This window comes from Pelecanus crispus, chromosome 1, assembly GCF_030463565.1.
Source record: "Pelecanus crispus isolate bPelCri1 chromosome 1, bPelCri1.pri, whole genome shotgun sequence".
In the NCBI taxonomy this organism is placed as follows: domain Eukaryota; kingdom Metazoa; phylum Chordata; class Aves; order Pelecaniformes; family Pelecanidae; genus Pelecanus; species Pelecanus crispus.
In genome coordinates this window covers 58828254-58891022 of record NC_134643.1, presented here as the reverse complement: position 1 = coordinate 58891022, position 62769 = coordinate 58828254, and the positions used below count along the sequence as shown (strand labels likewise).

The window sequence follows — 62769 nt, the reverse complement described above, 5'->3', positions numbered from 1 at the left end:
TATTCCTCTTACCAGCTGCGTAGCACCGTCTGGTTTTGAGATCAGCACCCACAGACCCATCCTGCCAGCTCAGGCATGGTGACAACACAGCAGACATCGTCTTGCCTCTTGGGGAGTCAGGGTGGAAACACCCGCAGCAGAGAGAGGACCCCTTTGGCTTTTTGCAGAGCCTCGCAGACCCACGGCATTCGGTTTGTCCTCTCCATCTTCTTTGTAACTCCATCTCTTCTCCTCACAAATATTCCCAGGGTTCGTGCTGGGGCTCGTAGGGCAGCTCGGTGCCATGGGGCTGTCTTGCCGCAAAAGGCAGCGGCTGAGCTCTCGCTCCTCCATGCTGGCAGGGCCGGGTGCTAGGTGCTGTACGAGCACACGCGAAGGCACAGTCACCGTGCGGGAGAGTTTTACCATATTAAAAAGGCAAGTGACATATGGAAGGTGAGGGGAGGAAGCTGTAATCAACTCTATACCATTTTTATATACACACTTCTGCCTTTTCGTTCAATAATTATAAATAGATCAAGTAAGTGCCAACAGTCCCCATCTGCCCCGCAAGGCATGATCCACTGACCAGCTTCTCTCTCCAAAAGAGGATTTTATTAATGTGCCTCTGCCTGGTTTATATTTTGGGGTGGAGTGAGAAGGGGGGATTTTTTTCCCCCCTGTGAAGCCCTGGAGCCTGGAGATGGGTAATATGAAAACAAAACAAAATGATTTGAAGTTAAACCATCTCAGTGTGTGACTCAGAGCTATTCATAGCTCCCTGAAGCCAGCTGCAGCAACGGAGCCAGAAGGATTCTGCCCGTATTATTATTCCAATTACCATCTGAATTAAAAGTTTGAGCAGTGATCAGCCCACATACTGACGGGAGGGGGAGAAAAGAAAGCAAGAGAGAAGGAGAGAAAGAGAGAGAGGGAGAAAACACAGATAAAAATGGGATCCACACAAAGGTCCCCGGGATGACAAAGTCGGGAAGAGGCACAGAAAGGTGACAGCATCACCTCCTGCCTGCTCCCACACCGCCCCGGCGATCCGTGCTCCGGCCGCACCGTTCGGGCAATGGCGCTGCAAGAGCGGCCGCCCGCTCCCCGGGATTCCCGGGATCAGGGGTACCCCACTGCGGGGTTGGTGGGAGTGGCACAGGAGCTCACCCGCTCTCCTCTGGCCAAAATGGGGCTGAAGGGGACAAAAGGCAGGGGCTGGGGGGCAGCTGAGCAGGAGCGCAAGGAGAGGATGCTGCTGGGGCAGCGGCTGGGGAGAAGTCCCTGCTTTTTCTTGTCAAGTGAGGTGTTATTCGTGGCTGGCATCACAGGGAAAATTAAATGCTCAGAAGGCCACTGGCTTTCCCTGGGTGGTGTTCCTCACCAAACAGGAGCTGGGCTTTGTGGTAGCCAGGGCACAGACCATGTCCCATCTGCTCCCGAGGAAGCACTGGGGCTGACGTCCGCCCTGGCAGCCGTCTTGCCAAAACCGTGGACTGGACCCCAAAGGGTTGGTGCAAAACCCGCAAGAGCTGAAAAAACAAAAGCGCTGGGGTGTTCCCCAGATCCCCACGTCCCCAGGTGGCTGCAATGTGTTCAGGTCGCCTCTTCCAGCTTCCCAGCACAACTGCACCAGCGAAAAGGGCCTCTCCCCTAACCCCCCCACCCCAGGAGCTCCCTCGGCTGAGCACCCTGCCCTGCGGGAGCCTTGCCGAAAGGCCGTACTCAGCAGTGTCCCTGCGCCTCAGCATCTCTCTAGCACAGAGCCCTTGGGCCCATGCCAGCCTGTCCAGGAGAGCTGCCCACGCACAGCCTCTCGATGGCTTTTGGCTAGTCGGGGACGAGGATCAATACCGGTGCGCAGGAAAAGGGGGGTAAGGGTGGCCAGCATCATCTGCCTGCCCACTGCGGCTGCACGCCTGACAGGGCAGGGACGGTCTGCCAGTGCCTCTGCAAAGCACCCAGGAAGACAGGCACCTGCAAATGGGTTACAAACGATGATAACAACAGCAAAGGGAGAGCAATAGCGAGGGCGAAGCCTGCTCTGCATGAAGCCCCCAGCTGAGAGAGGCTGCAGCCGCTGCTCTGCACCCGGCTGCTGTAGAAGGGCTGAGTTCCCAGCCTGGCCTGGCTGCTCAGTGCTGCAGCATCAGTGATAGGGGAAAAAAAAATATTTGTCCCCAAAACCCTTGTTGCTACTCTAAAAAGAAGCCCAGCCTCCTGAGGGGGTCCCAGCTTCTCCCCTTCCAGTCATGCCTGCTAGGCACCAGAAACAGAGCTGAGGGAGCATCCCAGGTAAGCTGCAAAACTGCACTCCCGCAGAGAGCGGATCGACTATTTCACTATAAGTCTGCTGACTTGTATTGCTGCAGCTTGCTCAGCCTGGTTAAACGAATGCACCTGAAAGATGTCAAGCCTAAGTGCTGCCCAACACCCGTGGTATGGAGGACCGTCCCCCTCTCCTTCCCCTGCCCCTGGCAGGGGTTGCCAGAGCAGACGGGCTCGGGCACAGGGGAAGAGTGGTAAAAAGCAGGACATGGCAGCCGCGTTTGCAGGCTGCTATGATATCTCCCCTGCCATCATTACAGGTTGCTGTCGTGCCCCTGCTCTTCTGGGCTGCGATGCTCGCTCCCGCTGGTGCCCTGCCTTCTCACCTGCCTCTTGCCCACTGGCACTTGATGCTGCCCGCAGCTTCTGCCTGGTTGCCTCCACCCAGACACGAGGCTCTTTCTTGGTGGTGGGAGCCATGGGGACAGCAAAGGAGAGGACTTCTGGGGCCACTGGGTCTAGTCCCATGGCAGGGACCGCCTCATTGTGTGCACCCTCAGTAAGCTTGCAGATGATGCTAAGCTGGGTGGCAGTGTCGATCTGCTTGAGGGTAGGATGGCCCTGCAGAGGGACCTGGACAGGCTGGATCGATGGGCCAAAGCCAACTGTATGAGGTTCAACAAGGCCAAGTGCTGGGTCCTGCACTTCGGTCACAACAACCCCATGCAACGCTACAGGCTTGGGGAAGAGTGGCTGGAAAGCTGCCTGGCTGAAAAGGACCTGGGGGTGCTGGTTGACAGCTGGCTGAACATGAGCCAGCAGTGTGCCCAGGTGGCCAAGAAGGCCAACAACATCCTGGCTTGTATCAGGAAGAGTGTGGCCAGCAGGAGCAGGGAGGTGATTGTCCCCCGTACTTGGCACTGGTGAGGCCACACCTGGAATACTGTGTCCAGTTTTGGGCCCCTCAGTACAAGAAGGACATTGAGGTGCTGGAGCGTGTCCAGAGAAGGGCAACAAGGCTGGTGAAGGGTCTGGAGCACAGGCCTTATGAGGAGCGGCTGAGGGAACTGGGGTTGTTTAGTCTGGAGAAGAGGAGGCTGAGGGGAGACCTTACTGCTCTCTACAACTACCTGAAAGGAGGTTGTTAGTGAGGTGGGTGTTGGTCTCTTCTCCCAAGTAACAAGGGATAGGACAAGAGGAAACAACGTCAAGTTGCATCAGGGGAGGTTTAGATTGGATACTGGGAAAAATTTCTTTACGGAAAGAGTGGTCAAGCATTGGACCAGGCTGCCCAGAGAGGTGGTGGAGTCACCATCCCTGGAGGTATTTAAAAGACATGTAGATGTGGTGCTCAGGGACATGGTTTAGTGGTGGACTTGGCAATGCTAGGTTAATGGTTGGACTTGATGATCTTAAAGGTCTTTTCCAACCTAAACAATTCTGTGATTCTTCGTAATGCCATCGAGCTTTTCGGAGGGATGAAGTGCCTGCCTGTCCAGCCTCTGAGATCCCTGGTGCCCTTCAGCCCCCATTGCTCACGGTGCTGGCTGGGCCAATCTATACAGCTCTCATGGGACTATAGGGCCACTTTACCCTCCTCTATAGCAGAGTCACTTCTGATGTCCTCTTTCTCTAAGTCTTTTTGGCTGGCCCCTCTGCACAGGTGCCTAAGCAGGCTGCCAGCAAATGGCGTGGCCCAGCGCAAAAGGGAGTGGGCGAGAGGAGAGGGGAGAGCAAAGATGAAGGCAGAGGAAGGGAGAACAGGCAGCGGAGAGGCAGACAGGACGAGGCCGGCAGCTCATTGCACCAGTGCTGGTGCTGCTCACCGGGGAGGGAGGGAGAGGAGGTGAGGAGGGAGGCAGAAGAGGTGTTGGGGTCTTTTCTCTGAGCCTTTCGCAGGGGACAGAGTGGGGGACGCTGCCTCCCTCATTTTCACACAGCACTAGGCTCCCTCTGAAGTGTTTCGGGAGAAATGTTGCCATAGAAATAAAACAGCCGTCCAGATTGCGAGGGGCAGGCCCGCCGCCATGGTGGCAGGGGCTGGCGCAGGCGCGGGCAGAGTGGTGGTAGGAGTCCTCGGCCGGTGGCCTGGGGCAGTGCCGGGCAGGAGGGTACCTTGTCCTACATCCTCCGCTCCCTCATCTCCAGTGAGAGCGGTGCTGCTGCTGCCATGCCAGCGTGGCTGGTGCCAGCCCCAGGTGGCATCTCCTCCCCAAATGCACCGGTGGGTGAATGCTGAAACCACCCCTGCAGGCAAACTGCCTGCCACCAAGGTCCCGAGAGGACAGGCATGGAGGTGCACAGGTCTCTGGGGCAGTTGGGATAGGGTTGCACTGCAGCCGGCTCCCATCCCTCATCTGCTGGGGCCATGGCACCACCTTCACTGCTGGAGAACAAGCCCGAGAGATCTGAGGGCGAGAACCATCTCACAGGCAGCCCCTGCCATCCCGAGCCCCCCTCTGCCAGAGGATCAGCATCTCTCCTGAGAAAGAGCTTCAGAACTGACCATCCCTGGTAATGCCACCTTGTTTGGGGAGGAAAACCAGTGCTGGTGCCTCCAGGGGCTCCACGTGAGGGGCACAGGAGCAGTGCCATCAAGGAACACGAATTTAGCCCGACGTGGTTTTGCAGCACTGTGAGGCAAGCGTAGACGGCTTCACTCGGTTCTTACCATTCACAGAAAAAGGAGCGCCAGCGGGAGGCTGGGGAGCTGTGCGCCTGTGAGTAGGATCGATCGCTAAGACACGAGCATCCATCTATTGATCCCTGGCCGTGCTGTCGGGTTAAGCCAACCAAGCACAATAACGAGACAGGACAGTGGGAACTTGCTGAGGGCAGATTGCCATTAACCGCTCTGCTCCGCGTCTGCACTGATGTCAGCGTGCGGTGGGCACAGGTATCCATCACCGTGTCCTCCTCCCCCTTGCTGGCAGCCTCCCGCCAGCGATACCACCACAGGAACACAGCTGCTCCCAGGGTGGTGGCCAGCAGCCGAGCTCAGGGTGGCCAAGCAGCCGGAGGGGCCAGCAGGGACCCATCCTGACAGCTAACGCCATCCTTCCCCAGCCACCTCCTCGCTTCCTGGCTTTCCTTGCAAACCATGGTGGGGGGCTGTGAGGGCCAAGTACCGCTGCCAGCCCCCTGCTAGCGTGGCACGTCGTGGTGCTCAGTCTTGGCACCTGAAGAGGGGGAGAGATGGAAGAGGAGAAAGGTGGAAGAGAGGGAGCCCCACTTCCCTCCGGATCAGCCCTCTCCAGCTCATCCTGTCTGTTGCTGTCCTCACCATCCTTCCTCTTCCTTGCCATCCCCTGTCCCCACCAGGCTCACATTTCCCTCCTAAGGCACATATTCCCCCTGTACTTATTATTATTGTCAGCAGCTACAAACAGGGGTGGCCATGTGCGGGGGCAACTCAGGCATCTACGGGTGCCATTTCCAATGGCGAATGGAGAGAGGGCACATCCCCACGTCTTTGGCACGACGTGCTCCCTGCACACACCCCCTGTCCCCTCCCAGGCTCCAGGTGACCCCAAGCCCTGGGTCCCTCTCCACACCTCCCACGGATGCCTCCTCCCAAGAAGCTGAGGAGGGCATGGAGCGGGTGTTGAGGGTAGTCTTGGAGCCATGTCACCTCTGCCACGCGTCCCCCACATGCGCTGTCACCGTCTGCCCTTCGCAGCGCACCCCCAGCGGGGGTGAAGGGAGGAAGGGGAGAAGAGAGAGGCCTTGGAGCTGCCATTTCCTTTGCCACGGATGGATCCGGGGCTGGGTGGTGGGGTGGGAGACTCCAGGCTCTTGGCAGAGGGATTGGGTTGTCTCCAGTCAATTTGCCCAGGAGGGAGGGCATCAGGGGCTGAAGGTGGCACCACGGATGTCAGATGTGACCTGTCCGCACCATGCAAACCTGCCTGCCAGCTCCCGCCCTGACAGGGACACTGGTCTTGCCAACGGGGAGCAAGGGCAGAGTCTGTCCTGAGCTCCTTCACCTAAACCCAGTATCCAGAAGACCCTTTGCACCCTGCCTATCTGGGCGATGTTGGCCCACCACCAGCAGGATCAGCCAAGCTGAGGCTAGACAAGCTTGAAGGCAAAGGAGAGGGGGGCAGGTCTGGAGCCCGAAAAGCTCCACGGGGAGCAGGAGAGCCAACGCGGCCACTATGGTCCTGGTTGCACCCGAGTGCTTGGACAACGGGTCTCCAGCTTCATTCCTCTCCAGGCTGCCCTTAGGGAACCAGCTGGGACCATTGCCTGCACAGAGCAGGAGAAACAAACAGCGAGCAAGACCCAGCTGCGGGCTAAGGAAACACGGGGAGCTGAAAAAATGAAGTTACCTGCAAAGCGACCGAAGTCAGGGCAGTGACGGGAGGGGAGGGAAGTTGGGGAGGTTTACAGGCAGGTACCCACCCCTGCCCCTCCGTCCGCGGCCGCCCCGGTGGCCATATGTGCATATGCCATGCACACAGGCAACTTTATTATTCACTGGCATGCTCACATGAAGCCACGCATCTCTCCCTAAGTTATATTTATAGCTGTTCCTCAGAGCGAGCACAGATGAAACAATACATTATTTTCCTAAGAAAAAAAAAAAAAAAAAACACCTTCCCGGTCTCATGCCGGTGAGGGGAGCAGCGCGCCCCGGCACCGCCTCTTACCCGGGTCCTGCCGAGGGCTGCCGCCTGCTCCAGCCGTGCCGAGCCAACATCAGAGGAAGGGGAAAGCGGCCGGTTTCTCCATCTCACCATGAAACGTCTCAGCCGGACGGGCGGAATCGGGGAGGTCTCTCTGCAGCCCTTGCTCTCCACTGGCTTGGGGGTTCCCCCCCAAGGAGCTACTTCGCCGCCACGACCTGCTCCTCTCCTAACTCTGCCCTGCCCACACCAGTGCTCTTCTCCTGCCTCTGCCTCTCCTCAGCATTTTTCGCTCCCGGGAGCGTCCATCCCACGGAGCGCTGATGTGCCTTCGCGGCTCGGCGACAGGTTCAGGTCTCCCCCTCCTGCCTGGCTCCCTCCTTCCCTGGTGTTATTTGCCCATGCCCCTTGCTGCCCCCCTGCTCTGGTCTCCAAATCCCCCAAATCCCTTCCACTCTTCCTCCCTTTGCGTTCAGCTCCCTTTCCCTGGCTGCCTCTCCCCCTCGCTGATTGCTATGCAGTCTGTAGCTGAGAAGTCAGTAACTCTGTGGTAGGATCCAACAGCTTTCCGCTACTTTAGCCCATCCTCGCGTGTGAGCTCAGAGCCGCGGAGGCACCGCTGCGGAGCCGCCATGGGGGAGACAAGAGCCCAACCATCGGCAGCAGGAAGGGGACGGTGGGGTCGCTGGATGCCCCCGGGGAGGCAAATCATCCCACCAGGCTGGCACAAGGGGCTGAAATATCCACTGTCGGGGCTTTTTTCCCACCTGGATTTGGGGTGCTGGGCTGACACCTCACCCTGAGGAAGGACCAGGGTCTCCCGGCTGATGCAGAGCGTTTGCCTCGGGCATCGCCTCCCTGCATCCACAGCCCAGCCTCACCCCCCCGCAGGGCTGGGGCCATCCTGCCAGGACGGGCGATGCCGGGGACGGGAGCACAGGCAAGGAGGGACCAGCCCTTGGGGCTCCAGGATGGTGCACGGCTGCCCCACCAGCAAACCCAACAGGGAAACCTCCTCCAGGTCTCCATGGCTGGCAGCATCTCAGGGGCTTTGAAGAGGTCACTTCTTGGTGGCAAGGTGAGGGGCCAGGGGACCCTGTGGCAGTGAGGCCGCCCCTGTTGTGCAGGAGGGAAGGCAGCTGCTGAAGAGATCCCTGACCCCACAGCAAGCAGCTGTAGGCACAGGCTCCCAGGGACAGTCCTGCACCAGGCCAGCAAGGTCCATGGGCACAGTTTCCATCTCAGTGTCTCATCTGCCATCTCCAACATTAACACCTCTGCTGGAAAGTCAAAAAAGATCAAAAAAACCACTTTTTTTGTGCCCTCTGGGTCCCAGTCCTGCAGCAATCATGACCCTCCCTCCCAAAATCATCCCTAGATCCCCTGGCACATGGATGCCCCCTCGCACAACACATTGCAGGGACTGCCGTACCCTGCTAGCATCAGTGAGCACCACCGCAGTGAGCACAGCCCGCTTTCACCCAGCAAACCACCCCGGGGGAGCAGAGGGTATTTTTAGCAGCTCTCCATGCAGATGAACAGCTACAAACAGGGAGCATGGCAGCCTCCTGCACCGGCCAGCTTGCTCCAGCCTGACCGCGGCTGCTCTCCGCTGCCCAAATTGGGAGTCCCGAGGAGCCACAGCTCCTGGATGGAGCGAGGCCAGCCTGCTCCCTCCATCCCCTCTGCAGCTGTCCCTACAGGGACCTGTTCAGGTTCAGGGGGGGACTTGCTTTCCCAAAAGACCCATCCCCAAGACCCATGGGGCTGCATCCCAAGAGCTACTGTCTGGGAGCTGCATGGGTGCCCCACCAGAAAGCGTACTGGTCCTCTGGGACCACAACAGGCCTTTCTCCTCTGTATAGTAAAGGGATGAAGATGCTGCTGAGATACCTTGCTCCTTCCCTGGGCAGTCAAAGACACCAGGCACCCGTGCACCCACCTCAGCTTCAGGTTGGGTTTCACTGTCTCTGCCTTTCATTCCTTATCGCTGGCTGCCCCCGACACCTGGCCGCATTTCCCTCCGCCTGGGCAGGAAGAGGATGAATAGCTGCACCTTGTGCACAGCACGGCATGCTGGCACGGCCAAGAGGCAGCCGGCACGGCTGGGTCCATCAGGAGGGACATGGGAATGTTGCATGGAAGATGCCACCAGCCCCTCGTTGTCCTTGTGCCCCTGGGGTGCCATGCCCTGGCCACCCCAGGCCCGCCGTCCCCAGCAGCGGGGTGGCTCACACTCGCCACCCCCGCCCGTCTCCATCGGCACCGTCTTTAATAAGAAGCGTGGAATATTTTAGCACCTATGGAAAAGCCACCATAGACGGTGGTGGCAGCCGTTGCCAGGGAGACGCTCCCAAAAATAGCCCCACTCCGCCAACCTTTCCCGATGCTGCTGTGGGGATGGGGGAGGCAGAGGGACGAAGGGATGGAAGGGTGGGGGTATGGATGGAGGGATGGAGGAAAGGAGGGAAAGAGGGAGGGAGGGACAGAAGGATGGATGGATGGATGGATGGATGGATGGATGGATGGATGAATGTTTGGAGGGATGGATGGAGGGAGGGATGGAGGGATGGAAGGGTGGATGGAGGGATGGATGGAGAGGGATGAAGAGGTGGATGGAGGGGAAAGCAGGAGCTCCTGGGAAGGTGAGCAAACGCTGCCTGACCCCTCTCCTGCCTGGGAATGAAGGCAAGCACAACCCCCATGCCAGCAGCCCCTGTTTGGGCACATATGGTCTCCCTTTCCTGCAACACCAGCTAAGCCAGCACAAGCCCTCAAGCCCTCTCTGCCCTGGGCAGGTCTGACTTTGAGTGTTTAAACCAGACAACACAGTTTTGGACTCCTTAGCACCTGCCAGGCTCCCTCTGCCACTCTCCTTCGACTGTCCCATCTCTGTCCCCAGTGCTCCAGGACTGCCCCAGCTGAGCTGCCCCAGTCACAGGGGAAGAGGTGGTGAGAGACGGAGGTGGCCCATGGTGCTCAACCCCACCATGTTCCCCAGCCCCTCTGGGAATGCTGAATCACTTCCCTCTCTGGGCCCGCTCTGGGATGAATCCTGGGGGCTGCCCGCCCTCCCGGGGGGCCTGGATGGAGCCTGAGCCACAACCTGCAGCAGAACTGGAGGGGGACTCCCAGGCAAGAACCTACGGGGGGAAAAGCACAGAAGCCTTCCTGGTGGCAGGAAACTAATGCTTTAGTGAGAAGGAAACCCCCTGCTCCCATCTTCTCACGCCATTGCCACTGCCTTGCAGGACAGGCAGAGGTGGGGAAGGGCCCTCGACGGAGCTGCTGTCGCCTGGCCCAAGGGCTCTGCAGGAGAAGGAGCCTCCCAAACTAGCAAAGGCAGAGAGGGAAACACAAAAATAGAACTAAAGAGAAAAAAAAAAAAAAAAAGAAACCAAACAACCCCAAATTCCCATTTTTAATGCCAAATCCCAGCTTGCTCGCCTCCCTGTCACCCTGGCGACATTCCTTGCAGTCGCCATGGAAACGGGAGGCATGGAGAGAGCATCACCGTGCGGGGTGGTGGCAGCACCCGGCATTATTTCGGGAGGCAGGGAGACACCCAGTGCAAGGTGCTTCGTGTTGTGGCAAGGAAGGAAGGTTTATTTTTACTTGCTCCCACTTTGTGTGCCAGTTTTAACTTCTTTAAGCGTCCGGGTGCCCCTCGCCCTCCCGGCAGCCTTCCCATGGCCCTCCTGCATGCCACACGGAGATGTCCCATGGGGAGGCCCCGGGCCCACCACTGTGTCCCACCTGGGTGAGCTCGGCTGGGCTGCTCCCATGAAATCCCTCTGACGGTCATCTCACATGGCGGTTCCTGGTGCCACAGCAGGAGATAAAGCTGTGGCTTGGGGCCAATCAGCTCTACTGATGAAGAGAATAAAGATGAAGAGAATAAACTTTTGCCACCCACAACAGTCTTACCCCTCCACAGGAGGCTTCATCCCTTGGGTGGGACAAGAAGCTGTGAAGAGGAGCAGAGGGACTGGAGGATGATGAGGGCTCTCAGACATTGAGCCCCAGAGGCTTGGAAGGAGATCTATCAGCACAGAGGACCCTAAATCTCTTCCCCCAAAACCTCCCATCCCTGCTCCATGGCTCAAGCCTCTCTCCACCCACCTGCGAAAGGACCTGGGATGCCAGGGACCTGCTGGGCCACCGGGGCTGGGGCTTGGCTTTCACCAGCACCTGCATGGCCTTGCAGAGCCCTGCTGAAACCTCAGGCAGCTCTGCTCCAATGGCTGGAAACCCAGTTTCAGCCAGTCCCTACCCCGTCACTCCTTTGCTGATGCTCTCCTTTGGTCTAACCTGCTCTTCTCCCACCGCACCGACCTCTGCCTCAATGCCCTGGCAGGAGCAGGCAGGGCCCTCCTCGGTTTCACGGGGCCGAGCGGGTGTTTTCCAGCCCAGCCTGGGAACGTGGCTGGAAAAGCCCGGTGCAGCAGGTGCTGGAGCAGCAGAAAGGGAAAACACGGCAGCCAGCCTAATGGGCAGAGAGGAAATGTATGCAAATGTATTCAGAAAGGAATCCGGTGATGCTAATAGACTTGTTAGTCCTCTCTGTAAGCACTGGGAATAATATTTTTATGCTTTAATCATTAAGGATTTTACTCCAAGCAAGCCCATAAGGATGTGCTGATGGAGGGAGATATGGAGGAGATGGCCACGGGCGACGGCTGGGGACAGGGAGGGCAGCAGCCAGAGCCAGCCCTAGGCCAAGAGCAGGCGGGGTCATGCAACCCTTGAGTAACCAAATTAGACCTGTGGCCAGATGCGATTTGCTTGGGGATGAGGTGACAAATTAAAACATCCATTTGGTTGCTTTAAAAGCATTAAAACAGCTTTGTACTTGTGATTAGATGATGAATATCTAATAGCCCTATCTAGATGCAGAGGTTACCTCGCGCTGCCATGAGACCTCCCTGTGTAACCACAGCTGCAAGGACGAGATTTATCCCAACCAGGCCGGTCACCCAGGGTTGTTTGTGAATATATTAAAACTTTATAACCACCACTACTAAGGTCATTCCTGTTAAATCTATAAAAATGGCAGTATCTATGTGCTTCTTTCACACAACACATGTATTATGTTTCTTGTAATCCATTTGCAGGAATCCAGGATTAGTATTTTCAGCAAAGTTTGTTTCAAACCAGCCCTTGGGAGGATCTTTTTTTTTCCCTCTGGGGCTGGACTCTGGGATCCACATCGCTCCAGACAGGATGCCCGAAGGTGGGGGCGGCTGGTGGGGGGGGCCACTGGGGAATGGCTGTGCATGACCTGCCACGGGAGGGAGGGGGTCCGGGTGGGACGTGACATGTAGCCGCAGCAGCCCAATAATCCAGATCTCTCTCCCGCTTCTTCATTTGCTCCAGGAGACAAGGTGGAGCACCAGGGAGAAGGTGCTGGAGGTGGGACAGGGCCAGGGAGGGCAGGAGGCTGCCAGATGGGAGCAGGGCAAAGGTTAATGCACCCATGGGGAATGTTGCTGGAAAGCCCAGCCCTCGCCGCCGGAGGGTGCGTCCCCAAGGCCAGAGGATGGGGATCCCTTTCCCTCTGCCTTTAACGACACTTCCGCGTGTAACTTGAGACAACTTCGGGAAGAAAAAAGAGGAAGGGAAAAAAAAGGGAAAAATAGCGCAGTTATTCTCGCCTCCGCCTCCTCCTCCCTCTCCTCCCCGGCCAGCCAGAAGCCACGTCACCGTCACCCAGCGCTGGTTTCGGGGCTGCTCAGAAGGCTCAGCCTGGGGCTCTCCAGGGGACAAACCCCAACTTTTGGCCTGGAGCAGGGAGAGGAAGGCCCTGAGGCAGGGAAGAGAGAAAATCCACCTTGGGGGAAAAGTAAGCAAGGGAGACGTGCAGCTTGAGCGCCTGGCAGGAGAAAGGCGCTTGCAACCAGGGGAGAGGGGAGCCTGAACTTTTCTCCACCAGAAGAGAGGGCTCCGTACTGGGGAAAAAAGGAAAGCTGAGCCGGAGGAGAGCGTTCACTCAGTTGAGGCTCGGGGGGGGAAAAACTCCCTCCCCTCAACCTCCCCACCCGCAGAAAGTGCTCCGCTCCCTTCACCCCAGAGGAGCCCCCCCGGCGCCATGAACGTCTTCCGCATCCTGGGGGACGTGTCCCACTTGCTGGCCATCATCATCCTCCTGCTGAAGATCCAGAAGTCCAAGTCCTGCGCCGGTGAGTGCTCCCGTGCCCTGGAGAATGAGGGGGGCCCTTCTCAGAGGGCAGCTCAGTGAAGGGTGTGAGCATAACTGGTGCCGAAAGGCTAGCAATAGCCCATGCAAGCTGGCAGCCCTCCCCAGTGGGCTCTTTGAGGGAAGTCATCCTCCTCCAGGAGGTCTCCCTGACAGGAGGAGAGGGCTGCGTTGGAAGGATGTGATGTGGCAAGGCGCACGGCCTCGGGCAGGTGTTGGTGTTGGGGTGGTGAAGCAAAGGGGAGGGCAGAAAGGCCGGAGGGAGGTGGAAAATGAATATGAAAAGTTGTGGCGGCACCAAAATCGACGACCTCGAGAGAAAGCTGCCTTAGGTTGGAGGTCCTGCCAGCAGGCGGGTAGGTGCCAGAGGCTGCCCCGTTCCTGGGCAGGAAAATCAGGGCAGCAACTTCCCACAGGAGGATTTTGCTCAGAGTTCATGGTTTGCTCCCCAAGAGACTTTGGGGGTGGTCTGCAGCACCATGGCCATTATCACAGGTGGAGAAAGGGGTGGAACTGTCTGCCTCTCCCTGCCAGCAGTGACTAAGATCCATCAGCATCCCTGGGCTGGTCCCTGATCCCATAGCTCTTCCCTGCTGCGGCAAATGTCACATCACAAAACCCCCTGGCGAGGTGGGCAGGCGAAGGGGGCGAGGGAGGGAAGAGAAAGGCATTTTGATGACAGCGAGGACTGAATTGACCAAAGCAGTGAGCGTGCCCACCGAGCACTGGTCCCTACAACCCGAGGCAGGGCTCAGGGGCGTCAGCAGGAGCCTGCCCTGTTACTTGGGAGACTCCGGCCAGTCCTTGCGTAGGCTTGGAGCTACCACAGCAGCTACATGCCAGACCAGGCTCACAAAGCAAAATGCGTATATACAACCACTTCCAAAGAAGGCATAAGGGGAAACCACCATCCTAATGGTCCTTCCTCTCATCTGCCTTACCTTCCTTTCTTCTCCCTGCCATGCAGGTATCTCTGGGAAAAGTCAGATTCTTTTTGCCCTCGTCTTCACAACCCGCTATCTGGACCTGTTCACCACCTTCATCTCTGTCTATAACACCGTGATGAAGGTAAGGAGAGGGCAGTGCAGAAGCAGAGGTTCCCCTCAGCTTGCTGTGGTTTCTCAGGGAGGCGAGGGTATGTGTTCGCTAAGTTTTTCAGCCAGAGGGAAGAAGGAGCAAATCCACCTTCTTCACTTGTCACCAACACTACAGGGGGGTATACATAGGAAGGGTGAAAAAAGATGCTTCATTTGGTGTCATTGGCCCTCCATTGACCAAAAAAACCCCTCACCAGTCAGTGAATGAGCTGAGCCCACCACATTTAGTACCACCAAAACCAAAACGAGACACCATGAATCAAGCCTGGGCATCCTTACGCAGCAGGAGCTTTAACAGAGAGCAGCCACCAAGCCAACCTCTTCACACAGAGCCCTAGAGGGCTCAAACAAGTGTGATCCTCATGGTGGGGCAATCTTTAGTTGAGCACTGGAGTATCTCCAGCAGAAGTCAATCCACAAGCCAGGGCAGAAAAAAGCATTTACCACTCTCTCACCCTGGCACAGCCCCACCAGAACTGGGTTAAAAGAACTTGACTTTGGCAAAGCCATCGTCTCTTCAAGCACAGAACGCGTAATTGCAGGTAAGGTCTTGCCGTCTCCCTTCCCTCCCCCAGGTCATTTTTTTGATATGTGCCTACATCACCGTGTACATGATCTACGTGAAATTCCGGAAAACGTTTGACAGCGAGAATGACTCTTTTCGCCTTGAGTTCCTGCTGGTCCCTGTCACAGGCCTATCGTTTCTGGAGAACCACAGCTTCACCCCCTTGGAGGTAAGGAAAACCTGAGGCAGGAAAGGGGAGGGGAAGCAGCAGCCTGGCACCGTGCAGCAGAGTGAGCAGCATGTTGAAAGCTGAGACTTTTAACAGCAAAAGCAGGCAGGAAAGGCAAGGTCGGGAGGCCTTGAAGACCATACCATCTATAGAGCAGCTCAGCGCTGTCTCCTCCCAGTCTTAGGACAGCAGGCTCGTTTTCTCCAACTCCAGCAGCACTACTCATCTCCTTCACATATCGATGCTCTGCCAAATTAAAGCTTTGGCTCTTAACGCATATTAATCGACACGAAGACTCTCCACTGTCTTCATTTTGCATCTCACAGATACTCTGGACCTTCTCCATCTACCTGGAGTCTGTGGCTATCCTTCCTCAGCTCTTCATGATCAGCAAGACGGGGGAAGCAGAGACCATCACGACACACTACCTTTTCTTCCTGGGCCTCTACCGCGCTCTCTACATTGCCAACTGGGTCTGGCGCTACTACACGGAGGATTTCTACGACCAGATCGCTGTAGTTTCGGGGGTGGTACAAACCATCTTCTACTGTGACTTCTTCTATCTCTATGTTACCAAAGGTAGGTAAAGGGTTGGTATAAATCCAAAACGTTCACTCAGCACTCTTGCAACGTACGGTGGAGCTGCAGCTTGCTGTGCGTTAATCCTTATGTGACTTTATTCTTTGCTGTATTTGTGACGCACATTGTCCACCTAAAATCCAGTTTAAAAAAAATGTACCTGTTGAATGCAAGTGGGCACCTCTGCTCACAAGGCTCTAGATGTGCATGTAAAACAAAGCAGAAGTTAAACCAGAGCTAAGCCTGGTTTAACCCCACCTTGGGAAGTTAGCAGTTGAGGTATATTCAATTCAACATACATTTTGAAAGACCATGAATCATGCAAAAAAACTTTGAGGGGGGAAAAAATAGCTGTAGGCAGACAATGTACCTGAGAAAGCAACTACAGACATATGGAGATATTATTAAGCCTACTTTTTCTTTTGATGGAAAAGATGTAACGTTCCCAAGAACTGATTCTGTAGGAAGATGGGCATCTGCATGGACAAGACACCCCTTTCTGTTTCTCAAAATCAGATGCCCCTTTCACTTCAGCGCCATGCTTTGGTAAACGGCTACATACCAGAGCTAACAAGTGCATCAAGGGCATAAAATTTGGTAGAACACGCTATGGTTTGCTGGAGCTGAAGTACGCTTTAAAACACTTTTCTGCTGAGGAGGATGGAATTTCATGAAATCTAGCTGAGCGAACAAATATTTTCCTCCTTCTTCACATTCCCGAACTAGTCTGCTGAAAGCAGTAGTGACGGCCTGCATCTGATGTTTCGAGGGATGGATCTTTGGTAGCTTCATGCAATATACCTGCTGATAGAGAGGTGACAGGAGCACTGAGCTGGTGGCTGGCCTTGGCAGATTAAGACTTCCTTCTGTCATTAAAACATTTTTGTAGCCAGAAAAGTACTTTGTAAAACTGCCATCAAGGTGCTTCACGTCAATTCCTTTTTTTTTTTTTTTTTAAACAGATTCCCATTTTAGCTTCACTCAATTCATGTGTCCCATGTCCTTCTGTATTTTGTGAGAAATCCATACCCTTTGTAGTTGCGGATGGTGGAACAAAAGGGGGAAAAAAACAACTGCTGGCTTTCAGTCTCACAGTGCTAGTGATAAAACTGCAAAATTTAGATGATACAGGAGGCAGAAGAAAAAAACATTTGTTCCTGGGATGTCACAGCAGGAAGAGAATTGCCTTTTTTTTTTTTTCTTTTACACAAATGTTCTGGATCATGGGAGAGAAAAGGTGACTGAAGATATGCAAATGTTTTGCAGTCATTTATGAAAACCATCAATATTATAGCAGGTTGCATCTCTCTTACACTCTTGCAAAAAAAGCCCATCTTTTCAAAACATTTCTAACACAGAAGAGCTCAGACAAAAGGGCAGCGATGCTGCAAAAAAAGCAAAGATGTGTTACATAAAGAAATGTATTTAATAAGACTTCAGAGCCTATACCAAAGCATTGTAAAGCGATTTTTATAGAACACAACTTCTCTTTATCTTGTTTTCAAAACTAGATGAGCTCCTTTCTGTTTAACACAAGGACCTGAAAGATGTTCTGAGGAAGCTTTCAGCTCCCAAAAGCTTGTATTTCACAGAACGGCTGTGGTTGGGAGCAACTCGGGGGATCAGCTAATCCACCCCCCTGCTCACAGCAGGGTCACCTAGAGCAGGTTGTTCAAGGTCCTGTCCAGTCAGGTTTTGAGTATCTCCAGGGTGGAGGCACCCCAGCCTCTCTGAGCAACCTGTGCCAGTGTCTGACCAGCCTCACTGTAAAAAAAATTTTTTTCTTATGTTTAGGTTGGAATATCCCATTGCCCCATGCCCCGTCACTGGGCACCACTGAGCAAGGTCTGGCTCGCTCTCCTACACTCCCCCCATCAGGCATTTCTGCACGTGAAGATCCCCCTCAGCCTTCTCCAGGCTGAGCAGTCTCAGCTCTCAGCCTGCGCTCATACATCAGGTGCCCCAGTGCCTTAACCATTCTCGTGGCCTTTCTGGACTTGCTCCAGTACGTCCCCATCTCTTATCATAGAATCACAGAATGCTTTGGGTTGGAAGGGACCTTTAGGGGTCATCCAGCCCAACCCCCCTGCAGTGAGCAGGGACAGCTTTAACCAGATCAGGTTGCTCAGAGCCCCGTCCAACCTGACCTTGAATGTTGCCAGGGTTGGGGCCTCCACCACCTCTCTGGGCAACCTGTGCCAGTGCTTCACCACCCTCATTGTAAAAAACTTCTTCCTTATATCCAGTCTAAATCTATCCTCCTTTAGTTTAAAACCATTACTCCTTGTCCTTTCACAACAGGCCTTGCTAAAAAGATTGTACCCATCTTTCCTATAGGCCCCCTTTGAGTACTGAAAGGCCACAATAAGGTGTCCTCTCAGCCTTCTCTTCTCCAGGCTGAAAAACGCCAGCTCCCTCAGCCTGGCCTCGTAGGAGAGGAGCTCCAGCCCTCGGATCATTTTTGTGGCCCTCCTCTGATCCCGCTCTGACAATTCCATGTCCTTCTTGTGCTGAGGGCTCCAGAGCTGGACCCATTGCTCCGGCTGTGGCCTCACCAGGGCTGAGCAGAGAGGAAGGACCACCTCCCTTGACCTGTCGGCCACGTAGCTCAGGAGGCTGTTCGCGTCCTTTGCCACGAGGGCACGTTGGTGGCTCGTGTTCAGCTTTGTACCCACCAGCACACCCAGGGCCTTTTCTGCCAAGCTGCTTTCCAGCTGGGCAGCCCCCAGCATATACTGGTGCGTGGGGTTGTTCCACCCCAGGGGCAGGATGTGGCATTTCCCTTTGCTGACCTTCATGAGGTCCCCGCCAGCCCATTTCTCCAGCCTGCTGTGGTCCCTCTGACCCCATCTGGTCTATCAGCCGCTCCCCTACCACTTTTGGAAGAAGGGGCAGGCAACTCAAGTACAGGGATCTCATTAGGTCATGCAGAGAGGGAGGAAATTAGAAAGGCAAAAGCGCAGCTAGAACTCAATCTGGCCACTGTTGTAAGAGATAATAAAAAATGTTTCTACAAATACATTAACAACAAAAAGAGAGCCAAGGAGAATCTCCATCCTTTATTGGATGCAGAGGGGAACATTGCCACCAAGGATGAGGAAAAGGCTGAGGTACTTACTGCCTTCTTTGCCTCAGTCTTTAATACTCAGACCAGTTATTCCCAGGGTATTCAGCCCCCTGAGCTGGAAGACAGGGACAGAGAGCAGAATGAAGCCCCCATAATTCAGGAGGAAGCAGTTAATGACCTGCTATGCCACCTGGACGCTCACAAGTCTATGGGGCCAGATGGGATCCACCCGAGAGTACTGAGGGAGCTGGCAGAGGAGCTTACCAAGCCACTCTCTATCATCTGTCAGCAGTCCTGGTTAACAGGGGAGGTCCCTGATGACTGGAGGCTTGCCAATGTGATGCCCATCTACAAGAAGGGCCAAAAGGAGGATCTGGGGAACTACAGGCCTGTCAGCCTGACCTCGGTATCAGGGAACATTATGGAGCAGTTCATCTTGAGTGTGCTCAACAGGCATGTGCAGGTCAACCAGGGGATCAGGCCCAGCCAGCATGGGTTCATGAAAGGCAGGTCCTGCTTGACCATCCTGATCTCCTTCTATGACCTGGTGACCCGCCTAGTGGATGAGGGAAAGGCTGTGGATGTCATCTACCCGGACTTTAGTAAAGCCTTTGACACCATCTCCCACAGCATTCTCCTAGGGAAGCTGGCAGCTCATGGCTTAGGAAGGTGTACTCTTCGCTGGGTAAAAAACTGGCTGGGTGGCCGAGCCCAGGGAGTTGTGGTGAATGGAGTTAAATCCAGTTGGCGACCGGTCACAAGCAGTGTTCCCCAGGGCTCAGTTTTAGGGCCAGTCTTGTTTAATATCTTTATCAATGATCTGGATGAGGGGATTGAGTGCACCCTCAGTAAGTTTGCAGATGACACCAAGCTGGGTGGGAGTGTCGATCTGCTCGAGGGTAGCATGGCCCTGCAGAGGGACCTGGACAGGCTGGATCGATGGGCCAAAGCCAACTGTATGAGGTTCAACAAGGCCAAGTGCTGGGTCCTGCCCTTCGGTCACAACAACCCCATGCAGCGCTACAGGCTTGGGGAAGAGTGGCTGGAAAGCTTCCCAGAGGAAAAGGACCTGGGGGTGCTAGTTGACAGCCACTGAACATGAGCCAGCAGTGTGCCCAGGTGGCCAAGAAGGCCAACAACATCCTGGCTTGTATCAGGAAGAGTGTGGCCAGCAGGAGCAGGGAGGTGATTGTCCCCCTGTACTTGGCACTGGTGAGGCCGCACCTGGAATACTGTGTCCAGTTTTGGGCCCCTCAATACAAGAAGGACATTGAGGTGCTGGAGCGTGTCCAGAGAAGGGCAATGAAGCTGGTGAAGGGTCTGGAGCACAGGCCTTATGAGGAGCGGCTGAGGGAACTGGGGTTGTTTAGTCTGGAGAAGAGGAGGCTGAGGGGAGACCTTATCACTGTCTACAACTGCCTGAAAGGAGGTTGTAGTGAGGTGGGTGTTGGTCTCTTCTCCCAAGTAACTAGCGATAGAACAAGAGGAAATGGCATCAAGTTGCATCAGGGGAGGTTTAGATATTAGGAGAAATTTCTTTACTGAGTTGTCAGGTACTGGACCAGGCTGCCCAGAGAGGTGGTGGAGCCACCATCCCTGGAGGTGTTCAAAAAACAGGCAGACGTGGCACTTTGGGACATGGTTTAGTTGGACTGATGATCTTGGAGGTCCTTAGAAGCAATCTTGTAGTGGCTGTCTCCAATCAAGGATCCCAAGTTCTTCCCTGTTCTCACACTTCCTTAACTTCACCTTTCTTGCTAAATTCTCCTAGATGCTCCTTCCACAATGAACAGGATTCTCTGGAGCCATTAGCTCTCCTCAGTCATAACTGAGGACAAGCAGTTGTGTAACCTGAAGCACAGCTCTACTGTAGCACATGGAAGATGCCCAAGAAAGTCTATTCAATAGCCATAATCTCATTGCCCTTGGCAAACCTGGCAATCTAGCACTCTAAATAGCAACTTAAAAAACTGCTGAAACAATGAAACAGTTGAATTCCCCAAAGTTCCTTCATTACCTTCTCTTTCTCTTTGCACAGTCCTAAAAGGAAAGAAGCTAAGTCTTCCCATGCCTGTTTGAAGACATTTCCACAGACAACGCAAGAAATTCCAAAGACAAAGCTCTTAAGATCACAGCTTTTCTTTCCTGGCCCTTTTTGACTAATGGATGGCTCAGCTGAGTTTCACTCCAGCGCCAGGAAGACAATGAGGCCTGGAAAACTGATCTGCTTTTCATCCATATGAGACTTTGCTTTTTTTTTTTTTAAATTTCTTTTTACTTGAATTTGGTGCTAGTAAGTAATGCTGGCCAATACCAAAGTAGTGCAAATTATTCTCTCCCAGCTCTTCCCAGCATCTACCTCCAAAAATGCCTCTACCTTGACCCTGAGGCAGCACAAGGAGTATAAGGGAAATTGTCACTACTTTTAGTCCTTCAGTCCTTTAACGAGAGCCTATGGTAAAGGGAATGTGGTACTATTAAGCTTGATAATGTACAGAAAGGCCACTGACCCATTTCACACATGGCCACATCTGACACAGCAGACGCTACAAACTATTACTTTAACCCTGTATGAACTAACATCCTCCTGAAAGTTAACTCTGCCTGACCCCCACTCTATTCAAGTCCTGTAACATTCAGGAAAAATACATTCCCTTCAAATGACATGAATCTTCCAATTCCACAGGTATTCAAACATCCTCCCCACTCACTTTCAGTGACAGTTCCTTGTATTCTACAAATAAGGATCATTTCAATTAAAATTCAGTGGGTTGCCAACAGGTATTTCCAACTCCTTGAATTTGACCTTTTTTTAAGAACTGGGAAGAACAGGGGCAAAGACAGTTTTACACGCCAAAAATAAAGACGAAGTTCACAATGTATTGACAACAGTGTTTTTATTTATACCTACAAAAGAAAACAAGATGGTATCAAAAGGACAATTTACAAACTAAGAATAGTAACATAGCTCTTAGTATCCTGTGTCTGAACACCACAGATCTACGAATCTCTCAATTCAAGTCTTCATTAATACAACAGGAATGTGTTCAGAGACCAGCAGGTGTGTGAAACAAGGTGCTGATCCCACACAAAGCCACTAACCCTTCCATTGTTCAGAGAAGTCCAAACAGTAAATTGCTTCAGGAAGTGGGAGGGGAGGAGACACCCAACTCATCTGACACTCCCACAAACTTTTACAGGTTGAAAACAAGGCAAACAATACTAGACACTAACGCTTTATCAACAAGGGCCCTCCAGCTGGTATATGGAACAGAGCAGTGAGCACCAGGTGGGACAGGGGCAGCACATGCCACAGTGCATTTATGCATTCGACAGCCTGGTTAACACTCTGAACTGAACCGAGACCCTGGACTTCAGCTGACCTCGATGGCAATCACGCGCTGCAAGACTTGGCATAGATGTTTACATGCGCGCAAGTCCCCCCCAAAAGGAGTGAAAGCTATAGCAGACTATAAGGCAGCTTTGGTGGCCCAGAGACCCTTTTTAAAGTCAGTCAGTGAGATGTCCTACTCCTACACCCCTCAAAACACATTTCTGCATTGAACTCGCAAATTTCAAGACCAAAAAAAAAAAAGCTCTAAATTTGCTTGCGAGGGAGGCCAAAGACAAATCAATCAGTGCCTGGATAAACGAAATGTTTCTGGCTTTCACTTAACACAAGCAAAGGAACTTCCTGCCCAAGCACTGGAATTAGAAGATGGGATGAGGGAACCAAGGCTCTGGAAGATCTCTCCCTTTTCCCTCTGTGTCAGCAACCTACCTGTGTACTGCCCAAAAAAAAAAAAAAAAAAAAAAAAAAAAAGAAAGAAAAGCAAGCGCATTCATCCCCCAAAATTTTACTCAGGGAAGAAATTAAATTAAAACAGAAATAATTTCTGTATAAGCAAGCTCTTTTCCTGGGCTATAAGAAGTTCCACTCTGCTACAGAAGGAGTGGGCTGCCTTGTTCATCCATATGCAAGAACGCCAACATAAAAAAAACCCCAAAACCCTGCACTCTCATAATGCAAAGATTATGCCTCACAAACCAGGAGATGTATCCATTCTTTTGTCACATCATGAGATCAAGAGCAGCCAACTCCTGTTATCATCTACTGTCTCTGAACCGTCTGGTATTAGAAATAACAAGTCAACAACATGCTTTACTAAAGGGGAAACCCCCTCACACCCACCTTAGCCTGTAAAATAAACAAGTTTTATTTACGTATTTACTAAAATTTCACTCTTCTCTAACATTTTCTAAAATGCTACCTACCTGCGAGAGCTCAGCTCAAAGGGACCAATGGAGCAGGGAAATGCACTCAAAAGCCAGGAAAAGCAATAGTCAGAGCAAGGTACAAAAGAAATAAAGCTTCAGAATCAAGATACACTAACCAGCTCACCGCTTACCTCATGAAAAGGAGATTCCAGGCAATCTCCTCCTCCTCCCTTCCTCCCCTTGCCCTCCCCCCGAGCCCACCCTATTCAAACCTCTTAAATTTAAGTGTGGAAAACTCTGTCACATTTTATTCAGTGTAGCGGCATTCAGAACATTCCCCATTGCAAAAGGTAGTTTGTTCGTGAAGGACAAACAAGATATGCTGTTCATCATCTCCGTTCTCTTTAGTTTCTGGGCTCTCAAATAAGACTTCTCTCAATAAACCCAACAACAGGAATTTGAGAGCAGAAACTAATTTAAGGATAACCAGGCTCCATGTGTTTGCGATGCTGCAATTCAACAATCGTAGGGAAAGAACTTACTTGGCTAAACATTATAGCAGTGGTACCTACAGTGACTATCTGGTTTTCAGGTATCGAATCCAAGACAAGTTTGGTCTCTGACACTGGGGTTTTAATCCCAACTTCCCTACTGCAGGCTGCTATGGGTACCAGAAGATGGGGCCGCTGCTTCCAGAGCTGCAGAAAAACACCAACAATGTAGCTGGGGCATTACTCTGAACACCGCCCAGCTTGGACAAATGAGCAGAGTTTTCCTATAGAAGTCATCATTTATGATAGATTCAAGCAATAACAGTGAGCTATTTAAAAAAAAAAAAATTAAGATTAGGAGAAGTGAGCATTGCTCCCTTGCATTTATCATTTTAAATGAAGTGCTTTTTGGCTCCCCAAAGTTTCCCACCTCTCAATACTTCCTGAAATTAAGTTAACATATTACAGAATAGAAACTTCCTCCCCTCAAAAGCAAGTTTTCACACAAACCTTAGACACCAAGATGATCGAGCTGGGACCTATCTGCCTTATACCCATTTCTTTTAGAGAAAATAAAATTTCCAATTTCCTCAACATGCAAGACAAAAAATAATAAATTTTCCAGTCAACTATATATATCTCTTAAAAAAAAAAAAAAAAAGAAAAAAAAAAAGAGGACAGGGTCAGTAATATGGACTGGGGCTATTTTTGATGGGCTCGAGGGATTTGAATGGTGAATTCTAAGTCTAACCTGCATGAGAGAGACATCACAATGGGAAAGAAGAGAAAGAAAAGGTTCCTTTAAATGCAAGAGGTCTACACTGGTCACCAGCAGGCGAGTGGTCTCATTTGCGTGAGGGGGGAGGGGGCGGGGGAGGGGGCGGATACTGGTAGGTGGCAGTCTGTCCCATATAGCCCATCACATTAGTGGCAGGGGGCTGCGGAAACTGTTGTGACATGAGCGGCTGTGGCTGCTGGCCCGAGCGCCCCACCATCCCTGCATACTGCTGTTGGGTAGTGCTCTGTGAGGTTCTCCCAGCGGTGGCAGCTGTGGTGCTGGCACCATAGCCACTAGCACTGTACTCTGCAGTGCCATAGCCACTCGTGCCATAGGCAGCTGCTCCATAGCTCCCTTGAGTGTAACCATACTGGCTCTGTGCTGCCCCGAAAGCAGAATTTGGGCTCCCGTAGGCACTGCCATAGGTCTTGTTGGCTCCGTTGGCATAACTGTCACCACGCTCACGGTCTCTGAAGCCACCCGAGTCTCTCCGGCCCTCTTTCACTCCCCGGAGCCTCCTGTCACACTCTTCCTGGTACATCAGGTTAGGGTTGTTTACTGAACTGCTCGTTCGGTAACGAGAACGACCTCCTGGCGATGGATATATTAAGATTTAGTACCGTGAACAAGTCTTAAACAATGAACTCTGGTACAATTATGCCACCCTTTCTCCCCCATCTACATCTACCATTTTGCCCACAAGGAGCAAATTCTTTTGACTGACTATAACTCCCCTGCACAGCTGTGCATATGCCTCTTCATTTTGTTCAAGGTGTAAATATGAAGTTAAAAAAGGGTTCTTGATGTGTGTGCTTGGAGACAAAGAAACGGAAGAAATTCAGGACTAACTTGGAAATATAATTAAACTTACTATTCCTTCAGGGAATGGGAGGAAAAATAAGTCTCAGTCCCTGAAGATAAAAGTCAGTGCATCCCTTTGCTGATTTCAATTTCACATGTGCACGCACACACACCCTGTTGCCTGTGCTGAGGTAGGAATTGTAAGGAATTAATTAATTCAAGCAAAATTAGCCCTGTGAGGACCTTATCAGGAGAAAAAAAAAAGAATTCTACAGGTAAGGTGAAACAGTGGACTACCTCTTTTTTGGACAGAAATACGACATCTACATAATGTGTTGAGATCTCAGGTACAAACCAGCTTTACTACTCATCTACTGTTATCTTAGTCTTGCACTTAATAATTCCCTACCCTCTTTCAATCTTCCCTCCCTCAAAAGGGGGAACCTATTCCCTGTGTAGCCCTTTACCCATGTGCCTTTACCTCCACCACCACCTCCTCCTCCTCTGTGGTCCACAAGCTGCATCAGTTTTGGATTGATGGCTTGATTGGCTTCTTCCAACACTTTGATAAGCTCCCTGGCTTGTTTCAGGTTTCCTGGTGTGAAGAAGGTGTAGGCAGTACCTTTGTTGGTACTACGTGCGGTACGGCCGATACGGTGCACATAATCTTCAGAGCTGTTCGGATAGTCGTAGTTTATCACAAATTTAACATCTTCCACGTCTTGTGAAGTGCCCAGGTGCGAAGCACAGTGAAGGGGTGGGGTTGAGGAAAGGGGAGAAGAAGAGAGGACGTGCCAACGAAAGGTGGGGAGCACGAATGCAGGTGACAGTAATAAGAAAAAAAAATACAAAGTTAGTAATTGCATGGAATAAATACAAGACAGACTCATCCCAAAAGAGTAGAAGACTCAAATTTAAGATCATCAGGAACAAAGATCAGTGTCCTGAAAAACAGTGGTAATTTTAAAGCAGTTTTGCCCTGCACTCAAATTCATCTTCCCTGGAATGCATTTCTCTGTCTTCATGTGTCAAAGACACTGATGTTTGTGAATAAGCTAATTGAATTTCATACTTTTTAAAAAAAAAAACAAAAACAAAAAACACAACACAATCTGTAAAGTGAAAATGTCACCATCAGACAGAGCAAACTGGGGCGGAGGAAGGGCAGAACTGCCATGGTAAAGCTTTTACTCTGTTGGGAGAAGTCTAACAAATAATAACGGTAATGAGATCACTTACCTTCCACTTTGTAACATGAAATAAAAGGCAATCTTAAAAATATTTACTTTTACAGTCCTAATAAAATACAGTGAACAACTTGCCCTAGCCTAAAGCTTAAGATACTCCAATTACATTAGTATTATTCAGCCAACTCATTAAAAATTATCCAGACCTAGAATATCGTAACTCAGCTTTGTAATTATCACCAGAATACATTGCACTAACATTTCACCATGCTGTTCCGTCCAGTTCTGGCAAGCTTTTGTAATTTGGACAATCCTGAATTCCATTAGCAATTCCCTACTTCCAGTGTCAGACGGAAGTAGGAAATTAAATGATCAAAATTTCTTTGTATACAAAATAATATTAAAACTTAGGAGACCTGCATGCCTTTTGGAAAGTCAGACTTTGTAAACTTATGGGACAGGAACAAAGTAAATGTTAGTGTAATGCTTCAGTGAAAGCACCTCAAGTACCAAAAGCACCTATTTGCTATAGTACACAATACTTTAAAAAGCATGGAATTACAGTAAGTGCCCTAACAGCTCATAAAAAAAAAAAATTAAAAATCTGCATTTTAAGAAGAATATTCTGAAAATACCCAAGATAAAACACAGATTTTTGTGATTTCCTTTCCTTTTTTTTTTTTTTTTTTTTTTGTTTTAAAGAGAGAAACATTCTCTGTTTGTTACCAGACCGATGCACACTCCCTCCTCCTGTGGGAAACCGCTGCAGCCGATCCCGTCTCTTTGCCTTTTATTTTTGGCGGCCTCCTTTCGAAAACTCCGCCCTCTGACACGGGACCACTGGAGCGCGGGGAGCATGCATCAAGGGTCCATGGCAGCGAGAAGTCCCCACACACGCTCGCTCTGTGAACTGGCTTAGACGCTTCTCTGTAGCCCCATTTGGTTGTGAAGCGCCGGAGAACCTGGGTTCAGGTAAAAGTTTCAGGTCCTCCAACGCTTTTTGTCCCCTATTCGGGGTTCTTAGGGGCAATTGTCAAAAAAATGAAGATACAAAAATTACATCCAAAGGGTCAGACTGCATCTATTGCCCAGACTGCATCAATTTCAAAGGGGTTGTAGGAAAAATAAAAACAAGAGGGTTGTAGTGACAAGTGGGGGACTTTATGTCTGTTTCTTATTACAGCAAAGGGGGGGCTCCTCAGTCTTTGCTGACTCCAAAGTCCTGAATCACACCAAAAAAAGGGAGTGAGAAGGCAGGTTTCACAGGGGGCTGCGCGAGTCTCCAGCTAGGGTCCTTGATGCAACAGTTTTTTTAAAAAGGGGAAAGTGAAGTAAAGAGAGGAGTACGTATGATAGATTGCATCTTCACAGCCAGGGTGTAACTAGTCTGACAAGCTGCAGGCTACATGATCCTCAGTCAGTCCCGTTTTGCACATCCATCAGTAGCAAAGCGACTTGAATTACCACAGAGGTTACAAGGACGTGCTTTCCAGACAGAAAGCACAGGGAATTGTAGCTACCGATGCAGACGGAACTGACTTGACTGGGGAGGAGCGGGAAGAATGGGAAGGCAGGAAGAGGAAAATGCAAGGGTGTTTTCCAGACTAGAAAGTGGCCCTGGTAGAGCACGCAGCTCGCTGAAGAAAGACCAGAGCAAGTACAGGACTCGGCTTCTCCAGTCTAGCATGCTCCAAAGTGTTTGCGCAGTCGCAATCTTCCTGCGCTTTTAGAAGATAATGTAGCAGGATCAAGAATTGAAAACTGTGTAACATTTTTGACAGCTACCTGGGAAACACTCCCTTTGTCAGACCATCAGAATACCCTCTGGCACAGTCTCCGATTATTAATCAGGAGAGATATAAACTAGCAAACATGCTAGTCTAGAGAGCTGTTTAGACAATCAATGTAGATGTGCCCCCACCCCTGCACTGAGAATGATCTGCAGCTGATATCAAAGCTTCTGTTAAAGAAAACAAAACCAAACAAATTCAATGTTCTTAGTTTAATAGACTGAACAAAAAAATAAAGTAAAAAAAAAAAAAATTAAAAAAATTCAGTGCAGAGAGAGGACCTCACTCCAGGGAATTATCACAAAGAAGTCATTACGGGACTCAGAACTTACCTGGAAGAAGCTTTTTTGAAACCAATGTTCCATTAGGAAGAGGGAAAGCCCTGGTGACTCAGCCAAAAGGCGCGCGCCCCTGTTTTATGTTATTTAGGTAGAAGCCTTCACTTTCCAGGATCTTGGAGGAAGTCGTCCAGAAGTTTGCCAGTTAAGTGACTTATTTTAAGAAGCAGCAAACTCAGGGCCCCAAAATAAGCAGAGATGTTGTTCAGTAACAAGAAACAGACTCTGGTACCTTTCCCCCTTCGCTCAGGTGAAGTGGAGGATGGGAAGTGGGGAGACTGTTTTCTGAAGTGTTATCCAATTGAGTAGTTTTGGGGGGAGTGTTTTTTTGAGGGGGGTGAGGCTGTTTTAAATGTCTAGGCAAGATGCACAAAGAAGCTACCAGCACATAGCAAGCCTGTTTAAAAAATGCTGCTAGAGAAAGCAGCTCTCTTTCATACAAACTGGTTTCAGGCCTCAGTCCCTTCTCCCAACAGGCCCAAGTTCTAACTGCACAGGTCCAGACATGACCCTAGAGGGCAGAGACTGAAGTCCATATAATCACCTCTCTGAGGAAGTGTTGGACGTTTTTTGAGGGGGGAGGGGAAGGAGGGGTGAAGGTTGTGTGAACAAAGGCTGCTGAGTCTAGTAATGGTCTGCCTGTATTAAAGTGACCATATGATGCACAGCACAGCCACCCTTTCAGCATATGAGAAAAAGAGAGCTCAGGTAACTGAGATTTTTAACAGCTAGAGATTTTTCTGAGCTTATTTGCAATGACTTGCAGTAATTTTGTCTGAAGTTTACTACAACGAGACATCGACCCCCAAGTAGTTAATCTCCTACCAAACTCAGGGAGGGGGCAATACTCAATGTCCGTTATTGAACTCGGAGCACTTCAGAAGTCATCCTCCTCTTCTAGAGTGGACAAGTGTATAAGGACTGTGCTTAGCACACAAAGTGTTTCACAATACAAATATGCTTATTTAAAAAGGGGGCACAACTGATGCATCCAGACAGATCATTTTCATACCACCAGAATAGAGCTGTGCAATTTTGATTGTTACACATTTGGGTAATACGATGTTAAAGGCCATATATAATCTCAGTGGTCCTGCCTAGAAGGAACACAGAGGAGGGAAGGTTACGTGTCAAGACCAAAGATCTGGAGCAGTGCTTTCTCAGATGTGAATACATCTGTGGGGTAAACATGCATGTGTACACTGGCGTTGGTATGTTCAAATCTGTGGTGTGTCATACGGGGAGAATATTAGCTATTTGCTGTTGAAATGCTCTCCCACAACTTCCTACTTGAACTTTATCTGACACGCTCTGAACTGAGAGCAATCCATCCCTATCATCCAGCAACAAAAGCTGGATTTGGGGAAGAAGTGAGTGTGGTGGAAGGGTTGGGTTGCATAATTGGACGTCTCTTCTCCCTCTTGGCGATCGATTGGTCATGCCTAGGCCTTGCTGCAGACCAAAGCCTGTTCATTAGGAGCAGGAAGAGACTTTGAATATGAAAGAAAAAAAAAAGATTAATGTTAAAAAACGTATTTCACATGTGGGGGAAAATCACGCTTTGATTTTTTTTTTTTAAAAAAAGAAAACATATTTCAGTCCAAAGAAGAAAAATATGCAGCAGTAGGCAAGAGTTGTCTATGTGTACAAACCTAGCCCACGAGATGCAACGTCGGTAGCAATGAGGATAGGAGCCTTTCCAGAACGAAACTCTGTAAAATAAAGCATGCTATGAAGTAAGATTTTTCAAAAAGATAAAGTTACCTGAACTTGATTTACACTAAATGCTCATTTTCCAGAATCTACGTAAGATGGGTCAATTTCAGAAACCCCAGCAAGTCAGGATATAATGTGTCAACTGTTTTTCAAAATCTAGCTCTCTGGGTTAAGCAATTTTCCCACTGTGTTTTTGTCAAAAAAAAAAAAAGGGCAAATACACGTACTGAAATTAACAGTACAAAGGCAAAGGAAGTTCTTTTGAAATGCATCTATTAGGTACAGAGACAAAAAAAAAAGACCAGAGAAAAGCATGTCTCAGTAAATTACATACAGCAGCCTGAGTTACTCTCCCCTCAGTGATGGACTCACCATTAAGCACCCAATCTCTTTCTGGCTGACTCTTGTCTCCATGGATACACATAGCTGGCCAACTGCCAAACAGAGATGTACATTAGTACAGACAGAAAGTACATGTATTAAAGGCAACAGGAAGCTTTATTGACATTTTGGTAAAAACGCAAAAAATAGAAGACTTGAGAAATATTTTATTCCCTGTCCTCCTCTGGCCTGTATCTACCTAGCATGTATACTGGTTTGTTTCTTGCATGTTAAACCCACTGCCTACATAAAAAAAACATCTAAGCCACATCACATTTGCTATATTGATACAGTCCCGATCAGTGCATCAGTATTATGATACACTAAAACCTGCCCAGCTTACAAATACCCTCTTTTGCACTAATGCTTTGATGGGCTGGAACCTTCTGGGAAACTAAGATTGAATTCAGCCAAGAAAAGAATGGACAAGCTGTTCCCAACAATAGCATCATGAACACTTAAACCTTACTGCTGTTGATTACAACTTCTGTTTCCCACTAGAAACAAGGGGAGGGAGGAGGGAAGATAATCACCCATCTCTGCGCATCCTTCGAGTGAGATCATCACATCTCCTCTTTGTCTCCACAAAGATGATAGTCTTGTTTTCCTTCTCTGCCATGATTTCTTCCATCAGTTGTATCAGTCTAAAATAGACGTGAGAGCTAAGATGTATAGCCACATGTACAAGAATATAGGACCACTCTCTCAACTTACATTGAGAACATACACAACACACATCCACATAAATAAGTCAGTATCACCTATGCAGAACTTAGGTCTGTGTACAAGGGTATGGTTAGAATATACACAATTGACTAGTTAATTACAGGACTTACTTATTTTGTAACACTCAAAGGTTAAATAATCCTACAAGTAACTTCACTATTCAGAATTCCTATTTGGCTTTCAAAGCAATGCACTTTTTTAAGTACCACGAAAAAAACTGAAATAGTAGGAAAATCAGCTTACTTATGGTCTTTCTCGCTTTCCATGCATACATCCACTATCTGCAGGATATTGTGGTTGGCACTCAGCTCCAAGTTTCCCACATTGATCTGAACATAGTCCTGCAGGAAGTCCTCAGCAAGCTGGCGCACTTCTTTTGGCCAGGTGGCACTCCACATCAGAGTCTGTCTGTCAGGCTAAGAAAAAGGGAAAATGGATTTATTTAAGGTACTGGACTTTGAATAGGAAACCAAAGGAAGCTGTCCTTTTACGAGGTTCACGCACCCTTATCTGGTCAACAATTTTACGAATTTGGGGTTCAAATCCCATGTCCAACATCCTGTCTGCTTCATCCAGCACCAGGTATGTACAGCGACGAAGGTTGGTCTTTCCTGCCTCAAGGAAGTCAATCAAGCGACCTGGTGTAGCAATGCAGATCTCCACACCTTCGAAACAGAATGAGGAAAAAGACTAAGGCACTTCATTTGAATGTCAATTGGTATTTTTAGTCAGAATGAATCACCTTCCAGAGCAAAATTGTTTTTTTAAAAAAAAAAAAGCACCACCCTCATTCGTACCCAAGATTGAGTCATTTCAGTAGAAGTCCTAGTTTCTTTTAGTATTTTTTTTCCATTCTGAAATTACTGTTACAGTGCCATTAGAATAATAAATGCAGTATGGAAGCTAAAAGCTTACTGTCAGAGAACACCAGCAAAGAGCTGTCCAGAACTCAGAAGTAAAATAAGCTGCTACTCAAGCCTGACCCACCCTCATCCAGAATTACACAGTCTAAAGAGCTCTCTAGAAAAATAAGAGCGAACTCCAGCTAAACTCCCCATGTTAAGCAAACGTGAAGTGCTCCTCTTGCTATACAGGTCAATTACTTCCACTTTTTTTTTTTTTTTAAATATATAAAGCCAAAGCATGGGCTTTAATACCAAGTAATTATGTACCAATACTGACAGACAATCATCATAAGCAGGAGAACACCCATTTCACAGCACTCCAGAAAGGTGTGCAAAAACCCACCAAGATGATCCTCCCAAAGTCTCTTCATGTAACCTTCAACTCCTCCATTGAAGATGCTGCTTCTGAATTGGAATACACTACCATATTCTTGAACAGAGCTATCCCACAGCCTTCCACCATGCATGCCTTTATCCCATTACCGCAGTTTTCAACAATGACTCTGCAAACTGCAGTGGTTAAGTAAAATTTTCTGATTTCTTGAGTAGCTCTGTATATATAGGCTTACCTTGGTAATATTTCTTACATCTTTTCACATAATTCTATTACTTTTTTTTAATCTAGTGAAGATGAAAGCCATCAGCACATTCCTGCATTTGAAATTGTACGTAACTAGCCCTTGATATGAAGGTTAAGTCACTTGAGCACTACTGCATTACAGTGGTAGCTTTAGAACCATGGTTCCTCACCATTCCCAACTCCAGCCCCTTGCTAGGTATGGACAGGCAGTTACAGAACGTTATGGGGTTCATGAACAGAAATAGAGCTTAGTGCTTCAGAACAATAAAAAAAACCCCAAAACCCACTGTCTAAAGAAGTTTCTATACACTCAGAAATTAAGTTTGATTATTTGAACAAGCCTGAGCAGAAAACTTGCAATCTGGCTTAAGAAAAATCATTCTTTAAACTTGTTGCTACTGCATTTCCTCAAAATAACCTGTTCTCTTTCTGGTAAGTTTCCTCTCCCCCTTCCTATGTCCTGATGATCTTCACAAGTGGAAAGTTCAAAGGGAAAATGGAAAGGAAATCTAATATCTGAATAAGACTCTACACAACAAAGAAGAGAAATACTACATACAGTATCATTGTAACTGGAGAAAGAGATAGCTGCTCATTCATGCACACCCTCCTCCAAACAGGTTTTAAGAAGATCATTTTATTTTTACAGAGGTTTTACAATACCACCTCCTCCAGAAACTGCAAACCCCCGTTTTAAAATTACCTCTTTCTAGATCTCTGATTTGGGGACCTTTGGGTGCTCCTCCGTATATGCAGGTACTCTTCAGTCTTGAACATTTGCCATAATCATCAGCCACCTGCTGCACTTGCTGGGCCAACTCTCTAGTAGGTGCTAGAACCAGGCACTGCAAAAGGGATTGATTCAGAATAGCCAAGCTGCACACACATCCCTAACTTAAGGGCTCTGCACAGACACCATAAGCAAAGCTGGACCATCTGCTCTTTATTAGCTAAACCATTTAAATATCTTTAGACTATGTCAGCAATTGCACAGAATTTCAACTGAGTGGGATGTTCACATTGTGATAGTAAACATTTCTCTACTTACTATTCTGATACGGCAATTAAAGTACACATCTCATTAACAATGCCATGCCATACACACAAAAAGGAAGAGAACTGAGAAGCACTTACAATTGGGCCATCTCCTCTCTCCAAATATGGTTGGTGGTTGATGTGAACAATTGCAGGCAACAAGTACTGAAACAGAAGAACTTTAAGTCAAGACACAGGACATCAATATTCAGTGTCAATGATCACCTACCATGACGAGTGGATCAAGGCAAGAGCCCGCTTAGCCTAACATCCCTTCAAGAAGCCAACATCTGATGTGAGAGGCAGCAAGAAACCTTGGCTATATGAGAATCAGGATTCTCCAAAACCAGATACTTGTTATCCAACAGAACGTAAGATTTTTCAGAGCTGCTAACCAACCATACCTGCTTTGACATGAGCACAAAATACAGTTGCTCAACACCTCTGAAAGGAAGGCTCATTTAAATTTGGAGTCTAAGTTAGCAGAATCAAGCAATCTTGCCTCTAACCAATGCTTTTCATAAAGGATAAAATTCCTTCTTAACCACTGCAGATAAAATTAAAGTATACCTTGAAGACTCATCTATTCTTTACTTTTAACTTGCATAGTTAATAAAACAAATATGCTAAAGAGCACACACTGGTTTTTGAACCACAGTGTAAGCATAGACCAAACAGAAGTGACTAAGCATCCAAAAAGAAAGACACACAAAATACACGCCTGTGAATAGGACAGGCTAGTTGAGTTGATACTTAAGTCTCAGCTGTGATGCAATAAAGCAAGCTTCAAAAACATGTAATCATCTCACTTTATGCTTGTAGTGCTGACAAGCCCAAAAACTAACAAGTAGCCAAGGGCAATTTCTGCAAAGCGACTAGGAAAACTAACCAAATAAATAAAAGGGAAAAATACATACTGCTAGTGTCTTCCCAGAGCCAGTCTGCGCAATGCCCACCATATCACGACCACTGAGGGCCAGTGGAAAGCCTTGGCACTGAATTGGAGTGGGTTCTGTGAAGTTCTGGTCCATCAAGGCATCCATCACATACTCTAAGAATTTAAGGGGAAAAAAAAATCTTAAAGGATAACTGAGGCTTCAGAAGACCTTTTAGAAAACATAACAGGCCTAAACAGTTATTGTTTTTGAGTAATCCTCACTATCTTAAAGAATGGCAAAACACTTACGTGGAAAGCTACACTGGTGGAAGGCAAACACAGGCTTGGGGCAGCCCTCCATTCCTCGAATTGTTATCTCTTTTTTTCTTCGCAATTCTTCAACTTCATACTATTTACAGGAAAAAAATGCAAAGACAAACACCAAATGTCAGCATGGACTTAAAAGTGCACGTTTCTAACTATTAACTCACTTCACACCTCTGGATAACAGCTTCATTAGAGAACTGAACTGAAACAGAGATCTAAGAAGGACTGCTTTGCTAAGGATTTTATCTTGAGACTGAGCTATCACATAGCTTCCACAATATTCAGAGGTATGAGCTCTCTGTCTAGAAGGACTAATGTCTCGCTCTTCTTCCAACCAGCCCTTTTTAATGAAAAGTGTATTAATATAGTATTTTAAGAGTTTTACTCTTCCTCCTGAGGCCAGAAATTATCAACAGCTTCAGAAGTGATCAGAAACAGACAATCAGATAAGAAACATGTTTTATGTGGCAGCACTAAGAAATAAACAAAATAAATAGGCCCTAATATACTACGAACAAGCAGAACGCAGGGCAGTCTCCCTCCTTAAATTAACACATTCCAGAGGTGGTTGAATACAGAGCACTTGCTGGACAACCTGCAACTCAGAAATGTTGCCTTGCAATCTTTTCGGAACCAGCACTTCTCTTCTGCATGAAAGAAGCCCAGGCAACATCATATGATACCCTAAGACCTCACAATTTTTTTTCTAATAATGGAACTTCTTAAAATATTTCTGAAATGTGTAGCTACATAAGCACAATTTTAGGATTAGAAAAAGTGGTTTAATCTTTGTCTAGGTTATCTTGCAAGTCCAACTGCACTTTGCAACATGCTTCCCAATTCATGACCTTATTCTAATGCTCGTTAAAAATCAATAGAAAGATACACATCAATCCCAAACATGCACTTTATCCAAAGCAATAAATTTACTATTTGTGAGAATCTTTTGAGCTTGAATGAAAAGGTAAAAAAAACAAAACAACTTCTGGGAAAAACGTGAAAATCCTTTTAGTTGGCTAAGGCAAAGACAGCTACAGCAACTAATACTAGCTGTGTGTGATTGAGTAGTTCAAGTTGTTGTCTCTTTAAAAAGCCAATGACTCCTTCAATTCCTTTATGCCATATAAATATCTCATGAATATTTCACATAAAGATTTGTAAGTCTATGTAACTGGATAAGAACATTTTGGGGTTTTTGTTTCCTCATGTCAAGAATGAAATCTCTTAGTTTCTAAATATAAAAAGACATTAAAGAAGGGAAAAAAATACTCTAGACTCAAGTGAGGTAGGAAGGGGAGATTACTGTATCTACAGAGTAAATACAAAGTACCACACCCAGTTTTGAGTCCCCAGTGTAAGAACATTGTTTTAACAGGGCATGTCCAATTATGGGGGGAAAGCTGGAGGCTGGAGTACAGGCGGTACAAAGGAAGACTGGGAGCGCTGGATTTGTTCAGCTTGGGAAAGAGAGGACTAAAAGGAGAATTTAAGTGCTACTTTAACTACCCAATGGGTCACTATAAAGAAGATGTTGCAAATAATTATTGGGGGGAAAAAATACCACGAGAAACATTAAGCGCTGGGAAAGCCACCCAAAGAAGATATAAACTCTCCCCATCCCTGGGGATATTACAAATAGCTAGATCAGACAAGCATTACAATGATGAATTACAAATGACCAAATGTAAAATATCTTGTATAAAAACAGCTAAGAGCAGAAGCATCACCCTTGCTAATGTTAAATATTGAAGGCAACTAGAACCAGTATCCTGCAGAGTACACAATACCAAACAAGCTTAACGAAAAGACAGTTCTATTATACACTGTCCCAGACTTCCTAGGACAAGTTTTTCCACTTGTGACATTTTGTTGTAGGCAAAATGGAATAGACAGCATCTGAAAACTTACTGGAGTAAGCCTGGCCACTTCTGGATGTTCCACATAAAAATTCTTCTCAAACTTGGGCAGTTCATTTAAATCCCATTTTTTCTTACGTAAACGTTCCCCTGGATTACCAAACTTCTTTGGAGGAAGAGGACCTCCACGACTTGCTCCAAACCTGGGAATGTCAATATTAGTTATAAACAAGAGTATTTAATTACTCTGGAATTTGCAGGTTTCTTAAGCATTTTACACTCTTCTTTCCTCCACAAGTTCACACATGAGCACAATATTCTAGCAACAGTCACTCCTCCTCTCCCTCCCCCAATCACTATGACAGCATATAACTTCTTGAAATAACATAAACCTGCTTTAAGTCAGCTCTAAACCCCAAACCATCTTAAAGTTTCCATCCAGTACAGCCATTTGTAACTCACTGCCTTAAAGCTCCTGTCTCTAGATTTCTATCTCAAGGCTCCCTCCCTCGGGACAAAGCTGTGGGTACAGCTAGCTATAGCACTTACCTTTTCCTGAAACTGACACTACACTTAAAACATGGTTAGATGAAAGGGACAAGAAAAACCTCTAATCGCATGGTTCCTTGTATCTCTCTCGAGGTTAGTTTTACACAAAAAAAGCTACTTCACTGTCTCCCCCTCTGTATCTTCTCTCCTTTCTTATCACGCAGTATGCCTCAAATAAAAGAAACAGAGTGAAGAACAGAAAGTAAACAAGTCCAGCCAAGACTGCAAGTCCACCTGTAGTTCTGGAACCAAAGAAATTAAAAAAACAAAAAACTAAAAAAACCCTTTTTAAACCAGAATTTAACCGGGGGGGGGGGGGGGGGGGGGGGAGGAAAAAAGTACCCGGGAAAAATCATATTCTCTCTCAAATGCTTTTGATGAAGACTCGAGAGTAAGAAGCTAACATTCTGCTAAAAAATTCCTAACTAGCAGAACTACTCAGAAGTTAACTGCTCTTTCTAAGTTTTCTTCACCCAGTGAACTGAATACACTTAAGAAGGTTAAGAACTAACTGTAACGACTAATTGATGTATTAGATAGATAAACCATGAGCTTCTAGCAATTACCTCTAAGAGTAACTGAAAACTGAGTGGCATACAATTATTTACTGTAAATATTATATATATTTTTAAAATTCTGCAAAAAAGTTATAGCTCTTTCATTAGTATCATACAAACACAGCAGAAGGTACTTTTCCAAATGCTCACAGGTCAAATTTTGTCCTAATTCAGATTTTGGTTAATAAAGCTACACCTTTTTACAAAACATCGATTCATGAGAAATGCCTATTTAAAACAAGACCTTCATTTAGATAGCAAATCCAAAGTGTCTGCATCTTACCCAGGCAGTCTTCTAGTAAATAAAAAACTGTTAATGAAACAAACCAAAAGCAACAAAAATCCCAAAGTAATCTTCTTACACTAGCAACTGGGGGGGGGGGGGGGGGGGGGGGGGGGGGAGGGAGGGAGTTGCTAAAAAATAAAGATCTGAAATAAATTTCTGAATTATGTTAAGTACAAGACTACCTGTTCAGACATTAACTACATTTGTTCTTTAAATCACTTCCCAATGGAAACTACAAATTATAGTGATTAAGAGACCAAAAAAACAGAACTGAAATCAACATATTAACAGGAAGAAGTGGTTACGTTGTTGGAAAAGCTAAGTATGGTAGATATAATTTAAGCTAAAACTTGCTAAGTAAGTTTTAAAGTGTTTGCTTTGTTGCAACTGTTTCATTAAGTCTCTTCCCTCTCCTATAAATATTCCTTATTTTCTCATCAGTATGTCTATCAGATCCCCCAGTCGGCCTGCATAATCCACAATTTTTGTCACATGAAAAGACTGTGAAACACAACTTCACACTTTTGTGAAACACAAAAATTAATTTAAGCATTACATTTTCCTTCATGACAAAGTAAAAAAAAAATAGTATAGGTTTTCATTTACAGGAACATTCAGCTTTATGAAAGGTGTCTGCTACTGACCATGCTAATTTGAGGTCAAAATGACAACTATTTCTGTATCCTATCCAAGGAGTTCTAATGAAACCCATAGTCCCACTGAAGTCAACTGGAGGTTCAAAGGATCATTAAGTTTCCTTATGAAAGGAAACATGGAAGAACTGATTGCAAGACTGGGCACTGAAGCAGCTGAAATTTGCTCCACAGCTATACACAGAGGGAAGAATCAATATATTTTACGTGACATAGAAGTCACATAGTTTCAATTCTCCATTCTTACACACAATATGAAGTGAGGCCTGCAGCAGACCTTAAACACTGCCTCTGCTGAAGTTTATCGGCTAAACTGACACTTTACATTCCGATTACAAGTAAAACGAGATTCCAATTCCAGTTAAACTGATTTAAATCAAAGATTATTTACTGATTTGCCAACAGTTCTCTTTTCAAGTGTAAATTCAGACTGACTCAAAACATTCTTCTCTAATATTACTGATGCCATCATTTCTGGGACAGAACCGAGTGAATTTGTCATACTCCATAGCAAAACAGTGCAACTTTCCAGTCTAAAAGTCCACACCTCGTTCCTGACACAAGTAAAACACAAAGCCTGTATTTTTTTAGCCTACAAAAGATCAGCACTGAGAAGGTGACCAACTTTCAAATGGTGCTTAACCAGCACGCTGGGCAGCCCAAAATTTTATAGAGGTTATTTATGAAGTATGATGGCTGTTAGTGGTTACAAATATTTTCACACATTAAATAGATGTATATAACAAACTGAATTGCGATGCATTAAAGCTTCCAGGATAATATGCCAAGAAAACGATTTTGCATGCAAATGTCCAAAAACTTCACAAAGAACCCTGTAGACACTGCTTTTACTTATGCAATTTCCCTGATTAAAAGAGAAGCATCTGCTTATAATCAAAGCCTTTACACAAAATGAAATTACACAAATTTTAAGGTATGCCAAGTGTTGTGACAGTGCTTTGGACAGTGTTCTTTTAAGTAACTGTATATAAATCTGCACACTCGAACTCACTCACTAAACTCCAAAAACAGCTGGGGTCTCAACTATCTGGGACTTGCCAAAGCATTTACTCCAGTGTCCTTGTGTTAAACTGAGCTGGAAATCTCATAGTGGAAAAACACCAGAACCCTCCTCTCTGTGAAAAAAATGAAAGTATCTTTTAATTTCAGAGCGTGAAATGTGGGTGTAAGATAAAGCAAGGATACAACTATCTTTCTCCACAGACAACAAGAAACTAGATGTTAAAGCGCATTGCAACATATAAACAAAATATTCCCAAATCTCCTAGCGGGGAGGGAAAAACATGAAGGAAAGGAAAGGAAGGGGGGGGGGGGGGGGGGAAAGAGAAGACTCATTAACTGAGATCTAGTCTGCCATATTAATAATAACAGAACCCACATATGTTTATTGTTAATCCTTGAGAATGGAGGCCTAACTGCTTGTGATCTAAAGGACAGAAAATGCCACTCTCCTAAATTAGTTCTAACGTTCTCTTTAAAAAGGCCTAGGATGAACATTTTGTTACTTTCAACCCTTAAAAAAACTCAAAGTCTCAAACTAGTTATATACTATAATGCCATTGTATTTATTGCTGCCAACCTCAGAAGAAGAAAAAAAAAAATCAAACCTGCAAAAACCTTTTCAAAGCCAAGCTTCCTTTAAATAGCAGAATCAAGACTATTAAGCACTAGGCCTCTGCAGTGCCACACAGACAACTCCTGTTTGACTGCTACGTAAGCTTGGTCATGCTCGTTAAGTGCGGTCCAGGGCCATGTTTACTGAGATCGCCCTCCCGAGTATGCAAGTCCCCTGCATGGCAGCAGTTTTCAATCTCATTTCCTCTCCCGATAAGCCTGGGAATGCAACTGAAAAAGATCTTTCACCAACTGCCATCTTTCTAGTAAGTCCAGAAGGAGCAATGACAACCAGAAGGGCAGACCGTCCAACCACCCTTGCCAGGGCCACCAAGACCTTCGTGGCTTGCGGGGGGGGGGGGGGGGGGGGAGGCGCGGAGAGGGGGAGTAGGGTAAAGAAGAGGGCTGGCAGAAAATAAATTAAGGGTAAGGCGGGGAAAGGAAAAGGCCTTAAAATTGCAAACAAGGCACACACGGTTACACATGAACGATGGGAAAACTAAATAACAAAAACCCCAACCCACCACCACCCCTTGCTGCCAGAACCGTACTAATAAAGTCTCCAGCTCCCCCCCCCCCCATCCCCACACGAAATTTTTTGGGGAAAAAGCTCCCCCCAATACGGCAAGCAGAACGTGCCCCCTTCGTCCCCACGACTCCTCCCCAGCCTTCCTCCCACAAGACCCCGAACGTGGGAGAGACGGCTCCCTCCACCGCCCCCACGCCGTGTCGGCCCACGCCGCGCCAACCACCCCCCCCCCCTCCCCCGGCCCGGCCTGCCCCCCCCCCCCCCTTACCCGCCGCGGTCTCGGTCGCGGCCCCGGTCCCCGAAGCCCCTCATCGCACCCGGAGGGGTGGGAGAAAGGCACCGGAATGCCGGCCGTGGGGACGGCGAGGGACTAGGGGTACGGGGAGACGGTCCAGCCAGGGGCGGCTGTGTCTCGGAGGAATCGCTTTGCGCCACCTCGCTTCTTTGGTGGGATACAAAAGGAGAAGAGGTGGTCAGTGGGTCAGAGACCCGCTGGACGTCGGCGGAGGGAACGGCGGGGCTCTCGGTCGGCTCCAGGGCCCGTGAAGTGTGGAGACACCAGCGTCTTCTTCCTCCGGGCTCCCGGCACAAAATGGCTGCCGCCGCCCCAACCCGCTTCAGTTACGTTACGGGCGGCCCGGCGCTGCGCAAATTGCGGCCCTCGAAAATATCTACGCCTATTCCCGGAAGTCAACTACGCCCTAGACTCGCTTGGCGAAACCGCGCTCAGCGCGGAAGGCAGGGTACGAAAGGTGCGTAGCGTTCTTGACTTGAGCCGGGCCCCGGCGTGAGGAAGGGAGGGAGGAGAGTAACGCTCTCCCTATTCCTCAAAGTCTGCTACGCAAGGAGTCAACTCCGTAACCCCCTCTGGACGGTAGAGAAAACCTAGGCCGAGGCGTACGTTACGTAAGTACGCGGCGTACGTAAGGTGCGTAATTCGGGCTGGCGTAGGGCAGGAAGAGCCCGTGCGTTTTGCGTAAAATTCTTCCGCGGGTTGTGTAGGCAGGGTTGGCGGAGGGTCGGAGGATTACGTTAATTTTGCAGCGTACTCAGCTTTAGAGAATACGGCCTTTCGCCTACGCGCCCGCTGGCCCCGTGGAGGCTGGCAGCGGGGCTGAGACAATAACGGGGGCGCGGGGCGGCGGCGGGGGCCCGGCACGGCGCGGTGGGGGAGCGGCCCCTCGGGCCTCCGCGGCGGCGCCGGCGAGTCCGCACGGGTCCAGGGGGTTTGGGGTTTTTCCTCTGCTTTTTTTTTCCCCTGGCAGATCCCTAGGGGGATGGTGGCGCGGCGCTGGGGCAGGAGAGGGAGTGACAGCAGCCATGATGGTTGTGTGCGCCTGAGTGCCGGGAGAAAATGGCATAAGGGGCTCAGCACGGGTCGTGCCGGCAGCGCCCGCTTACGCACCCGCCTCCGTAGCTGTAGGAGGTTCGTGGCAACCTTTGCAGAAAGTAAACCGGTAACTAAAATTCACCTCCTTCACCCACTGTGGTGTTGAACTGCATGCAATCGATGGCATGGTTTGAAGTACTCAAAAGGACACCGGGCATGGCACAGACACCGTGTTTATGGCCTGCTAGCGTTTGACTCCTCAGATCAAGCCCAGACTCCTAGCTAGAAGAGAAAATAAGCCATGAGGCAATTACGTGGCATCGGCCAGAAGTTCTTTCGTGCTGTGCTTGCGCTTCTAGCACCTACCGAGAAGTAGCCAGTCTGTCCGTCCTGGCACAAGAGGCTGTGGCTGGTGGGCGAGCCGTGTACACCAGCCAAACCAAGCCGTGGCCCAAACCACGGCCACGCTATCAGCGGGGCTACCAAAAATCATTTACATTGGCAGAAGAGAAAGTCCCCTTTATTTTCAGACCCTTGAAACAAATAGCAGCCTGGAAAGAGAAATGAACTGTTTACTATTTTAGTTTTACTTGCTGTACGTATGGCATATGTGAGAAAGCAAAAAGCAGTCTCGGTGCTTAAAATACTGGAAGAAACTTGGGCCTTTCTAAGTGGGTGGGAGGGAATCAAGTGACACTGTAGGCTCTCCCTGACACTTGGCCGTTAGATACAGATGCCTGGTGTGGGAAAGACTGGTACATGCAAAGAGCTAGATGTTACATGAAATAACAACGGCTGACCCATTCCTGGCTCTCTCAGATCAGCCAACCTCCCTGCCTTCGTCTCTAGACTTCTCTCTGCTGTGAAAAATAGTGCTTTACCTCAGGAAAAATATCAAAGATACGTTAAGAAGCCACTCAAGGAAGGCAAACTCTAGCTCTGTCACAAGGTAAACTCTGGCTATGATGTCAGGCTTTTCTTGGATTAATTTCTGGTCATCGCTGCCTTTTTACGTCATGTTATCTTACATGCATTAGTTAATCTAAATGAAAAAATTCTTGTATCAGTGAGGACAAGCTCTCTAACTGGACACCGAAGTTAGACCCATTCTAATTAGCATTTTTATATAAGAGGACAAAGTAAGGCCTTCCTTTAAAGCATCTATGACATAAATTGTTGAGTTTATTTTAAAACAAGCAATTCCATGAGCATTGGAGGTAATGCAAACTGAACTGACATTTTGTCCCCTGATCCCCTATTTCTCTCTTTACTCCCAGCTTCTTTGTTTGCCCCCCGTGACACACCTCTCTGGCTACTTTGGAGCCATGCCTGCGCTGGCGGGCCTGCGGGCACACTCTCTCAAGCCGAGTCATAAATGCCTTTCCCTCGGTGCAAGTACTGGTGTCAGCCTCTCTCCCCTATCTAGCCACTGGTTTTGTTTTTTTCTGCTTTTTAATAATAATATTTAATACTCCTCAATAATATCTAATACTACTTAATAATCGTTCATATTCTTACTTATATTAGGAGACTGACAAGGCAATGATATAAAGTTTCTTTAGAGAAGTAGACAAAAAGTTTTAAAAAGTTGGGTCGCATCCGGTGTATTTCTCTCATGAAAGATCAGTGAGATTATTCAGAGTAGGGTTTGGTTCAAAGCACCCAAACGTAAGCAGAGCACTGTTCTAATTCATAATTTTTATTTTTAACTTCCCGGTTTTAAAACATTCTCTCTAAAAAGTAGAAAATGCTAAATAAAAATACAAAAATTACCTAGTCAAGATAAAAATGCCTAAAAATGTATTTTTAAAGTAACTTGTTCGTCTACAGTACATGAGAGTCCATCAAGTTTTTGGGCTGTTCCTCCTGCCACTGTCTTTTCGATCTATTTGTGTCAATTTTATAATGGAGTTTATTCCAATTCTGTTCCATTTTGCACAATTAAATTCTACCACATAGACATTCTCTTTGAAAGAAACTAAGTATAATAATCTCATGTGAAAGGACAGCTTTGATTTTCACAAAATATAGGAAGAGGGTTCTTTGAACAATTCACAAGCTTATTTCTTAAATCTTTGTCTGCTGAAAGTTCAATTGAAATGAAGACCCTAAATCAACCACATTCTATTAAGATCAAGAAAACTGAACTGTACAGAGTTCATCCCAATGTCCTCCCAAAATACCTCAAATGGTTCCCAAAAGATAAAAATGCAGCCAGGCAGTCAGTGACCTTGCACAAGTCTTCATCCCAACTGCCCAGGTGGTTTTCAGCTGTACATTTAGGTTTTCTGCCTATTCTTTGGCATCCCCGATCCCTCCAGCAGTTATTGCAAATGTGGCTTCGTTTTCAGGCATCTCAGGGCTGGGGGGGGGGGGGGGGGGGGGGGGCGGGGGGGAGGAAAAACAAACAAGGAACTTGTGGGACCACAAATCTCACCAAACTATTTGGTGGTCATCTTTAAGAGATGAAAAATTATGTAATTTAATGCATGTGATGCGCAAGACAACTTTAAGTCTGTTAATTAGTTTGCCCCTTCAGATTTTCTCTTAACTTACCATCCAGAAATGTGGTTAGTTTGAAACCATAAATCAGTTGCCAATTAAGTTACTAAGTTTCAGGACCACGAACTTTGTCACCTTACAGTTGTTCATAACACAGCTTCCTTCCTGTGAAGGAAAAGCGATTTACCTGTCATAAATCTTTGCAATACGCAGCTCCCCTCTCCCTTTCCTCAGACTAATCCTGGTAGTCGAAGCATGAGCAAGGATGTGGCCCCCGATGGGCTTTTTTGGGTCTGCCTGAAAGCTAAATTAGCAAGAAAATTGTGATGATTTGCTGTGCAAATTACATAGGTTAGTACCATGATTAATTGTCAGACAAGGCATATTGAACTCACTAATGAATAATAAATAAGTAAATATATCAAAAAAAGGATTTTAAAACACTTGCCTCAAGATAGGATGTTCCAATGTTCAATGCTGGCATAATTTTCCTCTCATTAAATTAAAGAGGCTCAAGAAATACACACCTTAAACTTCATATATAAGCTGCTCCAAAACAAAATGGGGTGCTTTTTGAATACTTTTTATGGCTTGTTCTCTTTGTTCAAGTCACAGTGAAAGAAGCCATCATGTCAGGCAGCAGATAAACTCATTATGAAAACTGAGAGAAACCTATAGGTGTCATCCATGAATGATTCATCATACCAGGGGGACCAATGACCAATCTGAACCTTCATTTCGGTGCCTCTTGTTCCATACAATCTCAGTTCTCATCTCTGTTAAATATGTAATACAAAAGAGAAGAAATTTTTCAAAAAAAGAGAGAGCAAAAGTATCTTACGTCATAGTTGCTCCTGGATCAGCAGTCATCTGGTTGGTCACAAACACGGCCACATTGTATTCTGCAATAGAAAACAATGCAAAGAAGGTGGATGATATCCAATTAGAATTCGAAAATATTCTCCCATCCATGCTAAAAGCAAGGCTGCTGCTGAAGCACTTCAAATTTCAAACGGAAGAGAAGCAAATATTCTATATTTCTGATGGCTGGAGTTAATCAGGAGACAGCCTAAATTTGCTCCTGTGTGACTTCAACTGTAATACTTCTGCCAAAAAATGAGCACTTTTCAGAATTCCACTGAACAAGTCTTTCTCAGTTCCCATCTTCTCTGTTGGCTCCCTGCTCTCAGCCCCCTCTCCCTCCCTTTGTCTGTACTCTTTTTTTTTTTTTTTTCCCCTTTCCCCTGCATGAAAAAACATCTACTCATTCCTCATCAACATTTCTGAGACATTCCAAAGAGGAGGGACCCCATCCATCCTGTCATCATTCCTTACAGCATTGCAAAGTGCTGGGAACATGGCAATGGGCACAGCTTTTTTATCTCTCTGTGCCTTCATCCTTTTTTCTGTTCTTCACGTTTCTCATGTATTGAGACTGTCAAAATTTGGGGAAGACAATTTCTCCTACTGGATATTTGTCCAGTTCTACAACCTACTGTCTCATTTAGGACTTCTCTTAACAGCATTTCTAGAAAACTCTACATGTTGAATAGTTCTAAAGACTCCTTAATCTGCCATCTTGAAATAATATATCAGTTTGCTCCTTTTGGTAACTGACAGAGGTGTAGAGTGAGGAAAGATTCCTGGGCCAGTGCCTGATAATACACTCTGACTACTAGGTGGTTGTGTTACCCACAGCTACTCTTTCAGTTACTCCAGTCCATGTTTTCCAAGTTTTGCAATGTTTCCCTTACCTTCTGATATTTTTTGGAGCCTTGACAGCATCTGAGCCAGTTTCTGTTGTCGTTCAGCCAACTCTCCACGACCACTGAAATCCACACGGAAAAGCGCCATTATGGAGTCAACGATCTGCATTGTAATTATGCTAGGTAAGTAAATATAGTGAAAGAAAATAGGAAAACATATTCTGAAAGCAGTAAGCATACAAAAAAAAAATTAGCCTTGTACCAACAGCTTGAAGATACCAGCTTCCTCATGGAACTTGGCTGCTACATAGTCAAGCAATTCCATCTGATGTTCACCTGGTGGGAAGTACAGGTGCCAAATGAAATTAGGACCAGAAAGAGCTCTGAAGCAACAGAAGCCTGAATTTTAGAATTCCACTTTAAATGTCTGCACTGTTTATATTTTCACTGCCAGCAGTTTTAAATCCGGTGCTCAGTAACAAGCTACCTCTACAGTAACCAGCAGTGCCTGTGCTTCTGCAGGTTCCAGTTTCCACTTGCCCAGCTACCACCACGTCTTTGTGAAAAGCTTCACAACAAAACTATGCATGAAGACAGCTTTTTTGTTGTGTTAAGAACTGAAAAGCAATATAAACATTTGAATTTAATGTTGAATTAAATGACACACAGGAATCGTATTAATCGTATTATTCATGTTCATATTGTACTCTCAAAGTAAAAGTCCCATTTAAAACTTCCTTGAAGTTTTAATGCAATGTCTTGTGACAGAGTGTGTTGGAGCTGTCTCTGTAAAGTTCCATTCACAAGATCATAGAGAATTTCTCAACAGCATTTATAGAATTAGCTTACGTTCAGGCAATTGTGGTTACATTAATTGGTGCTTCTCTTACTAAGATGCTACACTGACACTCATCATATACATGGCAGAGTTCACTTCCTGTTGTGGCAAATGACAAAACTTTGTTTATGATGTAGTGCAGCTAAGCTGGAATACTTACCACTTACAACACAAGAATACTTACAACACCAGAAACAGAAAATGGAAGCAAGCTTACAACTTCTTTTGTTAGCAGCAAAACATTCTGTATGATCCTCAGTGGGCAATCTCAGTTAATAAACTGAGAACTATTAAAACAGGAGCCTTAGAGAAAAAACATAGATATCATGCCAGACGCGATAACGGTCTTACTAGTATATGCACGTGCGTACAGCACGTTGTCAAGTACTGCATCGTGGTCAACATTGAAGCGATCAGCAATGTCACGAAGACGGTCTGGTCGGCTAACATTAGTCAAAGTTAAGGATTTCTCTTTGTACAAACCATGCTCTTAAAATAATAAAACTCCGTTCCAAAATAGAACTATGGAAAAACAAAGATTATTTATTTTGATCCTAGAAATGACTGACTTTTTCTCTTCACACTGTCCCACATACTCCAAAGATAGTTTAGGGCTCACAATGATAATTGGTTTGTGTTTAGGGTTTGAGGTGGGGCGGGTTGACATATGGATATCTGTGCTCTAGCAATTTAGGTGTGAGCAAAACCTATTTATACAGAGTCTACCACAGATACGGAGTGTTAAAAATAGTGTTTAGATTAATTTCTCTTGAAGTAAATAGAAAAGCTTCTATCGCCTGTATCATTATCAAGAAGGCATATTAGATCTCAAAAAAAAACCCCAGTTAAAATAAAATCTCTATCCTAACTAATTTTTCCAGGTTGGATTACACCAAATGACAGAGAAAAATGTGTGGGCCACTACACACTGTGCTCTCCAGGCTTTCTGTGTCAGTCATAATGCTTTACATGTATGAAGCTATCTGGAGCCTCACTACTTGCTTATAACAAAATGAACTGTCCTTCCAGTTCATCATACCTGTAGCTTTCAACAGTCCAAAAGATACAAAGTGTTTTCAGTATCAATGAAGATAATCTTTCCACCTGTGTAGCCATTTGGTCCTGGAAGCTGAGCTGTCACTACAGTGAATAAGAAAATCAAAATGAAAAAGCATGAAAATGTTTTCTTAATCCCTCTATTGTTATTTTTTGATAAAATACAACTGCTTATCCATATCACAAAGAACCAGCGTTTTTAATCAATGTGGAAATCTTGAGTATCTCAAGTCTTACTGCCAGCTTGAGAAGAAACCCAAGCCACTTTTCTCAATAGGAAATAGATGAGATTTAATTAATGGTGTAAAAATTGTGTTTTACTCAGTACCATCATTAGATCTGCACATTTTATATTGAAAATAGGTAAGGATATTAATAATAAGTTACTACGCACAAAGCATCCTCTTAATCCTCTGTCCAAATTAATGGTATTGATTTAGTAGGTTTTTTTCCCAGCTCTAACTCATATGATCAAAAATTCTTTGGATATGAATATTTCCTGGTATGTGAATAGTCACTGATTGTGGGTTTAGTCTCTTAGAGTGAATAAGCTAAAATACTCAATTCATTCAGCTGTAATCATTCATGCAAAAGGGTATGGCTCTGCTGACCATTCAACTGTACTAAACGGAAGAGGCCTTGTTTTTCCAGAAGGTGCCATAGTTCCCTTTATAATATAGGATTCATTTAAGGGAATGTTTGCCTACCCAGTACCTACCATAACTGTATTCCAGCAGCATTAATAGTTACATTAGTTATTATTTACTACTATTTACACATTGAGAGATATCACTGGGAAATCAGAGTCCTGCTGTATTTGGCACTGCCCAAATACAGTGACTGCCAAAGTCTTTGTTTATCCAGTTACTGTCAGCCAGTAGTATCCTTTCAGTGCCCTCTCAGAATGTCATATTCAGCAAAACCTCTGGAAACCAGGAAATTAAAAGAGTTGCTGAGAAAGAATCTTGCCTTTGCCCTTTTCTGAGCAATGCCCCTGTCCACCTGTAACCCGTATTTGTACTCTGCTTTTCCAGATGGTGTGTTTCATTGGTTTCTTTAAGACAGTCTATTATCTTCTCTCTCCTTATGGGAAAACTTACATTGATGTGAGCAGTATTAAAAAGTTATCATTTATAAGAGTACTCTACTCAAAGACAATTAATGGTGGTAAGAATCACCAATGTCTGTTTCATTGTATTGCTAGAGAGAAAAGATTCTGACTTGTCTCTATGTGTTTAATTCTGATACAGTTGTAAAGAATGGAGAAGAAATGGCTGTCTGTTTTAAGGTAGTATACCTACCACAAAGGGTGTGAGATAGCTGGGTTTTGCCTGTCCGGAACTCTGTTACATAAAGAAAAAGAAAGGGGGAGGGAAAAAAAAAAAAAAAAAAAAAAAGGTCAGGGTTTCTTTTTCTGAGTTTCTCAGATTCAGGAACTACTGCAGTTAGAAACACTCTTACTTACAAAATTCACCCCTATCTCTACCTTTTTAAATCATTTAACTCCAATTTATAAATCATATTCGGTGCAGTAGAAATGTGTTACATGAAAAACAAAACCTGAAATGCTTTAATTTGATCATGCTTCACTGCTAAAGTCATTTATTCTTTTCTGTGTAGAAATTAAAACCACATGGCACCTTGGAAAAGGGGGGGGGGGGAAGAAATGGTTGATTCCACTGACCTGGCCCAGTTTCATTTTCAGTAAAATGATCAAGGGAAGCTTATGAGTTTATTAATCTCATTATATCAAATCACGTCAGTCTGCAGTTTATCTTTTCTAAAGAGAAGAGTACTGTGTTTTATGAACTCTTGTTGTTGTTGAAGTGTTAACCACTAACTGATCAAATTTACTATAATAGTAGCTTAATTGTGATTTCAAAGTATTATATGCAATGTATCCTAAGTGTGCATAAATAAAATACCTTTTGTGGCAGTTTTGTTACTGGAAAGGAACACAGACTGCATCAGGGAAATCTTTCCTATGATATGACACGTTAGTAATAGTATTAATAATGCTATGTTGTACTTAATCAGCATGCCCCGAGTCTAATGATTACTCAAGTCAGTAAGCAAATGAAGAGGAAAAATGGGAAAACACTAAGGGAACTGAATTCTTTCTTCTTACCCTCATGCAGGTACTCGTCTTTATGACTACAGCGTGATCAGTTTGATAGAAGTAATCCAGCTTGATTTAAAATCTAAACTAAGTTGCAATTCTTTGTTCAGTAATACTCATTTAATGTGGTTTTCTCACCTCCAAAGGCCTCAGTGATTGCCATGCTTTCAATCCCACCACCCAGAAGTTTACTGGAGAAAGGGAAAGGATTATGATATAGTTAAACCCACAAAATGACAAGAGAAAAGTAAAAGAAGAGAAATTTTTGCTACTTTAAGAAAAGATATTTCTGCTCTAAAGCCCTCACTTGATGCATTAAGTGCAGGGCACTACATGATCACTGATTCATAAAGAATTAACTCTGTCTCAACCTTCCTTTCTGTGTGCAAGAGAAAGATCTATAGAAATTATTACTGGAAAGGAAGAAAAGAGAAAATACCTTTAAAAAGATAACACTCCATAAAAATATCTCAAGGGAGGTCCTGAAGACTCATAATTTTGACCTGAGACCTGCAGGTTGTTTTGACTAGGTGAAAAAATGATGATACGTTCAGGATTTCTGGATGCAAACTCTGTTTATCTACAATGACTGTACAAAGTCCAGTTTCCCCTCAGAAAAGGGGTTGGTTTTCTTGCTTACTGATGCAGGCATCTTTGAGCCAGCACTAGCTCCAAATGCAAGGTAACCTATGTGTCCTAGCTGAATATTTGTTCCTTTATATTTTTGTGTCTCATTAAAGGCAATAAATATGATTATTGAAACAATTTGGACTAAGGAAGGATTTAAGTAGAGATCAGCTTACTCAAATTCCTGGCTGCCAGTAGTAATATGAAATACCATCTTCCGTTTTTCACTGTACTCAAAGGCGGTCAGGAAGCCTGGTTCCTAAGGAAGACCAAAGAGAACATGAAAGGTTTATTTTAGCTTTAACCTGAAGGTAAAGTGCAATATCCCACATAAATGTCTTTTCTCCACCCTCGCCTCATTCACACAGGCTGGGTATGAAAAGCACCACAGCATTTGTCTGGTTGTTGTATAAAGCATTATTCCTTTAGAGTAAGGAGCATAATAATTTTCAAAATTATCTTGATGTGGTGAAAAAATCTGTTAAGAGAAATGTTGTACAGCATTTTGGAGAAGCCAGCATAAGTTTAAACCATCAGGAAAGGGACTGACTTACAATAAGCTTGTTTGCAGCTTCTTTAATCTTGTCCACTTTGGCCTCTGAAAGCCCTTTTACATTGCACAGTGCCCGTCTTGTGGTCATCTGGATTCCTTTGATTGTGCAAATCCCAACTGACTTCAGTTTTTTAATATCTGCTACGTTCTGTGAAGAAAGTTCCCTTCTGTGAGTACTCGTGACAGTTAACAACTAGAAGGCGAAGTAAATCTTTGAAAAACATTTTATTATACATTCATATGTATGTGTATTTTCACCAAGAAATAGATTTACAGTATTCTTTGTTATGACACCAACAGCAGAAAATTTTGAGTAATATTCATGTGAGGGATCATGGTGCAGAGACATCCTGGTACTTTTGAGAGAAAGGTGTCTTGGGTCAAGCTGTACGTACTTGTCCCTGTTCAGTGCCAGTCTTCCTAGATCCAAGCTGGTAGTAAAGAAACAGTACAGATTAGTAGCATGGAGCCCAACCTAGTAAATCCTGTAACACTCAGTCCTTGGTCCCTTAGCTCAGGTAATCTGTAAACCAGATAATCTGTTCATGGATAATTGGGAGCTGACTCTAACTGCTGTGCTGTTTCTGCATGTTCATAGTATGTCCAGTTTAAAACACGCATATCCTCCAGATCCAACCAACACTTTGGGCTGGAATGAACTTACTAGTTTTTCATAAATTGGGTACAGCACGACTTCAGTCAGTGCCCTACTAATACATTTTGCCTCCTCACCTCATTTTATGATTCCAACATCACTGGAAACTTAAAGGCAAGCAACAGATTACTCCCAAGAAAACATACCATGTGAAAGGTTTGGGATAATACTTCAATTTACCATTTCCAGCAAAGTTTTTTCCTTGAAAAAACTATGAACTGGATGCATCATCTATTTATCTAGAGCGTGTGGGTGCATAGGACATAAGAATGAAGGGGGGTTATGTGAGAAATTAGTCATGTTCATTGGGAAGCTTTTTTCTCATCCTGTGATGTGGTTTTCGATTATTACATTAATAGAGATGGATGACGTAAAATCAGTCACGAATAAAAACGACTCTTCCACCCAAAAGAATATAATAACTAGCAATATAAAAAGGATTGAGCTGTTTTATTATGTTTTTTTCTATTAAGACAACAGACTACTGCTGCAAAGATTTTTTTTCTAGACCAAAACTTTGAACGCATTACCCTGCTTCTGCATTTCTTCAGTGGCTGTGTCTTTCTGGTCACATCAGCCTTAAGGCTGTTCTGCATTACAAGTCTCTGTGTGGTAGACCTGGTCGTAGAAGTTCTTGTTCTCTCCCTCACAGATACACCTTTGACCAACAGCTTGTGTACCAACCAAGGTCCTAGGATATACTCCTTCTTAGACTGTGGTTCAATACTATGAAGTGTTCAGCAGTACTCCTGGCTTCACATACTGACATGCCTGCCCCCTTACACCAGCTGTCCTGATCCTCTGCCTTATGTTGGTCCCAATTGTATGCCTCTGAGGTGGAAAAGGGAGCAGACTGAGAATTTACAAATAAAAAAAACTAAACCACATCTTTTGTTGTGATAATTTTTGGACTAATTGATTCACAAATCCAGTTCACAGGGTGACTACAAAAGCAGATGTGCCACAAGAAGGGATAGTGTGCTTGAGTGGCAGGAACACTCAGCAAAGGCTGCAGGGTCACAGCACCTTAATTCCTACCAAACACTTTTGAACATCAAACCACAGCCTAGGTTGTGCTAATCTGACTCTTTGTGGTCACACTGTCAGATCTAGTAAATATTTCTCTCTCAACTCCTAGGAAAAAGAATTCTACACCCACAAAAACTATTTCTTTATAAAGCAAATTAATTTAACAGACATGGGTCATCATATGTTCACAACAAAGACTTTAACTGGCACAGCCGAGAACAAAAACTTCCCCTGGGATGTGGGAATAACCACTTGGAAGGAAGGGGGGGAAAAAAAAAAAAAGAAAAGGAGCAGGAAACCCTTACTTATTAAGCCAGAAGAACAGCCTAAGTCATTATTCTTTATTTTCAAGATCTTTCATACCTTAGTATCATTCTCTGCATACCATGCCTCATTTAATATTGACAGGCTAGTACAGCTCCCTTCCAGCTCATGAGGTCAGGCTCTCTGGTCAACTTGTTAAATTTTTAACACAAGAATTTGTGTATTTTTCTTATGTTGCCCCATAGCCAGAGCTCCCAACCTCATGATCCTTCTTCAGAACTCCCTTTAAAACTGTCAATGAATTGCCAATAAAAAAAGCTGACAACAATTATGCTGCTGACATGCTGAGCCCAGTAACTATAGTGCTGACTAATGCTGTCTCATTGTGTCTGTGTCCTCCCCATCTCTATCCGTCTGTAGTCATTTATATTAGAGTTAAGTCTTACATTACTTCAGGCAAACCCAACTTTTTATTCTGCTTCTATAACACTGAGCATAGGGTTCCACTCCATGAGCCAGTCTCCTGGATAAACATATAATAATAGTAATTCAAATAAATAGGTGCTGTTTATGTGATAATAATGATGATGATGATAACAATTATAGGAATTCATATTTGATGAAGAAAACTAACCACTTATCTCTCTAGCTACTAATATTTTCTTCACTCCCACTCTACCCCCTTCACCAGCATGCTGAAAATAGTATAGCAACAATTGTCACAGTATAATTTCACAGGCACCAAAAATGCAGGAGTAATTACAAAGATTGGCAGGAACAGGAAGTAATCTATCACACAGTTTTCAAATAAATTAGCAAGTAGTTGGTTTTTCAAGAGTGCTGGGTGCTAGATACTTTGAATGTCTTGTCACTTTATTTAGGAATCTGATGGGAATGAGATTTTTCTGAAAAGCAAGGGCAAAATTTGTCTTCATGTTACTGATTTAAAATGTATTGCAAGGAGGAATTTCAGTTATTTGTAGCAACGTGTACATGCTTTTGGAAAAATGACCTTACAATTGCTTTATGTGGGCAATTCTGTGTGGTAAAGTCATTGCTAATACTTACAATTCCATGCTTCTGTAGCAGGTCAATATCCTGAAAAAAGGATTCCTAAAAAAAAAAAAAAAAAAAAAACAGGAAAAAAATTAGATTTTGCTTTTTCTTGTAACTACATCTATCTCACTATGTGTCTGTTTCAAATCTGTAAACATTTAAATGATTTTCCCTAATAATACATAACTTATTGGACTACCCAAATAAACAAATCCATAGTGAGCCAAGAAGGCCTACACATTTCCTATAACCTTCTTCATGAAGTGTATCTTCACAGGCAAGCAATCCTCTGCTGTGCTAATAAAACTTGTGTTATGATCATCATCATCTTTATTTTTATTTTTATTGCCGCAGTTCCTCAGCCTTTTCAGGCTGATGACCATTCCTTGGAAGCATAAAATTAACTGACAGTCCCCTTGCATTTAATATAGAAGTGTAAAATATAAAGAAATAATGATAATCCCATTAAAAACCGTGCATAGCTTTTGAAAGGTTAATGACGAGCACTTGAAGAGCAAGGCTGTACAGGGACTAGGAGAGTGAGATTTTCTTGGTATTAGACTGGAACAAAATTTTAAATGCACTGAACTCCTTGATGGTCTTTGGGGAACTCCTGTCTCCGTGGATTTCATAACACTATCAAAATACCTTCAAACAACATTTGCTGCACATATTTTTCAATGAACCATAAATTTACCTCATCATCCTGGTATCCTGGTTCTTCTTGGACTACTTGATCCTCCATGGCCTTCATCGTGGAAGAGCAGGCAATGAAGTATTGATCACTAATGGGAAATGCAAAGGAAGATAGTATTGGGGTGGCAATAAATGAGAAAATGACTGTAAAATGACTTTTAAGAAATCCTTGAACTACAGAACCTTCTCGGTATGCCATCACATATGGATTTAACAAAGAGTTGGAAGCAGAATCCGTGTTTATCTGACCTACCAGACCAAAAGGAGACAATCTGCTGCGTTAACTCTCAGATGAACCAGTTTGGCTAGAAAGGGTTTAACAGGTACTAGGAAGAGATCTCACTCCCTTGTGAGAATCTTGGGTCAGAGTGCGAGTTTGGAGGTGGGAACATTTTAAAGGATTTATCATTAGTGGAATTTATTCTGGTAAAAAAGTTAAAGGCAGCCTGTATTTTTGTAACAAAAGTCAGCAGAGTTGCAGACAGAATGGGTGGTAGAAAGGCTATGCAACATCTCAGCTTCCCCATCTTTATGTAGCAGAAAGCCCACAAAATAGTGCTATTGAGAAGGCTGCAACTCCTTTGTCATATATCTTAAGAGTAGACTATAAAGCTGCATTTGTTTTCAAGTTCTTGCTGGAGTTCAGAATACCTAATAAATGCTGAAAATGTGCAAGTAACGCCTGTAAGAAGTATGCTTGCATGAAGAGAATAAAAAAAAGCGTAACAAAAATCTGAGGCTTTTATTATGCAAAAATACACACAGAGAGCTTATTTCATGAGTTTTCATGGTTGTCTTGCCATGCCTGTACTCCACTACAGCTTCACTGCCCTCTTTATGTAACTTCCTATAAGCAAGGCCTAAAGCCAGGATAGGCACTTATCGATAGTATGGTCAAATAAAAAGCAAAATATAATCTCCTTAAATTTTATGAATGCGAGAAAAATGAATACAAAGTAGTTCCTTAGAAATATGATCTTATAAGCTGCTGTATCAGTTTTGTGATTTTTGTAAATGGATGGGTTGCTTCTGTCTTAATTGTGAGCTTGCCTTCACTATTCTAGCTATGGCTGATCAAAAGTTTTGTAAACTACCTCATCCAGGTGTGTATATATGTTTGCTTGCTCATCCGTGTTAATAAAATCCATGAAAGGTAAGACAGGCTTATTATGAAACTACAAGATGGGCTATGTCTTACAGAGAATGGGATGATTTAGGCTGAATATCTGCAAATAGCTTTTTTCAGCTTCTAAATGGATACTTAAGGTCTGCCTAATTTGCTTGCAAGAATCTTGTTTATACAGAGGATGGGAGAAGTGAGAAAGAAAGTACTGTAATTTTAGAATGATCTGACTTGGTTTTGGAGGGAAAATACGATGGAGTCACTTCTGTTAGTGTTTAATGCAAATATTCCTTTAAAATCAGTTGTTTCTGACAGTGTCAGGATATATTTCATTTCTATTTCAAAACCCTGACAATTATGGTATGAGAAATCATGCCTTTACATCATGCTTTATATCAATCAGAAAAGCAATTACAGTAAAACATTAATTAAAAAATACTTGAAGAGACTTTAAAAACCCCTTAGCCTCAAATACTGAAGGAAGGAAAACAAGTAATGCAAAAGGCATTATACAATTGTATTACAATCCCCTTCTCTATTAAAATTATCCTCCTGAAATGCACATAATCCTACACTCCAAGCACAGCTGAACAGGTCATGGGATCGTACTCCTACTCCCCATCCTTAGGCAATTGGCATCTCATAGCAGAAAAACGAGGCCGACCCAGACCTGTGCCTTCCTGCGGGCTATGAGGGGAAAATAGAGAAATTATACCACACCCTACTAAAAGCTTTAGGGATGAACAAAATCCTCCAGTTTAGTGGAGAGTCCTCCTGTTGCTGCTGCGTTGGCGTGCCAAAGACCCAGAGGATTTCAGCCACCACTGCCTGCAGTGAACCAGATAAAAGGGTGAAAGTCTGAGGCAACACAGCAAACCCATGAAGAAACGAAGATCTTTGTGAGGAAACACGAACACTTTTGTGCCACCTCGGGTGCCCCAACCCTGCTGTTACTGCCCTGGGAGCTATTCATTAGGATACGTGAGCAAGACCTGCGTGCGGCACTCCTTTCAACAGACACAGACTGCCGGTGTGACAGGGAGCCGGCCCCGGCACATAGCCTTGGGGTTAATGAGCTGGTTTTGAACGGATGGAAACATGGCAGCTGACTGGACTGGAGCGCAGTTTGGGCCCCTGCGCTAGGGGCCGGGGGCGATCCGACCTGCCCCGAGGGGTGCCGCGGTGGAATGTCACATCTGTTGACTCACAGGAAAATAAATGATTAATCGTATATCAACACAGGGATTTATTTGGCTTTTCCTTGCCAGCTGCCTTTTCAGGGGATGCAAATTTCTCTTCCCAAAGGGTGAAGCACTGCAGAATTCCCCTCCCCCGCGGAGCACCAAAATTCCCCGTCACAATTACAACAATAATTAAAACATAGCTCATCGCCGGGCACCTCCGGGAGCACAGGGCTGCGAGCGGTCACAGGGACCCTAACCCCTTACCCCTGCCTGAGGGAACCGGCCCGGCGCTTTTCCCGCCGCAGCGGGGGGGGGGGGGGGGGGGGGGGGCGGAGCCATGGGGGGGAGCGGGGGGGCGGTTGGGGCGCGCGGCCCTCCCGCCAAAACGAAGCAGCCGGTAGCTGCCTTGCCCGCTCGCGCTGGGGTGCGGGCTGCCGCGAGGGCGCCGTGAGGGAGGCGCGCGAGCTCCTGAGGGGAACGGGGGCTGCCCCCTTCCTTACCTCCCCGCGCTGAAATACGTTTGAATTATTGTTTTCAATTACTTTATCTTCTCAAATTTACCAACTACTATATTTGCCACCTCTAAGGAATACTGTATTACCTTTATTTTACAGCTGGCAAAGACAGGCTTAATTAAAATCACGGAGTGGCATCGGTTTGGAGGGCGTTCGGTTCAACACAGCTCAGCTCTATTTTATCAGGGTGCCACACACACATCCTCCTAAACAAGGCACACAGCATTTTTGGATTGGATGGCCAAAACCTGTCAGAGAGCATCTGTTTCCAAAAGCTGGAAGAGAAGTGACTTGCCTGAAGTCACAGGACAAGAAAATGAGGCTGAGTCATACACATGACTTAATCTGCCATTTTAAAAGGATGGAAAGGGTGCTTTTTAGGATATGAACACTTCCACAAGTCTGCAGTCTTCTTGGAGACAGTATTTGGAAAGCAATCATGCGTTTTTAAGCTCGCCTCTGGTAGCAGAGTCAGTACAGGACTGCACGTAAAGGAGACGTGGGTGTACTCCTGGGAGCGGGAGTTGCTGGCTGCCCCTCGGGATCGCTGGCCTGGTGGGTGGGAGGTTTCAAATGGCAGAAGGGGTAGGAGCAGCTTCTCAGCCTGTTTCAAGGTGCTCCCCCACCCTCCACACGTGGGAGGTTAAGAGCACACAGGAAACCAACCAACAAAACCCACAGCCCCAAACCGTCATCAGCACGCCACAGGAGTGCTCGCAGGGTCCCCATGTGAGACACCAAACAATTTATCTGAGTACCTAAAGTCTAACTCTGGGTGCCCAGGGCTTTGTCTGTACAGAAGAACTGCCTGGCACTGCTTTTGAAGACCGCATTATTCTGCAAGAGCTATTCCAGAAGAGCACTTAGGCAGACAGTCCTTTAAGGACCAATTCCTTCACAAAGTATGCTTTTATTCCAGAACAGAATGCGCAACGCAGAGGGTGATGCTTCTGCTGCTGCTGAACGGCTCTGCAGCAGCTAATGCCTCTGTAAACAAACTTCCCTCCATTATTCTTCTAGTTCGTAAAATTGTTCTCAGAGGGGTCAATCCATGCACAGAATCTGAAGATCATTTCCCACCCCAAAGTGCTACTTCGGGAAATAAATTACATTCACCTTCAAAATGTTGTGTGATCATTAACTGCTCATTTGGCTTCCAGCTGGCATTGAGCAATAACCCCACATACCCCATCACATCACACACCAGCCAGCCAAGGGAGTCCCGGCATCCCAGAGTCTGCTCCTTGCCTCTTTCGGGCTCTGCTGCTGACCAGTGCGCCTCCAGCCGCAGGTCAGGCACTGGCAGTAAGACACACCACCATGATGGGCATTTCTTCTCACTTGAGATCTTAGCTCTTGTCTTGTCCGAATTCGGACAAGTCAAACCACTGCCATAAAAATACTAAACATCCAGCTGATTCTCTCATCCTCACAAAACATTTTAATCCACAGTAGGGAAGTCACATGAGGTTTTTTTTGTTGGTTGGTTTTGATTCGGATTTATGTGGATCAAATGGACTGGAGTAAAATACAAAAGCTAAGCCTTCTCTGAACTTTCCAGTTGGCAGGTTGGCTGTTTTTAACCAGGACAGAATAATCTGATATTTGACCTTCCAGAGTATAACGCATAAAGATTCAGCCTGGGATATGAGTGTACATTTATGTCTGAATTGTTTTGGAAGAACTGGGCCTTCTGGTTTTCATAGGAATGCATTTCATTTACAGTTGGTCCCAGACTAGAACTGTGACATACCTGAAATCTTCCCAGAATTGCAGAATGCTTCTGGGCAAAGATGCAGCAATTTCTTCATATTCTTCAGCTCTCCATTCTCTAGCAGCAATTGTTTGTTTTTTTTTTTTCCTGTGAAGTTGAAAATACATCAGGGGGGAAGAAAGAGAAAGAAAGAATAGTGACTATTTCAAAGTCAATCCGAGTATTAACAAGGTAAAAGCTTTCTTCTGTCTCCTACAGCAAAGGAATTTGCAGAGTGAGAGTTCAGCACCACTTTGGAAGCTGTGTTAGCTATTATATCCCCAAAATTACCCAAATCCACAAATCATGATAGTCTCGCGTCTCACTGTAGCTACTCCCTTAGTCACATCAGAATTAATGATCAACACTTCCAAAAAAATCTGACGAAAACCTTTCCGCGAGGAAGTGCCAGGCAAACAGATGCTACCTCAGTCAGTCACAGGGAAAGGCCGTGCTGCTTGCATGTGCCCTGTGGAATTTGTACTAACTGCACATGTCATGGCTTGGTCCTCTTTCTCTGCACCTGAAAGCTCTTCTGAAAACCACTGTTAGCTAATGGCTTATACCTCTAGCAAAAGAAAGAGTAGCAGAATTGAGTACAGGTTATCAGAACACAGTAGGATGAATCCACACAGGTTTTTTTGTACTTAAGGAACTCTTGCTTATCTTTCTGCCACTTCTGGTTCAAATCCCTCATTTATCTGCAGTGGCTCTGGTACGCTTCTTTGAATGCTGTGTCCATCTTGTGAACGTGCCTGAAACTCTGTCTGCATATGTTGGGGTAGACTCTTAAGTTTCACATAAAGGAAACAACCTTGCCTATGTTTTCCTTCTCTCTGGTCAGAACTAAGATGAACTGCAAAAGTGGTATGAATACAATAGGTCTCAGGATAGGACTGGCAAAATATCAGACCAGCCAAGCTTTATAGTTCAGACTGGAGTAACAAGAGGGCTCCATTGTTAAAATGGAATTACTGGAAGAATAGATATCATACTGTGAGACCAAGTGATGTGTCTGTCCCAGTCTTGAGGTCCTTAGGCAAAGCCTTGACAAAACAATACTACCCTGTTGGGAGTGATCCTGCATTAAAAAGAGACAGATTTTTTGACCTCTAATTTACCTTGAGTTAATCATTAAGGATATGGTATAGGATTAGAGATCTCCCTTCCACAGAGATCTCCTTTCCGTGTATCAAGGTGTCCTGTCCAGACCATGGTTCCGCATTGAGCTCTGGGGGAAATGATGAATTTGAGGGCTGTGCCCATTGATATTAAAGAAGTGCCAGGTCAAGTCAGGACCACAACAGGTTGGATGTCACTGAAGAAGAAAAAATGCCAAAGATAACTTATTAATAATCAAAACACAGACTAGAGAATTCAGGCATGGATATCTTTCTAAATGAAAAAGAAATAATCTGTAAGTATGTCAACTATACAAATGCAGTAAGTGATAGCAGTCCAAGCACCATGACCTTCATTTTCTCTGTGATCATTTTAATAGGTGATTGTGAAATAACTAATTCTTTATACAGAATAAAGGATGACATGATAAAAAAAAATGCAGACTGGAATAAACAAGGCCACTTTTAAGCTTTGCAAAAACTAAATCCAGCTAAGAGGCTTTCTGGAGACACACATCAGTATATCACATGCAGAGTCTATCAAAAAGACAAAGGAGGTAAGAAAGGCAATCTGTTTTGAGAATGCACAAGGAATGCTTTATTTAAGGTAAAAAAAGCAAACTAGTAACAGAGAATAGGACTGAAAGGGACATCAAGAGATTGTCTAGCTCCAAGCAGAATCAGCTAAACTTGGCAGACGTTTGTTTGCCTGGGGAGGCTGTGGATTTTCTTTTATTAGAGGTTTTTTGAGAAAGAACCAGACAATTTCAGTGCTTGACTATCCTTGCCATTACCCTTGTTTTCTACCATTCAGTATGTAATGCAATTTTGTTTGTAAAAGTATGCAATATACTTTGAGCTAACTTCTAGTTTTAAAAGGTCAGATAACTGGGACTAATTCTTGCATTCTTGTGTTTTCTACTCCAAAAGAGAAAAAACGCCAGCATATCCAGTTCTAAAAAAATTGCTCAAACCTGATGGATTATCTGGTAGTGTGTACAGCTTTGCTCTTATGGCTTTTGGGGCTAAACCATTGTAACCATGTAGCCTTGTAATACAGTATTGCCATTCTCAGTAATTTGCCATAAACTTTGCACTGAATTTGCAAGGCCTCAGGACTGAGGCTTGTCAGGCTTGCTTTGTTTGAACTCCTCTCAACCTTTCTGTACCTGTGTTTTACTTGGTTAGCTGTGACAGCAGTTTCCATAATTGACCAGGTCTATGGTTAATTTGTTTTACTTCTGTTTATCTGTGTGTGGTATAGCCATCATTTTATAGAAATAGCAGTAACAAACAGTTATTCTATGTAGAATAAGAGATTTAAAACTAGCACAAGGATGCGGTATAGAGAAATACAGGCCTGGTGCAACAGCAGAGGCCTTCAGAAATGGGGACGCAAGATGTTGTGCAGAGGAGTACAGGCACATGAAGATAACGGGCAAGGCACAGGCTTGGCGCTGGAGACCTGATGGATGTAAACAACTCGCCAGTGATCAGCCAAGGAAATGCTGCAGCTGGATGAAACCAGTTTTAGGGGTAACAAAGAGAACGAAAAAAATAGTAACTAAAACATGTAATAGGCACCACATACCATAAAATCTGTTGTAGCATGGCACTGCAGACCAATGAAGAAAGGTGTAAATGCATGCTAGCCAACATACAAAAATGACACCGAGTGGATCCTAGTGCAAGGAAGGAGAAGATCAACATGATGATCCTATTCTCCCAGCACAGGACTCCAGATGCTGACAACTCTCCGTATCACACGCACCCCCCGCAACACACACCAGAATGAAACCACCAACCTTATGACCCACAGGAGCAGTGGAAGGGTGAGTGAAATACAAGGAAAAGGGGTAGAAGCTAAGAAGTGTATGCG

At 45.7% G+C, this 62769-nt stretch overlaps 3 protein-coding genes across 5 annotated transcripts; 1 reads left to right on the top strand and 2 right to left on the bottom strand.

Annotated features, from left to right (window-relative positions):
- Positions 1–12963: 12963 nt before the first annotated feature.
- KDELR3 (KDEL endoplasmic reticulum protein retention receptor 3) lies at positions 12964–20627 on the top strand. Its single transcript, XM_075726078.1, has 5 exons — positions 12964–13054; positions 14039–14139; positions 14744–14902; positions 15229–15481; positions 20587–20627. Exons 1-5 carry the CDS (start codon positions 12964–12966, stop codon positions 20625–20627), a joined length of 645 nt encoding a protein of 214 aa, XP_075582193.1.
- A 1759-nt stretch (positions 20628–22386) lies between these two features.
- Positions 22387–41378, bottom strand: DDX17 (DEAD-box helicase 17). 3 transcript variants are annotated; one of them, XM_075725332.1, is made up of 13 exons: positions 41032–41378; positions 36607–36757; positions 34681–34780; positions 34412–34545; positions 33594–33659; positions 33163–33304; positions 31479–31639; positions 31218–31390; positions 30782–30892; positions 30240–30301; positions 29804–29863; positions 25312–25557; positions 22387–24626 (listed from the first exon to the last, which is right to left on the bottom strand). In XM_075725332.1, exons 1-13 carry the CDS (start codon positions 41073–41075, stop codon positions 24103–24105), a joined length of 1974 nt encoding a protein of 657 aa, XP_075581447.1. In that variant the 5' UTR covers positions 41076–41378; the 3' UTR covers positions 22387–24102. The 3 variants fall into 3 exon arrangements, with proteins under 3 accessions (XP_075581447.1, XP_075581384.1, XP_075581498.1); XM_075725269.1 differs by having other exon boundaries at positions 25318–25557; XM_075725383.1 differs by having other exon boundaries at positions 22387–24623; positions 25318–25557.
- Positions 41379–44355: 2977 nt separating this feature from the next.
- DMC1 (DNA meiotic recombinase 1) lies at positions 44356–55279 on the bottom strand. The gene is made up of 13 exons (XM_075721898.1): positions 55196–55279; positions 54511–54555; positions 51496–51642; positions 51118–51200; positions 50453–50505; positions 49497–49538; positions 48207–48279; positions 47491–47582; positions 46564–46637; positions 46350–46464; positions 45437–45497; positions 44783–44899; positions 44356–44455 (listed from the first exon to the last, which is right to left on the bottom strand). Exons 1-13 carry the CDS (start codon positions 55250–55252, stop codon positions 44386–44388), a joined length of 1029 nt encoding a protein of 342 aa, XP_075578013.1. The 5' UTR covers positions 55253–55279; the 3' UTR covers positions 44356–44385.
- Between the last annotated feature and the right edge of the window lie 7490 nt (positions 55280–62769).

Coding starts and splice junctions, on each gene's coding strand:
- DDX17 (XM_075725332.1), bottom strand. CDS start 41,075: ATGAGGGGCTTCGGGGACCGGGGCCGCGACCGAGACCGCGGCGG. Junction 33,660..34,411: donor GCTCTGGGAAGACACTAGCA/GTATGTATTTTT, acceptor CTTCTGTTTCAG/TACTTGTTGCCTGCAATTGT. Junction 31,391..31,478: donor AAATTGTTGACCAGATAAGG/GTGCGTGAACCT, acceptor CCTTTTTCTTAG/CCTGACAGACAGACTCTGAT.
- DMC1 (XM_075721898.1), bottom strand. CDS start 55,252: ATGAAGGCCATGGAGGATCAAGTAGTCCAAGAAGAACCAGGATACCAG. Junction 48,280..49,496: donor GCTATCTCACACCCTTTGTG/GTAGGTATACTA, acceptor TATTCACTGTAG/TGACAGCTCAGCTTCCAGGA. Junction 46,638..47,490: donor GTACGCACGTGCATATACTA/GTAAGACCGTTA, acceptor ACTTCCCACCAG/GTGAACATCAGATGGAATTG.
- KDELR3 (XM_075726078.1), top strand. CDS start 12,964: ATGAACGTCTTCCGCATCCTGGGGGACGTGTCCCACTTGCTGGCCATC. Junction 13,055..14,038: donor GAAGTCCAAGTCCTGCGCCG/GTGAGTGCTCCC, acceptor CCTGCCATGCAG/GTATCTCTGGGAAAAGTCAG. Junction 15,482..20,586: donor CTATCTCTATGTTACCAAAG/GTAGGTAAAGGG, acceptor CTCTTTGCACAG/TCCTAAAAGGAAAGAAGCTA.